At 45.0% G+C, this 72,089-nt stretch overlaps 1 protein-coding gene across 1 annotated transcript; it reads left to right on the forward strand.

Annotated features, from left to right (window-relative positions):
* Window positions 1–5,839: 5,839 nt before the first annotated feature.
* LOC309553043 (proteinase-activated receptor 1-like) lies at window positions 5,840–58,734 on the forward strand (the record flags this gene model as incomplete). Its single annotated transcript, XM_082253942.1, has 6 exons — window positions 5,840–5,958; window positions 42,742–42,852; window positions 43,100–43,157; window positions 45,390–45,551; window positions 55,408–55,434; window positions 57,719–58,734. Exons 1-6 carry the CDS (start codon window positions 5,932–5,934, stop codon window positions 58,732–58,734), a joined length of 1,401 nt encoding a protein of 466 aa, XP_082110068.1. The 5' UTR covers window positions 5,840–5,931.
* Between the last annotated feature and the right edge of the window lie 13,355 nt (window positions 58,735–72,089).

Raw genomic sequence — 72,089 nt, forward strand, 5'->3', positions numbered from 1 at the left:
AAGCATGCATCCAACCTTAACCATGCAAGGCTACATGCACTCGCCATGGGGTGGTATCATGTTGATAACCACTTAAGCTCCGGAGGATTTGGCTGCTCAAAGACCAGGCCCTATTTTGCGATTCGGCACTGCGTGACTGTAACAGACAATTGCACGGTCGTGCGACGCTGTACCCAAATGAAATTGACATCCTTTTTTTCCCACAATGAGAGATTTCTTTTGGTGGTATTTGATCACCTGTGCGATTTTTACTTTTTGTGCTATAAACAAAAAAAAAGCGACAATTTTGAAAAAATAACAATATTTTTCACATTTTTTTTTATATGAAATTCTCGAAAAAAAAAACTAAAAATCTAAATTTTTTAACATTTTAGGCCAATTTGTTTTCTGCTACATATTTTTGTTAAAAAATCGCAATAAGCGTATTTTGATTGGTTTGCGCAAAAGTTTTTGCGTTTACTAACTACCGGAAAGATTTATGTCATTTTTTTTTTTATTTTTTTTAACTGGTAATGGCGGCAATCTGCGATTTTTTTTGCGGGACTGCGACATTGTGGCGGACAGATCGGACCCCTGACTGACATTTTTGGGAGTACCAGTGACATTACTACAGTAATCAGTGCTATAAATATGCACTGTTACTGTCAAAATGACACTGGCAAGGAAGGGGTTAACTTTATTGTTGATCAAGGGGTTAAATGTGTCCCTAGGGGCGTGAGTCTAACTGTCAAGGGGCATGGCTTGTTAGATCATAACAGAGACATATGATCCTACATAGCAGGATCTCATAGCCTCTGTCATGATCTAAGGGAGAATGACAGACGGCTGTGTTTACATCAGCCGCCTGCCTTTCTCCCTCTCCTGAGGGAGATCGCGAGTGGCCGGCGGACATCGGAGCCGCCGGTCACACGCGCGGGGATGCCAGTGAACAGGCTCGTGGGCGAGTGACGTACCCATACATCACTTTGGCCAGGAGAGGGGCTGACTGCCGCAGTATATAGTCGTGTGGCAGTCGGCAAGAGGTTAAAGACAAGAGCCACCTGCTTGCTGTCTTGGATCTTAATATACGCTTGATGCGCAAATAACTCAGTTGCGCTAATAAGTTCACTTTTGGATATTAATATACGCCAAGCGCAATCAATCCCATTTTTAGCACAGTTCTTTTGTATAAGGTAATGGAGCGCGCTCAGCAGTACCCAGTATTACAGACACACAGGCTGTTATCACATTGGTTACTCAAAAGAATGTCCTTCCTAAAGCATTGAGCTCCATTTATTTATAGGACAACACAAGGACAACAGCAGGTAGTGATGGCTATACAACATCAGCCAATCAATTCCAAATGTACATTCATGGCATAAGTTACATGAATTAGCCAATGACACACCCGTATACATTCAAATATACAATAGAAAGGGGGAGTACACGATCATGAACGAGCAGACACTGCGTGCGTTGCTTCCCACCATTGGTGCGTGGAAATCCGCAGTTAACAATGAAACCCATGTGTAGCGGAATTCACTTCTAACACTACACAATGAAACCAGCGTATAGAACCGAGAAAGCAGCTATGATCAAACTCGTGCATGTATTCCCGCCACTACTACTAGCATGAATTCCCCCTCAGCAAGGCTCAGAGAACAATGCCTAATAGGATTATACTACTGTTCCCATAGACGTGAGGCTAATTGCAGGGAAGAGCCATGCTTTTTCCACTATGGTGATCAGGCACAGAAGAAAGACATGAGCATATACCCCTTTATAAAGTTTTGTGGAATTTTTCTTCCCCTTATAGGGAACTTTTTTCAATTTTTGAGTTTGTAAATCAGCAGGGACTGGCTGTGTGTGGCCTTCCCTGCTCAACAGAAGTCAATCTTTTGACTGTCTTCTGCTGAAGCGACATATTGTAAAAAGTTTGTTGATTTTGTGGCCGTTGATCAGTGTACTCTGACAGCAGCGAGTACTGTTGTCAGAATACAATATCTCAGCAGAGAGGGGGGGGGGGGATTCCTCCATTCACCTTACTTGTGTGGATGGAGGAATGCGTTAGTCATGCCATCACAAAAGGGCCTGTGGGTGGCTGGCTGTCTGGCACCCTGTCTGTGGGTGGCTGGCTGTCTGGCACCCTGTGGTGGGTGGCTGGCTGGCTGTCTGCCACCCTGTGGTGGGTGGCCGGCTGTCTGGCACCCTGTGGTGGGTGGCTGGCTGTCTGGCACCCTGTGGTGGGTGGCTGGCTGTCTGGCACCCTGTGGTGGGTGGCTGGCTGGCTGGCACCCTGTGGTGGGTGGCTGGCTGGCTTCCACCCTGTGGTGGGTGGCTGGCTGGCTGGCACCCTGTGGTGGGTGGGTGGCTGGCACAGAGGCTGTGGGTGGCTGACTGGTACAGGGCCTGTGAGTGGGTGGGTGGCTGGCTGACTGGTACAATGCCTGTGGCTGGCTGGTACAGGGCCTTTGGGTGGCTGGCTGGATGGTACAAGGACTGTGGGTGGCTGGCTGGCTCGCTGGTACAGTGCCTGTGGCTGGCTGGTACAGGGCCTTTGGGTGGCTGGCTGGATGGTACAAGGACTGTGGGTGGCTGGCTGGCTCGCTGGTACAGTGCATGTGGCTGGCTGGTACAGGGCCTGCTGATGTGGGTGGCTGGCTGGCACCGGGCTGCTGTGGGTGGGTGGATGTATGTCTGTGATACACTCCCATGAGACTAGTCCTGACTCCAAGACGAGGCTGTCCAAGGCAAGGGAGGCAGCCTAAGAAGGCAGAATGACGTCACAAAAATATCGGCAATATCGGCCAGTTCCGGGGTCGATACCGATATATCGGGGACAGTGCATATCGGCCACCGATATATCGGTCTTTGGTTTATATGGTAAATATAAACCATAGATACCAACAGTTGAAGTAGGAGTAACCCTTTGAAAAGAGTGAGAAAAAAAATACATAGTGTACTTGTGAGCATTACCGAAAAAAATTTACATGATCAATATAGTTGCTTCATGGTGTATTTTGTAGTGTGTCACCTCCCCCCCCCCCCTCTTCTATGGTTTACACAAACTAGGGCCTGGACATACACTAAAGAGATTGTGAAAGTAAAATAATCACCATTGTTGGTGTCAGCAATATTCACCCTCAGCACTGATATTAGTGCCATCAACAATAACCCCAAACATGCACCAGGGCCAGCAATAACCCCCAGCAAGTGTAAATACAAAATGCTATTTTTTTTTAAACACTTCTGGACCGGAAGGTTTTCCCCCTTAATGACCAGGCCATTATTTTTTTCCGCACTGCGTTAATTTAACTGACAATTGCGCAAACATGTGATGCTGTGCCCAAAAAAAAATTGATGTCCTTTTTTTCCCACAAATAGAGCTTTCATTTGCTGGTATTTGATCACCTGTGCGATTTTTATTTTTTGCGCTATAAACAAAAAAACAACAATTCTGAAAAAAAAACAAAAAACAAAAAAAAAACAATATTTTTCACTTTCTGCTATATAACATTCCCAATAAAAAAACAAAAAATAAAAATGTTTTCATCATTTTAGGCCAATTTGTATTCTGCTACATATTTTTGATAAAAGAAAAAATCCCAATAAGTGTATTTTGATTGGTTTGCGCGAAAGTTAGAATGCGGCTTTGATCGGGTCTTTGGCAGCCTGATTGCCCAGGTCTCTCTGTGGGACGGGAGACCCCAGCAAGCCGCGGAAGGCGGTGGGAGGGGGGGGGACGTTCCCTCCCGCTCCTTGTAATGACAGCCGAGCGGCTTCTCAGCCGGTACTGGGGTGATGCCTCTAGCTGCAGGCATCACTCCGGTACAATCACTTTCCGAAATATCTGTAATATCGGCCACCTTGGCGGCCGATTCCGATATATCCGGGAAAGTGCATATCGGCTATAGATATATTGGCTTTGCCGATAATCGGTCGATCCCTAATTCCTGGTGTGCTATTACGCAAAATGTTATTGTACAATCCCCATGTTATTATCTACACTGTACTTTCACGCTGTCATGACATCACTTCGGGGTTTTTGCATGGAGACCCGATCTGTGCCGAATGCGGCTTTGATCGGGTCTTCGGCGGCCGTGCAAGCTGGTTGCCGGGTCTCCCAGTGGGACGGGAGACCCCGGCGAGCTGCAGAAGGCGGCGGGAGGGGAGGGGAGTCGTCCCCTCCCACTCTTTGTAAGGACAGCCGAGCGGCTTCTCAGCCGGTACCGGGGTGATGCCTCTAGCTGCAGGCATCACTCCGGTACAAGCACTTTCCCGAAATATTGGTAATATCGGCCACCTTGGTGGCCGGTTCTGATATATCCGGGAAAGTGCATACCAGCTATAGATATATCGGCTTTGCCGATAATCGGTCGATCCCTAATTCCTGGTGTGCTATTACGCAAAATGTTATTGTACAATCCCCATGTTATTATCTACACTGTACTTTCACGCTGTCATGACATCACTTCGGGGTTTTTGCATGGAGACCCGATCTGTGCCGAATGCTGCTTTGATCGGGTCTTCGGCGGCCGGGCAAGCTGGTTGCCGGGTCTCCCAGTGGGACGGGAGACCCCGGCGAGCTGCAAAAGGTGGCGGGAGGGGAGTCGTCCCCTCCCACTCTTTGTAAGGACAGCCGAGCGGCTTCTCAGCCGGTACCGGGGTGATGCCTCTAGCTGCAGGCATCACTCCGGTACAAGCACTTTCCCGAAATATCGGTAATATCGGCCACCTTGGTCCGGGAAAGTCCATATTGGCCATCGATATATCGGCTTTGCCGATAATCGGTCGATCCCTAATTCCTGGTGTGCTATTACGCAAAATGTTATTGTACAATCCCCATGTTATTATCTACACTGTACTTTCAATGTTAATTCTTGAATTATCACTAAATAAATTTTTCTGTATAACCAATGTAATGTACTTACTTCCTTTTATTTCCAATAAAATTTTGTTTACGGAAAAAAAAAAAAAAAAGAATTTGAAAACTTAATCTAAATGACTAATAATCTAGTGGAAGTATTAAAATATACTTATATTGACTATTGCTTGTTATACCCTTGCTGTAAGGCCCCGTTCACACTGGGGCGATCTGACTTCCCCAGGCGACCACACAGGTCGCGGTGTGCAGCTCGCACCGCGACCTCGGAGCGGCCGGCACGGACTTCATAACATTGAAGTCTATGCAGGTCACTCCGGGTCACCCCAAAGAAGCTCCGGACCCTTTTTCTAAGTCGGAGCGACTTGTGTCGCTCCTATTAGAACGGGTCCATAGCTTCTGTATGGCAGGCGACCTACGGCGACCTGTCAGGGGACCAGGTCGCCCCAGTGTGAACGGGGGCTAATAGTTAATGTAATTCATTATTTGTATAAAAAAGAAGGTTTTACACTATCTGAACCTTTGGTTTATTGGCACGGAGGTGAGAGCAAACTTACATATGAGAAGGAAGGAGCAATACATACTGTATTCGTGCTGTTAGACTTTACTGTAACAAAATAGATAATTTAGTTCTGTCAGGTGTGCGCAGGTTGTGGGTTTCACATGGATTGCATTGCTAAGTGGTGAAAAGGAATTACTATTTTGTAAGAATACAGTATAAGGTCCATTATTGCATTTTTTTTTCTTTTTGGTTTTTCACTTAGTAGATCTGGTGATTGTCGCTTTAGTCACCAAAAATCATTCACTGAGATGTAATCTAATTGTCTTCATGTCATCTTTCCATTGCAGAGTACATCAGTGACACTCAAGCTGTCACATCAAGACCGAATTTACCAACTCCACAGTGGGATAATTGTCCAAAAAAGACCAAACACCCCACCAAACATCACACCACTGTGCTACACAACCATCATACCACACAGGAACCTTCTCCTCCACCCTCTCCCACAGAATACATCCTGATTGGAATTAGAGGAGTTTGTCTAAGAATAAAGGCAATCTTCAAGCTAATGCTGCATACCAGCAAGATCACAAATGTAAGTTAGTTCTCATAGCTCAGCAAATGCCTCTCGGGGGATCAGGAAGGAATTATTTCCCCTGCTGTAGCAAATTGGATCATGCTTTGCTGGGGTTTTTTCACCTTCCTCTGGATCAACTACGGGTATAGGATTGTGTATATGGGATTGTATGGTTGGGTTTTCTTTACTGTTTTTTTTCAACTGCGGGTATAGGATTATGGGCATGGGCATGGGCATCCGCAGAACTTTTTTTTAGGGGGGGGGGGCATTATTTTAGGGTCACCCATGCTCCGCCCCTTTTAGATGATGTCATAAATGGGAGGGGCTTTTTGGTGTGGATGGCTTTTAACTGTTTGTGTGTAACTTTGTTCTTTATACTATTTTTACATTTTTTAACCACTTTACCACCGGAGGATTTTGCTGTCTTGCGTCCAGGCCACTTTTTGCGATTCGGCGCTGTGCAACTTTAACTGACAATTGCGCGGTCATGCGATGCCGTACCCAAACGAAATTTACGTCCTTTTTTTTACCACAAACAGAGCTTTCTTTTGGTGGTATTTGATCACCTGTGCGATTTTTACTTTTTGCGCTATAAACAAAAAAAGAGCGTTTATTTTGAAAAAATACCAATATTTTTAACATTTTTTATATGAAATTCCCCTCCCCAAAAAAATGTAAAAATCAAATTTTTTTAAAATTTTTGGCCAATTTGTTTTCTGCTACCTATGTTTGGTAAAAAAAATCACAATAAGCGTATTTTGATTGGTTTGCGCAAAAGTTATTGCGTTTACTAACTAAGGGAAAGATTTCTGTCATTTTTGGTGGGTTTTTTTTTTAACGAGTAATGGCGGCAATCTGCAATTTTTTTTTTTGCGGGACTGCAACATTGCGGCGGACAGATCGGACCCTTGACTGACATTTTTGACACTTTTGGGGGTACCAGTGGCATTACTACAGTAATCGGTGCTATAAATATGCACTGTTACTGTAAAAATTACACTGGCAGGAAAGGGGTACATTTTATTGGAGAGGGAGGGGTTAATGTATGCCTGGTGCTTACTAATGTGTATGGGGGGAGGTGACTGAGTGACACAGGGACAGATCGCTTGTTCAGCATGCTGAACCCTGCAATCTGTCACTGTCTGTCACTTAGGAGATCCGCCCGCTTTGTTTACACAAGCGGGCGGATCTCCAAACTCGATTCCCCGACGATCGGGGAAGAGCAGCGGCGATCGCCGCCGCTCCTCCCCTGGCCCAACTCCCGCTGTGAATGAATACAGCGGGAGTGAGCCTCCGGCGGCCCGCGAGCGCCGCCCACATGGGAGGAGTCCAGCGACGTAGGTCTACGTCGCTTGACGATAACTAACCACTTTGCCACAGTAGAGCTCGAGTGAGCAGTCGGCAAGTGGTTAATGTTCCTGCATGGTATGTGATGAGGCTGAGGTTTTGGTGGAGGAAGAGAGCAGTGAAGCTGGCTGGAGCATGGAAACAGGTAGGTGAAAGAGGCTATTATCCCCCCATCCTCCCCCATCCCCTGCACACACACACTGCAAGATTGGACTTTATTTTCATTTCCTGGAGTTGGGCTGTGTTATGGCACCACATCCTTTGCTGGTAATGCTCAAATGACTGAATTTGTTAGGAATATACTGGGACTTTTCAGGTGCTACATGGATATATTCTGCATACACATATGATATGAAAAAGAATGATTTTGTGAAATGCATTTATGTAGCACATGAATAGTCCCAGTATAGGGGTGTGTCCGGACATCAGCCGCGCCAGATGCTTATTGAAGGAGCTCCTGCACTTCTAGCTGCAATCCTCCACCATCCATCTCCTTCTTCGAGAGAAAAGGCCCAAAATGATCTTCTTTACATCGGCCATCCCTGGCAGTAGGGCCCCATACCTTCATCTCCGGAATCCGGGAGCGGATTGTGGCTATTTTCTACCCGCAACACCGCCGCCTGCCCATCTGCCGGAGCCCAGTGTAGCGAACCGGGGACTGACATCCAGAACGGAGGTAGGCCACGCTACGCATTATCATCTGGGGCACTCCAGCTAGCAGCCCACCTCCGCTGACACCCAGCTTCTGCTCTCCCGGGACCCCACAAGCAGCGTACTGGCGCCTCCCTCCTAGGCCCCGGCCGCCATCTTGGCCTAGGCCCGGCCTCAACACCCTGCCGGACATATCAACTCGGGCCCGCTGGTCCTACGGCAATTTAAATCCTCCCGGGGAGGGCGATCATACCCCATTTTGCAAGAGGGCCTTGAGAGGGTCAATCCTTTCCCATCCACCTCCCACGATTGCAGCAGGCCTTGATACAGTTCCTGGTGGGGACACGACCAGTGCACACTCCATCCACTACTGAAGTGAGCACCATTGTTCTCCCTGTAAGACTGCCTACCTCCCTGTCACTTACACTGTGTTGCCTGCAGATCGTTGCTCCCACTGTCTTGTGCTGCCTGCAGATTGCTGCCCCCAATCACAGCCTTGCAGTCTGCAGCTGCTGGAGCATTACTGTACCTAACTTGCACCTTCTACTAAGTGGGAAACTATATAATCTACATGCCTTACTGTTCTTAAAGCCTTCTTCCATGCTTCTGCCTTATGAGTTTTACCATATGATGTAACCACCTTGAAGATAGGCTCGTCGGATTCTCATAGCTTACACAGGATCACAGCCTTCCTATACACCACTCTATACTGGTGTCTCTTTTATAAATCTCTATGTTCTACAAAAAGGAAAGGATCCCGCAACCGCGGGAAGATGACAGACTTTTTCCATAACCCCCGCCACTTCAACTTCCAAAAACCTGGGGGAATGTCTCCTAACTCTCGCAACTCCCCTCAAACATGGCCGTCTCCTTCTGCTCATTCACCCCAATGCCCCCAACATCACTCTACTATGACGGGCCCTAAGCCTGGCGCTTCCTCTGCATCCTCTAGCCCAGCCAAGTCTAAGCCGAAGCTACAGACGGAATGCGCCGAGGATACTGGAGAGAACACCTCCCCATCCCTTGACCTAACCAGGGAGTTACAGGCTCTATAACAGAATTTCCCACTCTCAATCAACCAGTAATGGACACTACCTTAAAGGACATGCTAGTGTCCCTACAGACCACCCTGCTCTCTGATATCCTCTCCCTGGCCAGTCAATTTCGATCAGAAGTGGCTGCAGTATCTCAAAGGGTCACACACATTGAAGATAAAATGGAAGAATTTGCTGATACATTCAACGAAATGGTGGACTCTCACAACAGCAGAGATGACAAACTGAACTGGATCAAGTCTAAGACCCGAGTCCGTTAAAACCCATGAGCTAAAGCCGTATTTTGTGAACATACTCAGAGAAGTCTTACCTGATGCCCCGCTTGAGGAACTTACTATTGATAGAATTCACAGACTGCCTAAGCCACAACATGTTCCTGAACGAGCTCCCAGAGATACTATTGCCAGGATACACTTTTTCCACATCAAAGAGGAGTTACTAGCGGTAGCTAGAAATAAAGAGACACTACCGGACTGCTTGGCGGAATTATCATTCTTTGCGGACCTATTCGCCTTCACAATGAATCAGAGGCGTCAACTAGCCTCCATTACCAAGCTGCTTTACAACCACCATATCGCCTACCGGTGGCTCTACCCTGCTAAGCTGCTGGTAACGAAAGATAACTCCACATTTGTCATCTCCTCCCTACAAGAGGGCCTTCGCTATTTGAGAGAATGGAAGATCCTGGATCCGAAACCTCCCTCGCGTCCCTCACCTGCTGGTCCGCCCAGCGGTCGGGGAAGTGACTCTGACTCTGGTTGATCCTGTGTTTAAGTAATACGCAATTTCCCATCTTTCCGGTGGGCCTTTGGCTCCATGCCTTTGCTCCTGTTACCCCCACATTTCAGCAGCATAGATCCGCCCAGATTCCTCGGAATCGCCTCTTTTGAGTATTGAGACGTATAGTGTTATTGTTTTGTTGTTGCCTTTTTTCTACCTCTTTTTACAGTGCACCAGATCCTCTATACACCGTTTCTTTGGGTGGACATAGACTGAAAAGTTATCTTGGTTCAGAACTGTCACATCAATTACTGCCAGGTACTTGTGCAATGGGTCTACTTGCGATCAGGTATATATACCTGGTGTAGTGTTGCTTGTAATCATGGCATTTATTGTCTCATCCATGAACGTGAAGGGCCTGAATAGTCCAGCCAAACGTAGTATGGTATGGCACGAAGCCAAATGCTTAAACTGCGATGTCCTCTGCATACAGGAGACTCATTTTCGGTTCCACTATCCTCCTCCATTTCGAAATTCCAAATTTCCCTATATCTATTGCTCTAATTCTCCTAAGAAATGAGGAGGTACTGCAATAGCCATTCGAGATACGGTCTCCTTTCGGCAGATAGACTCCTATTGTGATCCGGGGGTAGATATGTTGTGTTGATCTGCAAAATTAACAATAGTATATACACCCTAGTCAATGTCTATTTACCTAATACCCGACAGCTCACTAGCCTGAAGAAAATATGGAAAATGGTAAGCTCCATGAGTCAGGGATACACAATTCTAGTATGGCTTCCAGTGTGGCCAAGAAACCAAAGCCAACTCTCAAAAAGTTTTTTTTAGACTCCACCCTCCTTGACATTTGGAGATGCCATCATGCCTCCGAAAAAGATTTTACCCGTTATTCACAAGTCCATCAGACTTACTCAAGGATAGATATGTTTCTAGTAGACAAGTTTCTCCTTCAAAGAGTCTCTAAATCTATGGTCCACAATATCACCTGGTCAGATCACGCCCCTATATCTATTTCTATTGATGTTACCCGAACAGAAACTGTGGCAGATAAACTATTTAAAGCCAGACATGATCTTCGTTTACTGCTAATTGACAAACATGGCCGTAATCTTAGATTCCTTAAAGTCCAATCTTTCAGGTATGGCAATAAGGCCGGAAAGCTCCTGGCATCCCAACTTAAAGGAAAACAAGCCAAGCAGAAAATCACCTCCATGACAGATCCAATCACGGGCAAAACAGTATCTAATCCTAAAGATATAGCTGAGGCTTTCTGTAAATACTACAGCTCCTTATATATACTTAAATCTGACACGTCCACCATTCCCGATAAAATCACTGAATTCCTCCACTCATTGTCTCTGCCTTCACTGAGCCCCCAAGATTTAGCATTTTTAAACTCACCATTCACCCAATCAGAATTACATAAAATTATCCGCTCATCACCCAAAAATAAAGCCCCGGGCCTGGACAGCGTCTCGGCGGAATATTATCAGACGTTTTGCCCCCCTCCTGACTCCACATTTAATGTCGGTCTTCACAGTCCGCTTGAACTTCCCCCAAGAAATGTTAACGGCTACCATAGTTACCCTGCCTAAGCCGGAAAAACCCCCAAATACCCCTCAAAATTTTAGACCGATTTCTCTACTAACCGTGGATGTTAAGTTGTATGCTAAGGCGATCGCTACCCGTCTGGCCACGGTATTGCCCACTTTGATCAACATGGATCAGGTGGGTTTTATATCGGGCCGTCAAGCTCCCGACGCTACCAGACGAATGCTCAACATGATTCATTTGTCTCGGTCACGGCGTTGGCCTTCTCTGCTTCTGGCCTTGGATGCGGAGAAGGCCTTCGATAGGGTTCATTGGGGATGCATGACCCAGGTGTTGCATAAATTTGGTTTTCAAGACTTCCTAGCCCTCTACTCGGCCCCCTCGGCACACGTGCTATGCGATGGTATGTATTCCTCGCTTTTCAATATCACGAATGGGACGTGCCAGGGTTGCCCGTTGTCCCCCCTGATTTTTGATCTCATAATGGAACCCCTGGCTGCAAAAATTAGATCTGACCCCAATATCTTAGGCATCGCGGCCAATGGCATTCATCACAAAATAACATTATTTGCGGATGATGTAATTCTTACTTTGACAGATCCCATTCGCTCCCTCCGGGGAGCGCATGAGGTGTTACAACAATTTAATGCTGTTTCCTACTACAAGGTTAATGCTACAAAATCACAAGTCCTGGGAATCGGTATTGACGAATAGTGTTGAGCGAACACGGACTGTATTATTCGTGTTCGTACCGAATAATTGGATTTTTTTTACCCGAACACGGACACGGACACTTTACTGTATGTTCGGGTAAAAATCCGTGTTCGGTCGTTTTATTTCCGGGTTTTGCATGCTTTGGCGCTCTTTTCATGGCGGGCTTTCAACAGCCAATCAACAATCGTTTAACTGGTGTGCCTTAAGCCATCCCAGCCATGCCTGCAAATGTCTTAGTAGCTGTGATTGGCCGTCTGAAGCATGTGACCAAGTCTTTATAAGTTCGAGGCAGCCGCCGCAGCAGCGTCATTCTGCTGCTTAGCTAAGGGACAGAGCACACATCAATGTGCTGGCTGCTGATTAGGGAAAGATAGGCAGGAAAAAACCATTTGTGTCCGGATAGAATTGAGGGACAGGTCGGAGTGTTTAGGCAGGGCGAGTTGTAGGCATTTTAGGGATAGAGTCTGCTGAATTATAGGGTCAGTGTCTTCTACAAACTACAATCGATATTGCTGTGTGGGGGGTGGGGTGAATCTGCACTCAATCCTGATCTACGATCTCTTCTCAATCCTGTTAGGGACAGAGTCTGCTGAATTTTAGGGAAACTGTGTTCTACAAACTACAATCGATATTGCTGTGTGGTGTGGGATTGGAGATAGGCAGGTGTCAGTGATCCACATCCATTTTTCTGTGTGTGAGCTGCAGTGAACACAATCTTTTTGGGCTGCAGTGAACACAATCTTTTTGGGCTGCAGTGAACACAATCTTTTTGGGCTGCAGTGAACACAATCTTTTTGGGCTGCAGTGAACACAATCTTTTTGGGGTGCAGTGAACAAAATCTTTTTGGGGTGCAGTGAACACAATCCTTTTTGGTGTGCAGTGAACACAATCTTTGTGGGGTGCAGTGAACAAAATCCTTTGTGGGGTGCAGTGAACACAATCTTTTTGGGGTGCAGTGAACAAAATCCTTTTTGGGGTGCAGTGAACAACATCCTTTTTGGGGTGCAGTGAACACAATCTTTTTGGGGTGCAGTGAACAAAATCCTTTGTGGGGTGCAGTGAACACAATCTTTTTGGGGTGCAGTGAACACAATCTTTTTGGGGTGGAGTGAACAACATCCTTTTTGGGGTGCAGTGAACAAAATCCTTTTTGGGGTGCAGTGAACAAAATCATTTTTGGGGTGCAGTGAACACAATCTTTTTGGGGTGCAGTGAACACAATCTTTGTGGGGTGCAGTGAACACAATCTTTTTGGGGTGGAGTGAACAACATCCTTTTTGGGGTGCAGTGAACAACATCCTTTTTGGGGTGCAGTGAACACAATCTTTTTGGGGTGCAGTGAACACAATCTTTGTGGGGTACAGTGAACAGAATCTTTGTGGGGTGCAGTGAACACAATCTTTGGGGGGTACAGTGAACACAATCTTTTTGGGGTGCAGTGAACACAATCTTTGTGGGGTGCAGTGAACACAATCTTTTTGGGGTGGAGTGAACAAAATCATTTTTGGGGTGCAGTGAACAACATCCTTTTTGGGGTGCAGTGATCAAAATCCTTTTTGGGGTGCAGTGAACACAATCTTTTTGGGGTGCAGTGAACAAAATCCTTTGTGGGGTGCAGTGAACAGAATCTTTGTGGGGTGCAGTGAACACAATCTTTGGGGGGGTACAGTGAACACAATCTTTTTGGGGTGCAGTGAACACAATCTTTGTGGGGTACAGTGAACAGAATCTTTGTGGGGTGCAGTGAACACAATCTTTGGGGGGTACAGTGAACACAATCTTTTTGGGGTGCAGTGAACACAATCTTTGGGGGGTACAGTGAACACAATCTTTTTGGGGTGCAGTGAACACAATCTTTGTGGGGTGCAGTGAACACAATCTTTGGGGGGGTACAGTGAACACAATCTTTTTGGGGTGCAGTGAACAACATCCTTTTAGGGTGCAGTGAACACAATCTTTGTGGGGTGCAGTGAACAACATCCTTTTAGGGTGCAGTGAACACAATCTTTGTGGGGTACAGTGAACAGAATCTTTGTGGGGTGCAGTGAACACAATCTTTGGGGGGTACAGTGAACACAATCTTTGTGAGGTGCAGTGAACACAATCTTTGTGGGGTGCAGTGAACACAATCATTGTGGGGTGCAGTGAACTCAATCTTTGTGGGGTACAGTGAACACAATCTTTGGGGGGTACAGTGAACACAATCTTTTTGGGGTGCAGTGAACACAATCTTTGGGGGGTACAGTGAACACAATCTTTTTGGGGTGCAGTGAACACAATCTTTGTGGGGTGCAGTGAACACAATCTTTGGGGGGGTACAGTGAACACAATCTTTTTGGGGTGCAGTGAACAACATCCTTTTAGGGTGCAGTGAACACAATCTTTGTGGGGTGCAGTGAACAACATCCTTTTAGGGTGCAGTGAACACAATCTTTGTGGGGTACAGTGAACAGAATCTTTGTGGGGTGCAGTGAACACAATCTTTGGGGGGTACAGTGAACACAATCTTTGTGAGGTGCAGTGAACACAATCTTTGTGGGGTGCAGTGAACACAATCATTGTGGGGTGCAGTGAACTCAATCTTTGTGGGGTACAGTGAACACAATCTCATACTTCTGAAGATTTGAGGGTGCTGCCTGTTCCATACTCCCCCTACTCCTCATCTAGCCTTTTAGGGGTACAAACAATAGTAATTGGGGCCTAGTGTGGTTGTGTACGTGTGATATACATACACTTTTTTTGGATCATATTTTCTATTCCGCTATTTAATCAAAAACCTTTGGGGATCAGTTAAATTGGGGGATAGTCTGTGTTGGTACGTGTGAGAGAGATCCACCTTTCCAAGTTTTTGGGGTTCATCTCATACTTCTGAAGATTTGAGGGTGCTGCCTGTTCCATACCCCCCCTACTCCTCATCTAGCCTTTTAGGGGTACAAACAATAGTAATTGGGGCCTAGTGTGGTTGTGTACATGTGATATACATACACTTTTTTTGGATCATATTTTCTATTCCGCTATTTAATCAAAAACCTTTGGGGATCAGTTAAATTGGGGGATAGTCTGTGTTGGTACGTGTGAGAGAGATCCACCTTTCCAAGTTGTTGGGGTTCATCTCATACTTCTGAAGGTTTGAGGGTGCTGCCTGTTCCATACTCCCCCTACTCCTCATCTAGCCTTTTAGGGGTACAAACAATAGTAATTGGGGCCCAGTGTGGTTGTGTACGTGTGATATACATACACTTTTTTTGGATCATATTTTCTATTCCGCTATTTAATCAAAAACCTTTGGGGATCAGTTAAATTGGGGGATAGTCTGTGTTGGTACGTGTGAGAGAGATCCACCTTTCCAAGTTGTTGGGGTTCATCTCATACTTCTGAAGGTTTGAGGGTGCTGCCTGTTCCATACCCCCCCTACTCCTCATCTAGCCTTTTAGGGGTACAAACAATAGTAATTGGGGCCTAGTGTGGTTGTGTACGTGTGATATACATACACTTTTTTTGGATCATATTTTCTATTCCGCTATTTAATCAAAAACCTTTGGGGATCAGTTAAATTGGGGGATAGTCTGTGTTGGTACGTGTGAGAGAGATCCACCTTTCCAAGTTGTTGGGGTTCATCTCATACTTCTGAAGGTTTGAGGGTGCTGCCTGTTCCATACCCCCCCTACTCCTCATCTAGCCTTTTAGGGGTACAAACAATAGTAATTGGGGCCTAGTGTGGTTGTGTACGTGTGATATACATACACTTTTTTTGGATCATATTTTCTATTCCGCTATTTAATCAAAAACCTTTGGGGATCAGTTAAATTGGGGGATAGTCTGTGTTGGTACGTGTGAGAGAGATCCACCTTTCCAAGTTTTTGGGGTTCATCTCATACTTCTGAAGATTTGAGGGTGCTGCATGTTCCATACTCCTCTTCCTCATCCTCCCTTTAGGGTAGGAAAAAATTTAATCGGGCCTAGTCTGTGTTTGTACGTGTGAGATACACAGTTTTTTATCCTATTCCGCTATTCAATACACACCCTTTTGGTGTAAAAAACATTAAATTGCGGCATAGTTTGCATATTTGACATTTGCATATATTGTGCCTTGTTGCGCTGTTTTGGGTACTCCACCAACATGGCCAGTGGCAATGACGCCATTCTCAGCTTAACTATCCCACTTCTATGCCTCCTTGAAAAAACAATTTGGGCGATGATGGAAGAGGATGTGGCACAGGATGAGGAGGAGGAGGAGGAGGATGAAGAGGTAACATTTCAAAGGCTTTCAGGGCAGTCATTCGCAAGGGGCTCCGAGGGTGGGTTCCTGCACACACAAACGCCAGGGACACAATTGTCCAGCAGGGGCACAGTTCTGGAGGATGAGGAGGATGAGGAGGAGGAGGAGCTGGAGGAGGAGATGGAACCATGTTCACAGCAGGGTGGCACCCAGGCCAGCTCATGGCCATCACTGGTGCGTGGCTGGGGGGATACAGAGGACACGGACGATACACCTCCCACAGAGGACAGCCTTTCGTCGCCTCTGGGCAGCCTGGCACACATGAGCGATTACATGCTGCAGTGTCTCCACAACGACCGCCGAGTTGCCCACATTCTAACTTGTGCTGATTACTGGGTGGCCACGCTGCTGGATCCCCGTTACAAGGACAACGTACCGTCCTTAATTCACTCACTGGAGCGCGATCGCAAGATGCGCGAGTACAAGCGCACGCTGGTAGACGCCATGCTGCTGGCATTCCCATCTGACAGCGGGGCCACAGTGGAAGCACAAGGCAGAGGAGGAGGAGGAGGAGGTCGCCAACGCAACCAGGGCACCGCCAGCACCTCAGAAGGCAGGGTTAGCATGGCCGAAATGTGGAAAAGCTTTGTCAGCACGCCACAACAAACAGCAGCACCAGCAGCTCAGATGGAACGTCTTAGCAGGAGGCAGCATTTTACCAACATGGTGGAGCAGTATGTGTGCACACGCCTACATGTAGTGAATGACGGGTCTGCCCCCTTCAACTTCTGGGTCTCCAAATTGGGCACATGGCCTGAGCTTGCCCTTTACGCCTTGGAGGTGCTGGCGTGCCCTGCAGCCAGTGTATTATCTGAACGGGTATTTAGCACGGCTGGGGGCGTTATAACAGATAAGCGCAGCCGCCTGTCCAGAGACAATGTGGACAAGCTCACGTTCATTAAAATGAACCAGGCATGGATCCCACGGGACTTTTCCGTACCTTATGCAGAATAGCAATGGATACCGACCTTACCCACCCATTGTTCCATTTTTGCTCTTTCTCACTCTTTTGGGGTGTACCCTCATTTAAAATTTTTGAAAAGAAGCAGTGTTGGCTACCTCGTCCTCCTCCTCAGGGCCAGATTAATGTAGGGGCTATTGGAGCTGCAGCTCCAGGCCCCTACCTTTTATATAGGCCCCGGGTTGGCCATATTCACTGTTACCGCTCTTCTGTCACTTGTAAACACAGAAGTCTGGCTTCTATGCTCGCTTCCCCAGGCAGCACCCTCAGAACCTCCCCACACAGCGTGAAGGCCGGACAAGGAGGGACAGTTGGCGATGCATGGATGTGTTTATGGGCTTCAGAGACAGCATCCCATGTTGAATTAGGCATGCATGGCTGCACCCTTCCTCCTCTGGGTGCATGGCAAGGCACGGCCCTTAAGGCCCTTCAAAATCCTCAGCACCAAGCCCATGATGCTGTTAATCCGGCCCTGGTCCTCCTCCACCGCCGCTTCCACCTACACCGCCCATAGGTGTGCGCAGCCTATTGCATTAAGGTGTGCACCCCAAAGTTGAAATACACATGCATGTGTTTGCCAGCAGGGAGAGTAATGTATCGGGGCCATGTACCTGTAGGCAAGGAGAAATAGAGCAGAGCAGGTCCCAGGGAGATCTTTCCCATCTCCTCACTGGCAATGCTATGTGCCCTAGGTGATTAGGGTGTGCCCAGGCACACCCAGCACACCCTGTGCGCACGCCTATGTCACCGCCACATCCACCACCACCTCAACCTCCCTCCTACTCCATATGGGCCTCGTCCTTCAGAGATGAAGAAGAACATTGTTTTATTTTTCTGTTTTTTTTTGTTGTTTTAAGTTATTTCCCTATCCACATTTGTTTGCAGAGCACTTGCCATGCTCTTAATTACGTTTTGCTGCCATTTGCAGCACTCTAGCCCTTTCCTTTGGTGTTTTAGAGCCATTTTAGTGCCTTAAAGTTCGGGTCCCCATTGACTTCAATGGGGTTCGGTGTCCGGGAAAAGTTCGGTAAAAGTCCGGGACACGGACCCGGACTTTTTTTTAAAGTTCGGCCGAACCCATCGAACACGGACATCTAGGTGTCCGCTCAACCCTATTGACGAACATTTAAAACACACACTGCAAAACAACTTCCCATTCCCCTGGGCCACAGAACACATCACCTATTTAGGCATCAGACTTACCCCAGATGTCGGTAATATTTTCAGTGCTAACTTCTGGCCACTGCTGCTTTATGTCATGGTCGGGTAGGCTAGCGGCGGTGAAAATGCTTCTCCTCCCAAAAATTTTATATTATTTTAGAACGCTACCTGTCCACATCCCCTACTCTTATTTCCGTAAATTGCAATCCCGTATTAACGGTTTTATTCGGTCTGATAAAAGACCTAGAGCCAACAGGAAACTCCTAATGAAATCTAAGTTAGCTGGCGGCATGAGTGTGACCCATTTTTAAGGACTACTACACAGCATCTGATTTAAAACCAATTACGGTATTGGTTATTACCCCTGAACACTAAACATTGGACTATCCTAGAATCTACCCATATATCCCCGAATACGCTGAGAAATTTACTCCTGATTGGTACCAACTTGGACATTCCACAAGTTTGGAAACATGCACTTATCTACCCATCTCTGAAGGCTTGGAAAAATTTACTCAAGCAAAATACAGATCCTAAAGAATGCACACAGGTATCGATCCCTTTAGAGTCCTTGCAGTTTTTAACGCAAGACATAAACCTCCATTTGTGGACACGTAGGTGTATCTCTGTACTAGCAGACATAACTACGCAGAATGACGTAGCCCCTTTTAGTTCCCTTGCATCACGTTTCCGCCTGCCCCAATCAGAACTATTTACATACATGCGAATTCGGCACATTTTGAAATCAATACCATGTATTCATATTCCTGTGCCAAATGCAGCATGGAATTTTTGGACTAATAAACGTCCTACAGTGAAGGGCATATAGGTCTTCTACAACCTACTGCAAATGAAAACAACTTTTGTAAAAACCCCACAAATGTATAAATGGGAAAGGGACCTGAACTTAGCATTCATGGCCGATCGGTGGATCAAAGCCATCCGCAATAATCTCAAATATACCAGGTGTGCAAATTACTGGGAATCTGCTCAAAAGTTTCACCAGAGGTGGTACCTTACGCCTCATTTGATTGCAAAATTTTCAAAAAGCACCTCAGCCCAAGGTTGGAGATTTGGTGCCTAAGTGTGTACGCTTCTCCACATGACATGGACTTGCTTACATGTCAAAAGCTTTTGGACGGCCGTATTCCGATTGATTGCAAATGTTACAGGTAACCTACTCCAAAAAGACCCAGCCCTTGCGATTTTGAGCATAGGAAGTGAAACAATATATTGTTCTATTAGACCTATCACTATGCAGATTCTATTTGCAGCCAGGGCGGTAGTGATGAGAAAATGGAAATCTGCTGAGGTTCCTGAAATTCATGAATTCATTAGACTACTCAAGGAAGTTTATATACAAAAGTTTTATGGCCTTGAAAGAAGTTTCTGCACACAGGGTGCGCCTATTCTGGAAACCCTGGCAGGAATATACCCATGATACTTGAAACTTGTCTTTTACTAAATGTACACTAGAGTGCACTATTGTTTTGCATTGTCTTTACTGTTATGTAATGTTCTTTTTCTTTCTATTCTGAGACTTGTATCTATAAGTCATAAAGAGCGGTTCTACCAACCTCGTTTTCACTCTCACACCACTGTGATATGTGATAATATCTGACTTTATTGATAATTACTGTTATTTCCATATTTTATGTATGACTGTTCAAATGTTTGCACAAGTTGACGTGTTTCTTTTCTAAAACTCAATAAAAATGTAATTGATTAAAAAAAAAAAAAAAAAAAAAGTTCCAGTATATTCCTAACACATTCAGTCATTTTACTTTCACTTTCACCTTCACCATACCTGTCCTGCTGAGGTACAGGGCAAGTTTACAGCACAGATTTGTACATTGTGAAAGGCAGAACAAGTGTGACTCACAGGAGAAGAATGCAGTCTGCCATCATCCTGTTATCTTCATCAAGCCTTGAGGAGAGCTCTGATGATCACAGGTGCTGACAGGATTCAGGAACACAAGCCTGGTGGAGATTGAGTTCTGGACAGTCCTCTGCACATGGACCGGAGGGGTGTCTTATCTGAACAGTGGCAATGTCCAGGCTGCTCCCGGGGTGCTGCACTCCTCCTCCTCCCTCCCTCAGTCAGTCCTGTGACATCTCAGTGTCCAATCCGCGGTAGTTGTCAGCGCTGACATTTCCCCCTGCTCACTCCAGCCAGCTCCTCTCCAGCTCAGGACTCAGAAATGGCGCCAAAATGCAGAGCTTCTCCAGAACCCATAAGAGAGGAGGGGGTGCAGATTGGTATGCCACTGAGAAGAATGGCTAAACACAGACACAGTGAGTGACAGGGTCACCGTCGCACAGGCACACACACTGTGAATAAATAAACACACCAGACTTTAATGGGGAAGGAAGTTGAGATTCCAGGGGGGGGGGGGGGCAAGTGCCCCCCTTGCCCCCCCTTGTGGACGCCCATGTATATGGGATTGTATGGTTGTGTTTTCTTTTTTGTTTTTTTAGGCCTCATGCACATGGGACGTTTTTACAGCGGCTGTTTTTGGCATCAGACGTTTTTTTTCTACAGCCAGTAAACTCCCCAGCATGTTATCCTATGTCTCCATGCACACGCAGGCTGCTATCAGCAGTTTTTTGCAGGGGCGTTTTCTGGCAGAAAACCCCCCCAGAACTAGGGTTGAGCGAACACGGACTGTATTATTCGTGTTCGTACTGAATAATTGTTTTTTTGTTACCCGAACACGGACCCGAAAACTTTACTGTATATTTGGGTAAAAATCCGTGTTCGGTCGTTTTATTTCCGGGTTTTGCATGCATTGGCGCGCTTTTCATGGCGGGCTTTCAACAGCCAATCAACAAGCGTTTAACTGGTGTGCCTTAAGCCATCCCAGCCATGCCTACAAATGTATTAGTAGCTGTGATTGGCCATCTGAAGCATGTGACCAAGTCCGAGGCAGCGCCGCTGCGTCATTCTGCGGTGTTAGTTCAGGGACAGAGCACACATCAACGTGCTGGCTGCTGATTAGGGACAGACAGGCAAAAAAAAAAATTTGTGTCCGGATAGAATTGAGGGACAGGTCGGAGTGTGTTAGGCAGGGCGAGTCGTAGGCATTTTAGGGCGAGGCTGCTGATTTTTAGGGTCAGTTTTCTACGATCGATTTTGCTGTGTGGGAGGGGTTTTCAGTGACCGATCTACGATCTTATCAATCCTTTTAGGGAAAGGCTGCTGCTGATTTTTAGGGTCAGTTTTCTACAATCGATTTTGCTGTGTGGGAGGGGTTTTCAGTGACCGATCTACGATCTTATCAATCCATTTAGGGAGAGGCTGGAGATAGGCAGGTGTCAGTGGTCCACATCGATTTTGCTGTGTGTGGGGTGCAGTGAACACAATTTTTTTTGCCCACTGAGGAGGAGGGAGAAAAGTATTTTTCTATCAGTCACTGTGTGCAGCGTTTTTCCTTCAGCTGTGCTGTGCTGACTGATCATACACTGCTGTGTTCAGTTCACATGTGCTATTATTGAGTGGTTTCAAAAATCATACACTTTTTTCTATTCCACTATTCAATATACAGCCTTGGTTTAAAAAAATTAAATTGTGGCCTGCAGCAGAGCTGAATGATATTTGGGGTTTTTGGAGTTCATCTCATACTTCTGAAGATTTGAGGGTGCTGCCTGTTCCAAACTCCTCCTACTCCTCATCCAGCCTTTTAGGGGTACAAACAATAGTAATTGGGGCCTAGTGTGGTTTTGTACGTGTGAGATACATACACTTTTTTTTATCATATTTTCTATTCCGCTATTCAATAAAAACCTTTGGGTATCAATTAAATTGCGGGATAGTCTGTGTTGGTATGTGTGAGATCCACCTTTCCAAGTTTTTGGGGTTCATCTCATGCTTCTGAAGATTTGAGGGTGCTGCCTGTTCCAAACTCCTCCTACTCCTCATCCAGCCTTTTAGGGGTACAAACAATAGTAATTGGGGCCTAGTGTGGTTTTGTACGTGTGAGATACATACACTTTTTTTGATCATATTTTCTATTCCGCTATTCAATAAATACCTTTGGGTATCAATTAAATTGCGGGATAGTCTGTGTTGGTACGTGTGAGATCCACCTTTCCAAGTTTTTGGGGTTCATCTCATACTTCTGAAGCTTTGAAGGTGCTGCCTGTTCCAAACTCCTCCTACTCCTCATCCAGCCTTTTAAGGGTACAAACAATAGTAATTGGGGCCTAGTGTGGTTTTGTACGTGTGAGATACATACACTTTTTTTGATCATATTTTCTATTCCGCTATTCAATAAAAACCTTTGGGGAACAGTTAAATTGCGGGATAGTCTGTGTTGGTACGTGTGAGATCCACCTTTCCAAGTTTTTGGGGTTCATCTCATACTTCTGAAGATTTGAGGTTGCTGCCTGTTCCAAACTACTCCTACTCCTCATCCAGCCTTTTAGGGGTACAAACAATAGTAATTGGGGCATAGTGTGGTTTTGTACGTGTGAGATACATACACTTTTTTTGATCATATTTTCTATTCCGCTATTCAATAAAAACCTTTGGGTATCAATTAAATTGCGGGATAGTCTGTGTTGGTACGGGTGAGATCCACCTTTCCAAGTTTTTGGGGTTCATCTCATACTTCTGAAGATTTGAGGGTGCTGCCTGTTCCAAACTCCTCCTACTCCTCATCCAGCCTTTTAGGGGTACAAACAATAGTAATTGGGGCCTAGTGTGGTTCTGTACGTGTGAGATACATACACTTTTTTTGATCATATTTTCTATTCCGCTATTCAATAAAAACCTTTGGGTATCAATTAAATTGCGGGATAGTCTGTGTTGGTACGTGTGAGATCCACCTTTCCATGTTTTTGGGGTTAATCTCATACTTCTGAAGATTTGAGGGTGCTGCCTGTTCCAAACTCCTCCTACTCCTCATCCTGCCTTTAGAGGTACAAACAATAGTAATTGGGGCCTAGTGTGGTTCTGTACGTGTGAGATACATACACTTTTTTTGATCATATTTTCTATTCCGCTATTTAATCAAAACCTTTGGGTATAAACAATTAAATTGCGGGATAGTCTGTGTTGGTACGTTTGAGATACACCTTTCCAAGTTTTTGGGGTTCATCTCATACGTCTGATGATTTGAGGGTGCTGCCTGTTCCAAACTCCTCCTACTCCTCACCCTGCCTTTAGGGGTACAAACAATAGTAATTGAGGCCTAGTGTGGTTCTGTACGTGTGAGATGCATACACTTTTTTTGATCATATTTTCTATTCCGCTATTCAATTAAAACCTTTGGGTATCAATTAAATTGCGGGATAGTCTGTGTTGGTACGTGTGAGATACACCTTTCCAGGTTTTTGGTATTCATCTCATACTTCTGAAGATTTGAGGGTGCTTCCTGTTCCAAACTCCTCCTACTCCTCATCCTGCCTTTAGGGGTACAAACAATAGTAATTGGGGCCTAGTGTGGTTCTGTACGTGTAAAAAATACATACACTTTTTTTGATCATATTTTCTATTCCGCTATTTAATCAAAACCTTTGGGTATAAACAATTAAATTGCGGGATAGTCTGTGTCGGTACGTGTGAGATACACCTTTCCAATTTTTGGGGCGCATCTCATACTGCCGAGGATTTGAGGGTACTTCAGTCTGCCACCTGCCTGTTCCGAACTCCTCCTACTCCTCATCCTGCCTTTAGGGTACAAAAAATTGTAATCGGGGCCTAGATTGTGTTTGAACGTGTGAGATACACCGTTTTGTAAAATTTGTCCTATTCCGCTATTCAATTTACACCCTGTTTGAGTGTAAAAAATTAAATTGCGGGATAGTCTGTATCGCTACATGTGAGATACACCTTTTTACATTTGTTTGGCGCATCTCCTTCTACCGCAGAGGATTGCAGGGCGCTTCAGTTTGGCTCCTGTTCCCAACTCCTCCTACTCCTCTTCCTCATCCTGCCTTTAGGGTACAAAAAATTGTAATCGGGGCCTAGTTTGTGTTTGTACGTGTGAGATACACCGTTTTGTAAAATTTGTCCTATTCCGCTATTCAATATACACCCTGTTTGAGTGTAAAAAATTAAATTGCGGGATAGTCTGTATCGGTACGTGTGAGATACACCTTTTTAAATTTGTTTGGCACATCTCCTTCTACCGCCGAGGATTGCAGGGCGCTTCAGTTTGCCTCCTGTTCCCAACTCCTCCTACTCCTCTTCCTCATCCTGCCTTTAGGGTACCAAAAATTGTAATCGGGGCCTAGTCTGTGTTTGTACGTGTGAGATACACCGTATTATAAAATTTTTCCTATTCCGCTATTCAATATACACCCTTTTGGAGTGTAAAAAAATTAAATTACGGCATAGTCTGTATCGGTACGTGTGAGATACACCTTTTAAATTTGTTTGGCGCATCTCCTTCCCCCGCCAAGGATTGCAGGGCGCTTCAATTTGCCTCCTTTTCCCAACTCCTCCTACTCCTCTTCCTCATCCTCCCTTTAGGGTACAAAAAATTTTAATCGGGGCCTAGTCTGTGTTTGTACGTGTGAGATACACCGTTTTTTATCCTATTCCGCTATTCAATATACACCCTTTTGGGGTAAAAAACATTAAATTGCGGCATAGTTTGCATATTTGACTGTGAGATACACCCGTGCGATACTGTCGTTGTTTTGTTCCGCTATTCAATAAACACCTTTCTAGGGCAAGATCTTAAATTATAGAAATATGAGGAGACCATCAAATAGGGGCCGTGGCCTAAGTCGTGGTGCTGCTGGTAGAGCTCCTGTTGCAAGGAGAGGACGTGGTCGATCTGTGCCAGCTACACGCACAAGTGAAACACCTTCCTCGAGTGTTAGTAGGCGACAGAACCTGCATCAGTATTTGGTAGGGCATCATACGCCTCTAGAAATGATGAGACCAGAACACAGAGAGGTGGTAGTAGATTGGTTTGCTGCTGACAGTGCCTCCAGTTCCTTCACATTGTCTCCCACCCAGTCTACTGCAAAAAGGTCAGAGTTGGCACCTGCAGCCGATGTCCAACCGTCTTTCACCTCACCCCCTTGCAAATCAGGCAAGCAGTCTGAGCCCCAAGCCATACAGCAGTCTCTTGTTCTTTTTGAGGACTCTGTCAGCAGGGTTTCCCAGGGCCATCCACCTAGCCCTGCCCCAGAAGTGGAAGAGATTGAGTGCAGTGATGCCCAACCACTTATTTCTCAAGATGAGTACATGCAAGGACCATCGCAGCACATCTCCGATGATGACGAAACGCAGGTGCCAACTGCTGCGGCGTTCAGAATTGTGGAGACCGACAAGGAGGGCAGGGGTGAAGACTGGGTGGAAGATGATGTGGAGGACGATGAGGTCCTCGACCCCACATGGAATGAACTTCATGCAGGTGACCTGAGTAGTTTGGAGGAAGAGGCGGTGGTCGCACAGAGCCACCAGCACAGCAGAAGAGGGAGCAGGGTGCAGAAGCGGAGCGGCCGTCCCCTAGACACTACGCCTGCTACTGCCCAACGCAGCAAGGGAACGAGCGCACCAAAGTCAGCTCAAAGGAGTTCTCTAGCGTGGAAGTTCTTTAGAAAATGTGCTGATGACAGGACACGAGTGGTTTGCACCCTGTGCAATCAGAGCCTGAAGCGAGGCATAAACCTTCTCAACCGGAGCACAACCTGCATGATCAGGCATCTAAGTGCATAGCACGAGCTGCAGTGGAGTAGACACCTTCAAAACCAAGAAATGTCTCTGGCTCATCCTGCTTCCTCTTCTGCTGCAGTCTCGGCCGCTCCAGCCACATCTGTAGTGATATCAGCACCTGCCACCCCGCAAACAGAGGATCTGTCAGCAACACCACCACCTGGGTCACCAACCATCTCCACAATGTCCCGTGGAAGCGTTCAGCTTTCCATCTCCCAAACACTTGAGAGGAAGAGGAAGTACCCCCCCTACCCACCCACGATCCCTGGCCCTGAATGCCAGGATTTCAAAATTCTTGGCCTTTGAAATGCTGTCATTCCGTCTGGTGGAGATGCACAGTTTTAAAAACTTTATGTCGGTGGCTGTCCCACAGTATGTCGTGCCCAGCCGCCACTACTTTTCCAGGCAAGCCATCCCTTCCCATCACAACCAAGTGGGGGAAAAAATCAGGTGTGCACTGCGAAACGCCATCTGTGCCAAGGTCCACCTAACTACCGATACGTGGACCAGTAAGCACGGTCAGGGGCGTTATATCTCCCTAACGGCACACTGGGTAAATGCCGTAGCGGATGGGCCTGAGGCGGATAGCAATTTGGCGCATGTCCTTCCACCACCGAGGATTGCAGGGCGCTTCAGTTTGCCTCCTGTTCCTAACTCCTCCTACTCCGCTTCCTCATCCTCTACCGCCTCCTCATCCGGACAGCGTAACACCTTCACCACCAACTTCAGCACGGCCAGGGGTAAACGACAGCAGGCAGTTTTAAAACTTGCCTGTTTGGGGGAAAAACCACACACCGGGCAGGAGTTGTGGAGGAGCATGGAACAGCAGACAAATGAGTGGTTGCTGCCAGCGAGCCTCAAGCCCGGCCTGGTGGTGTGCGATAACGGGCGAAATCTCATAGCAGCTCTGGGCCTAGCCGGTTTGACGCACATCCCTTGCCTGGCGCATGTGCTGAATTTGGTGGTGCAGAGGTTCCTTAAAAACTACCCGATATGTCAGAGCTGCTGCAGAAAGTGCGGGCCGTCTGTGCGCACTTTCGGCGTTCTCACCCTGCTGCTGCTCGCCTGTCAGCGCTGCAGTGTAACTTCGGCCTTCCCGCTCACCGCCTCATATGTGACGTGCCCACAAGGTGGAACTCCACCTTGCACATGCTGCAAAGACTGTGCGAGCAGCAGCAGGCCATAGTGGAGTTTCAGCTGCAGCACGCACGCGTGAGTCGCTCTGCGGAACAGCACCACTTCACCACCAATAACTGGGCCTCCATGCGAGACCTGTGTGCCTTTTTGCGCTGTTTTGAGTACTCCACCAACCTGGCCAGTGCCGATGACGCCGTTCTCAGCTTAACTATCCCACTTCTATGCCTCCTTCAAAAAACAATTCGGGCGATGATGGAAGAGGATGTGGCACAGGATGAGGAGGAGGAGGATGAAGAGGTAACATCTCCAAGGCTTTCAGGGCAGTCATTCGCAAGGGGCTCCGAGGGTGGGTTCCTGCACACACAAACGCCAGGGACACAATTGTCCAGCAGGGGCACAGTTCTGGAGGATGAGGAGGATGAGGAGGAGGAGCTGGAGGAGGAGATGGAACCATGTTCACAGCAGGGTGGCACCAAGGCCAGCTCATGGCCATCACTGGTGCGTGGCTGGGGGGATACAGAGGACACGGACAATACACCTCCCACAGAGGACAGCCTTTTGTTGCCTCTGGGCAGCCTGGCACACATGAGCGATTACATGCTGCAGTGTCTCCACAACGACCGCCGAGTTGCCCACATTCTAACTTGTGCTGATTACTGGATGGCCACGCTGCTGGATCCCCGTAACAAGGACAATGTACCATCCTTAATTCACTCAATTCACTCACTGGAGCGCGATCGCAAGATGCGCGAGTACAAGCGCACGCTGGTAGACGCGATGCTGCTGTGTTGGCTACCTCGTCCTCAGGGCCAGATTGACGTAGGGGCTATTGGAGCTGCAGCTCCAGGCCCCTACCTTAATATAGGCCCCGGGTTGGCCATATTCACTGTTACCGCTCTTCTGTCACTTGTAAACACAGAAGTCTGGCTTCTATGCTCGCTTCCCCAGGCAGCTCCCTCAGAACCTCCCCACACAGCACGAAGGCCGGACAAGGAGGGACAGTTGCCGATGCATGGATGTGTTTATGGGCTTCAGAGACAGCATCCCATGTTGAATTGGGCATGCATGGCTGCACCCTTCCTCCTCTGGGTGCATGCCAAGGCACGGCCCTTAAGGCCCTTCAAAATCCTCAGCACCAAGCCCATGATGCTCTTAATCCGGCCCTGGTCCTCCTCCACCGCCGCTTCCACCTACACCGCCCATAGGTGTGCGCAGCCTATTGCATTAGGGTGTGCACCCCAAAGTTTAAATACACATGCATGTGTTTGCCTACATGTACATGGCCCCGATACATTACTCTCCCTGCTGGCAAAGAGAAATAGAGAAATAGAGCAGAGCAGGTCCGAGGGAGATCTTTCCCATCTCCTCACTGGCAAACAGAGCGATAATGCTATGTGCCCTAGGTGATTAGGGTGTGCCCAGGCACATCCGGCACACCCTGTGCGCACGCCTATGAGACCGCCACATCCACCACCACCTCAACCTCCCTCCTACTCCATATGGGCCTCATACTTCAGAGATGAAGAACATTGTTTTATTTTTCTGATTTTTTTTTTGTTGTTTTAAGTTATTTCCCTATTCACATTTGTTTGCAGAGCACTTGCCATGCTCTTAACAACGTTTTGCTGCCATTTGCAGCACTCTAGCCCTTTCCATTGGTGTTTTAGAGCCATTTTAGTGCCTGAAAGTTTGGGTCCCCATTGACTTCAATGGGGTTCGGTGTCCGGGAAAAGTTCGGCAAAAGTCCGGGACACGGACCCAGACTTTTTTTTAAAGTTCGGCCGCACCCGCCGAACACGGACATCCAGGTGTCCGCTCAACTCTACCCAGAACTAGTGGGTTTTAAGAGGTGTTTTTCAGCTGTAAAAATGCTCTAACTCTAATAAAAGCTTAAATACACTGAAAAACGTAGCTATTCGTCGCTTATCGACGTTTTTGAGCCAAAAGCTTTTGTGGGAACATATAAAAGTATAAAACTGGGATATAAATATATCCACTACCTGCGAATACTGGACAAATAATCTTAACTGCACTCAAAAAATGCAAATAAAGCTGCTGGTTGTAAAGACCGGAGGGGTCCAAAAGATTGCATATTTCAAGAATAGAGATCACTTCAGATATCAGCCAGAGTATTCATTGCACAGTTGTGGTGCATTCTATAAGCATCACAGACCTATAGGAATAGAGATCACTTGAGATATCAGCCAGAGTAATCATTGCTCAGTTGTGGAACATTCTATAAGCATCACAGATCATCCATCTATAGGATTATAGATTACATCAGATATCAGTGAGAGTATTGATAATCGGTGCCTTGCGTACATCTATAACCACCACAGCTCATTTATAGGGCTATCAATTACATCATATCAGGTCATTGAGTATCTATTGGTCAGTTACGTATACCCTACATTGATCTGTATCAACATCATGTCCGAAAGGCCGACAAGGAGAGGCCAACGCTCACAGGCCACGAAAAGAGGGCAAGCAGCCTCTGTGTCCATTGTGAAAAGTGGTGGTCACAGTCGACATAGTGCATAACCAAAGAATTTCTGCACAAACTGTCAGAAACCGTCTCAGAGAAGCTAATCTGCATGCTCGTCATCCTCATTGGGGTCTCCACCTGACTGCAGCAGTTCATCGTCGTAAATGACTTGAGTGGGCAAATGCCCACATTCAATGGCGTCCGGCACTTTGGAGAGGTGTTCTCTTTATGGATGAATCCTGGATTTTTTAGATCTTTGAGTTCAACTTATGAAAAAATGGGGGCAAAAACAAGTGTTGTGTTTATAATTTTGTTCAGTATAGCTACATTTTACCAGAATTAGGTCACTAATAAAGGGAAAATAGGTCCTGACTATTAATTGGCTCCATGAGCTTCAGTTGGCAGAACGCCTCTGAAGAGGCGAAGCTTCTTTGAATTTTTTCTATTTTTCCGGTTCGGCAAACTACGTGATTATTGATGGATTTACATCAAGGGACACTATTTTTTTTTATTTTTGAATAAAGGGCTTGTCAAAATCTGTCTTTTGTGTTTATTTTTTTTGTACACTTTTTTGGTGAATGGGTAGGGGTATGATGTACCCGATACCCATTCACACAGGGGGAAGCCGGGATCTGGGGGCCCCCTTGTTAAAGAGGGCTTCCAGATTCCGATAATTCCCCACCCGCAGACCCCCACAACCGTAGCCCAGGGTTGTTGGGAAGAGGCCCTTGTCCCCATCAACATGGGGGCAAGGTGCTTTAGGGGGCACCCCAAAGTACCCTCCCCATGTTGCGGGAAAGCACCCTAGTGTGGTTAAGGAGGGGGGGGCGGTCGCTTGTCCCCCCCTATCCTGGCCTGCCAGGCTGCATGCTCCGATAAGGGCCTGGTATGTATTTTGGGAAAGACCCCACACCGTTTTTTTTTTCTTAATTTTTGGTGTGGGCCTGGTATGGACTGGGGGGGACCTAATACATTACAGCCACGAGCAAGTTTAAATGACATTTTTTCCTTTAAAATTGTCAGTATTGCTGCAGCAGGCTCCATACATCGTACAGATGTGCCATTTTACAGGCACATTAAGGGAACCCCCCAGGCACGATATTTAAAGGAATTTTTCATTTTTATTGTTTCCCTTTAAGCATTATTAAATAATTCCTCTTGTAAAAACGATCCTTTAAAAAAAAAAAAATTGCATTGATACTTGTCCCCCAGGCAGTACCCCATATATTTTTTATGGTAATAACTTGCATATAAGCCTTTAAAATGAGGACTTTTGATTTTTCATGTTCGTGTCCCATAGACTTTTTTTTTTTAATCAGATAATTTTTATTGGAAACTTTTTTTGTCACAAACAAAACAAAACAAAACCAGACAGTACAAAAAAGAAACAACAAACCAGCTCACAAGTCAAGAAAAGTCATCACTTACATACAGTGGATAATAATACCAGAGTACAGGGGGGAGGGTAGCAATCGGTATAACATGAGTCTACAAGGCAATGTAATTCAGCAATGACACAGAAGATATGCACTCATCTACGCATGGTGAGCAGCAATCCCCCCCCCCCCACCTCGCGCACCCAATTGGTGACGTCAATGCAAGCAGTACAGGATACAATAGGTGAATCCTCCCCAAATAACCAGTAAAGTTAAAGAGATAGACAGTTCCCACAGGTATAGGCATCCACTACCCTGTAGGCCTCCCGGGTCTCAATAGCACTATTACCAACACCTCACGTGGAGGAGGTGACCCCACCCAGGAATCGGTTGGTGACCAAATGAGTGGGAGCCAGACCAGGAATGTCCAGCCATGGCCCCCATACTCGGTCAAATTTCAAGGCATTACCCCTGTGCTCGTAAGTGAGATGTTCCCTGTTCAGAAGCACCTTAACTTCCTCAATCCAGTCAGCATGAGACGGCGCTAGAGCGGATATCCACCGCTGCGTTATCAATTTCCTGGCCAGAAAGAGAAGCCTAAGTACCGCAGCATGGACCTCAGGTTGATAGAGCTCCTCGTCCAACCAACCCAAAATACACAACTTCGGTTCCACTGATAGTGTCAGTTTCCAGAGCGAGTTAATGGTCCTCACCACCGCATGCCAGTACTGGTGCAACTTCGGGCACCGCCATAGCATGTGCAGCAGGGTACCTGTGTGGGCCTGACATCTAGGACAGAGGGGAGAGTCCCTTCTCCACCAGCTGTACAGCCTCTGAGGGGTCCTGTACGTCCGGTGGAGAATGAACAGCTGCGTAAGCCTTTGCGAGGAAGACAGAGACACCCTAGGGACGTTCTCCAAAATACCCGTCCATTCCTCTGAGGAGATGGGACCAATATCGGCTGCCCAGGCGTCTCTACATTTAAAAGACATGGCTTTCGATATGTGCTCCATAAAGGCCGATTACAGGGATGAGATCTGCCCCTTCTTAATGCTAGTGGTCACCAGATCAATAAGTACAACTGGGCGGCAGAGACCCCATGGGGATATCCGGGACTGAGAACTAATGGCATGGCGCAACTGTAAGTACTGAAAGAAAAGGGAATTGGGCAAGCCAAACTCAGCACGGAGGGATTGGAAATCTCTCAAGTTGTCCCCCTGGTACAGCTGCGAAATGTATTTCACTCCATAGTCACCCCAAGTAAAGGATTGCCGGAGCTTATCCAGTTCGGGATAGTAAGCGTTGTTTAAAATACGTGAGTACCTGGAGTAGCCACTATAGCCAAAGTGATTCCTAGCCCTATGCCAGACCTTATCGAGCAACCTGAGAGTGGGGCAGCCCGGAAAGAGCCCCAGGGTGCCCGCCTCCAGGGATTCGACCAGAGAGTCCCCCGCCAAGTGTGCCGCCAAGACACGCCTGACAGGGTCAGAGTCGTCATCCTGCAGCCACCCTGTAAAGTGCTGCAATTGGGATGACAGAAAATAGTAGAAGGGGTTCGGAACCGCCAATCCACCACTCTCCTTGGACTCGTGCAACGTCTCTAGACGAATGCGGGGAGACAACTTTCTCCATATAAGAGCGCGGTATATAGTGTTGAACTTCTTAAAGATATGAATAGGGATCCACACCGGGGAGTTATGCAGCACATACAACAGTTGTGGGTTCCAGATCATTTTGATCAGGTTACATCTGCCAACCACAGATAGAGGCAACTTAATCCAGCTAGCCATTTTGTCCCTGAACCTATGCAGCAACGGCAGGACATTAAGCTTCACATAACGTCTCAGATCAGGATGGACAACCACCCCCAGATAGCGGAACTGGTCTACCACCAAGATCTGTGACGCCTCAGGGGGCAGTGCAGTCTTGAGGGGATCTAACGGGAGTAGAACAGACTTATCCCAGTTAATCTGGAAGCCAGAGAAGGATCCGAATCTGTGAATCAAGTGCATCAAGGCGACCAGGGAGCCCGAAGTGTCTCCCAAAAATAATAACGCGTCATCCGCATACAGGGCAATTTTGTCCTCCCCCTCACCCCTCCTAAAACCTATGATATTCAAATTGGCCCTGATAGCCGCTGCCAGGGGTTCCACGGCTAAGGCAAAGAGCAGGGGCGACAACGGGCACCCCTGTCTAGTGCCCCTGTGAAGCGGAAACGAGCGGGAAATAGAACCGTTAATCCGCAAACAGGCCGTGGGTGCCCCGTATAGAATCTTAATCCAACGTATAAAGGAAGGACGGAAGCCAAAGCCCTCGAGGGTCATCCACAGATACTGCCACTCCACACTATCAAAAGCTTTAGCAGCATCGAGCGACAGTATCGCTCTATGTCCACAGTTATCCGAGGGCAATTGCATGTTGAGGTATAGTCTACGGATATTAGCAGCAGTAGAGCGGCCTGGTATAAATCCAGATTGATCCCCGTGAACCAATTTAGCAATCACTTTAGACAACCTGTTAGCCAGAACCTTAGCTAGTAGCTTCAGATCAGTGGGTAGCAGGGAAATCGGTCGGTAAGATTCAGGGCGAGTCGGATCCTTCCCTGGCTTCAAAATAACCACTACCACCGCGTCATACATGGATCTCGGGAGTCCCCCCCCCCCCTCGAAAGCAGCCAGGAGAGTAGTAAGTAGCTCAGGTAGTAGAATTCCACCAAAGGCCTTATACAGCTCAATGGGGATACCATCAGTACCCGGCGCCTTGGAGTTGGGGAACAAGGCCATGGCGGTCTGGAGCTCCCCCAATGTAATGGGGGAATCCAGTACAGCCCGGTCCCCTCCGGAGACCTGCGGCAAGTGAAGCCCCTGCAGGAATCGTCTGAGGTCCCCCGGGTCATAAGAGACCTTGGAGGAGTACAGATCCTCATAGAAAGCCCCAAATCCCTGTAAAATAGCAGCTGTATCAGAGACCACCCGACCCGAAGGAAGAGCCAGCCTATGAATAATAGACGGGGAGTTTTGGGCTCTGGAGATGACAGCAAGCATGTGACCCTTCTTTTCCCCCTCCTCAAAGTGTGCCTAAGAGGCGAAAAAATGTTTATGGTCTGCCTGCTGGTGCTGAACAGATCGGAAGAAAAGCTGCGCGTCCAACCATCTGGCCTCCAAATCAGGCGTGGGGGAGTGTAGAAACTCACGTTCAGCGCGGATCACAGCGTCACTGGCATCCTGCGCCCAACGTCTGCTCCTAGACTTGATGGCCGACACCTCCCTAATACACAAACCTCGCAAAAAAGCTTTCATAGTATCCCACACCACACCCGGAGCTGCAGAGTGCCTGTTGTCGATAAAAAAGTTCTTTAATTGTTCTGAGAGGGAAGTCAGGTTTGGGAACAATTGGAGCCAGAAGGGGTTAAATTTCCAGTGCACCGGCAGCTTAGGGCCCGGGAATGTAAGGCCAACTTTCAACGGGGAGTGATCAGAGAGACCTCTGGCAAGGTATTCCACCTCAGGAGTAAGGAACTGCAGTGAATCAGAACCAAAGGCCATATCAATTCGGGATAGCGTGGAATGAGTCAGAGAGTGGCAGGAAAACCCGGCCTCAAGGGGGTGTTTACAGCGTCAAAGATCCACAAGACCCAGTTCCCCCATGAACTTGACAAAGGGAGTGGGCATTCTGGAACTTCCGGAGCAGAATTTCTTATGCAAGTCCAGGGACGGGTCAAGGATATTGTTAAAGTCCCCCAGCACCAGAATTGGGACCTGGGGGTGTTTACCAATATACCGAGACAGGCACTCTAGCACCTCAAAAGAAAAAGGGGGTGGAATATACACATTAGCAATAATACATTTGAAGACATCCCACATCCCAACCAGAAAAATAAATCTCCCCTGCGAGTCGATCAGGGAGTCCAGTAATTCAAATTTAGCAGTAACAGCCACCAGAATAGAAACTCCTCGAGAGTATTGGCTATGGAAAGAGTGTAACTGTACCGGAAACCTCCGCGATCGGAGGCCTCCGACCGAGTCTGCAGTAAGGTGAGTCTCTTGTAGACATACCAAGGTGGGTCCATGGAGCGACAGGAATGACATCACAGCTGTACGTTTACGAGAGTCACTCAGACCCCGCACATTCCAGGAAAGTATCGAACCTTCAGTGACAGCCATGTGGATAAATCAACCAGGTAGGGTGGCAAGGCAGTCTGCCCAGGGGTAGGAACAGCAGAGCGCCAGTGGACAGCCAGGGCAGCGGTAGTGACAGAAGCAATAGTGTGAGGGGGAGTGCAACAACCCAGTCTTGCAAGGTCAAGGACGTATAGTGAGCATGAAGGAGGGATCCACCAGTAAAATGAGCTGAGAAAAAAAACAAAAACAAAATGGGACAAAGCAGAACACAAAACAGGAGATGGCAGGCAGCAAACAAGGCCACGGCCATCTAAGCCCCGCAGGGAACAGTTTGTTGGCCCCAGTGGGGCATGGGGGTAGGTAGTGAGGGCCCGAACTCGGTCAAACACTGAGACCTGCAATTGCATATCCACAGGTCCCAAGGCATGTAGAAGCAAACGAACCATAGTGCCGCAAACAGGTAACAGAACAATATCCAGGCAGCACTATATCCAAGTAGGGAAAGGAGAAAACCAGCTAGGCTCCTGTTGAGGGGCATTAAGAGCCCACCCGCTGAAGTAAGGAGATCCAGGGCAAGAAGATTATCTCTCCGCAGCAGCTCTCAGCTGACCCTCCTGTCGATCCAACCAGTTAGTCGCCATAATGGGGTTGTCAAAAAAGTGCACGGTTCCATTAGCCAGCACTCGTAGCTTGGCAGGGTAAAGCATAGAATACACAAGGGGGATAGCCCGCAGGCGTTTCTTGACATCCAGGAATTTGGCACGTTGCCTTTGTAAGGCAGCAGAGAAATCAGGATATATGGAGACCTGCACACCTTGGATCTCCATTCTAGGATGCTGTCTCGCCAGTCGCAGTATGATGTCTCTGTCCTTATAGTGCAAGAGCTTTAACAGGAAGGGGCGATCCGGGCCACCGGGTGGAGGGGCACGGAATGGCACTCTGTGTGCCCTCTCCACAGAGAAAAAAGGGGACAAGTTGTCTTTGCCAAAGGTATCAGTCAGCCATTGTTCAATAAAGGCAACCGGGTCTTTCCCTTCCGCCTTCTCAGGAATGCCCACTAACCTCAGGTTACTTCGGCGTAAGCGATTCTCCATGTCCTCAAGCTTGTTCCAGGCTTCGGTAACTCCTGCCGTGTTCCTGTGAACATCCTGGGCCAGAGGGCCAAGATCGTCCTCCACCGCACTAACGCGGCCCTCCAGCGCGGTGGCTCTCTCCCTGATCTTCTGCATGTCCTGCCGAATGTGCAGCAGCCCCTCCTTCATACTCTTTACTTCATCCGACAGAACCGTTATGGAGGCACCATATGTGTGGACAGCTGCCAGGACATCGTGCAGGGTAAGTTCCGAAACTTCTCCGGTATCCACGCCGTTCGGCCCCCCCCCCCTTGCTCCAGAGGAGAACTCACTGCGATCCCCGGCCGTGTTGCGGCCTGGTGAACGTGCGGCGGTGAGGGGGCTCGGGCGGGAGGCGAGTGTCCGGCCTGAGGGCTGCGAGCAGCTGTTGAGGTAATGGTGGGTTGTTTGCGGACAGCCGGGTCGTGGGCTAACTGCCCCAGCTTGGAAAGTGCAGAGAGCTGCTTGTCCTTCCCCGACCTCTGAGGCAGCGGGACACCGCCATTTTGGGCCTGCTTGGCCGCGTGCGACCCGTCCTCCTTTTTCTTGTTCGCCATGATGACTGGAGAGGTCCGGAGCCCTGGGATCGGTACCGGAGGTAGGCAGAGCCTGGAGCGAAGTAAGCGGGCAATTGTTGTAAAGATAGCGGGTAGCTATTCAGGATAGTATCGCAAAGGATATCGGAGCCGAGGCAACACACGTCTGCCTACATGAACGGTTCAGCCACGCCCCCGTCCCATAGACTTTAGTAAAGTTTACATGTTCACTAGAAATTTTTCCCTGTTCAAGATGTTCTGGTGCGAACCGAACAGGAGGGTGTTCGGCCCATCACTATTCAAAACATTTTGTATTCAAAAACAGAGAATATTATATGGACAAATCATGCACTCATTACCATTACAGGAAACTTTAGACTGATTTCTTTGTTAAATTCAAATATCATAATCTTTGCTTAGGCCGTAGCCTGTCTACTGTTAGATATCCACTCCACTAGATCCAGATCAAGTCAGCTTTGTGAAGGAGTGACAGGCTCCAGATGGTACCAGACACCTACTGTCAGAGAATACCTGTCAGACGTCTGGTGCATAGATATGCACATGTGCAGAGTATTTCCAGAAGAATGGCAAACAGGCGCACGCATGCACGCGAGAATTTACGAATGCGCATGCGTACAGGCACAATTACTCTTTGTGCCAGATGGGCTATTTAAAAGATCTTCATCTGTACCCTGTGTCCTGATTGTTCCTGCATGTTTTCCCCGTTGCTGACCTGGCGTGTTCTTGACCTGACCTTGGATTCTGCTTCTGCCTCCCTGTTAACGTTTGACCTGGCTCTGTTCCTGACTTTGGCTTTGCACATGACTTGGTACCCTGCTGTCCATCTGTTGATGGCTATTCCTGAGACTCTGTTCCTGCCTCTGATCCTGACTCTCTGTACTACTCGAGTGCTTGCCTCGCTGTCTGCTGCACCAGCCCCATACACTGCTGTATGTTCCAGCCTCTGGAATACTGAAAAGCTGCCTATCCAGAATAATCAGCATAAGTGGAGTGCCCCTTTAGTCTGGAACAGTCCTTCGAACATAACTGCTGTTCCTGCTTCTCTGGTTCTGCAGTCTCCTTGGAGTTGCATTCCCTGCTGTAGGTTCAGCAATCAACACCCACATACACTCTTGTCCCTCCTGCCTCGGCACCCTCTGTCTCATCCTCAGTGGGGCCTTGTGCAGGTGATATAAGAGAGTCCGACCTTGTCAATTCAGTCTCCTTTCAGGTACATGAAACCTACTAAATTTGGTTCACTGTTTAGGATGCCTTCTCAAATCCCATCCTTAGATACGGAAAAAAATGTTCAATGGAATACTTTGGCTCTTCATCCACATAAACCTCCAAAAATGTGATTTCTCAGACCTTATCCTATCTACACTCTTATCTCTATATGCTAACCCCACTAGCAGAGTATATTATTAATGGTATGAAGTCTGAGGAATATGTAATAACTACGAAAACAATGCAGAGGTGACCCTCATCCTCTTTGCTTTGCTTTTGGAACCCTTGGCCCAATCTCTTTACTCCCACCCCTTGATAATTGCTTTCTCCAATCTTTGGGAACACATAGCACTGGCCTGCCCCTGAGTTCTGCAACCCCCCAACTTATCATTTATCTACAGCTTAACTGCTTGAAATTTCTCATAGACCTTCCATCAGAACCTAATTGGCTCTCTGTGCTATTTCACATGCTGCTTCTTCTTTTACTTGTCCAGAGACATATAGCCCCCTTTGTATAGAAATACTGCAGACCTAAATGTAGCAAAACATGCTGACCAAATGCAAAACTGTGGGAGATAAGATAAAGATACCTCCATATGAATGTTGCAGCGATGTTCATTTGCAGGGGCCCCTGAGGAGGGTGCTCTGTCTTTGTGTCAGAGACCTGAAGACTAGATCGGTGGTTAAAGAGAGATCCTCCAAACGTTGTCTAACTAGCCTGGAATGAAGCTACTCTACAGCAGGAACTATGGTGTGTCACTGGAACTCAGAGTCTCCCTATCGACTATGCACTTAGTCCCTAGTAGCTTTAAATCTGGCATGCAACTGGACCTCAATCTACCAGAAGTGGCCATTGGATGCCTAATCTGGCTCTAGCCTCTGCTGGTTATTGAACCCTTAGTTATAACTAGCTATAGAATTCCCAGACCAGAAGAGACAGGGTTTACTGAAATAAGAAGAGCTGCATATAAACTCTATTGCAATAAACAGGTTTACCTATGTATTTACAGCAAGGCTACCTACCACTATACACATACAGTAGCACAGACCTAGCTGTCTGACACTGTGCATGTGAGATAATAACAATAGGACAGAAATAAGTCTGTCACAAAGATTAATATATACCCTCAAGAAGCTATGGGGAGATGCAGTTAAAACATAAAAATACTTGCCTAATAGTCTCTGCTTCTGATCTGGGTGAAAATACAACAGCAATAGCAGCTCCTGTGTGTACAAGGCCATGTAGCTCAGTCTATCGCTACACTTCCTCCTTCTGGAGCTTTCAAAGAACAACTCCCACCCCCCCCCCCCCACCAGAGACATGAATTGTTAATACATAATTATACATAACCCTGTGATATTAGCAGCTAATAGAGATGTGCACAATAGAAAAATGTGTTTTGTTTCAATTTAAATTTGTTTGTTAAGTTAATCATTTAGTTTTGTAATATCCGTTATGTTAGAATAATTCATTTTTGGAATATGTTTCATATATTCCGATTAATTTTGTATATTCCTTACTAAAATTGATTCAAAACTTGAATGTTTTTTTTAGAATGCATTCAAATTTTAAGATTCTAATTTCAAGATTAGAATTTCAGAAGACGACTATATTAATTCTATTATATTTTTTGCTATTCTATTGTATTTGTTTATGTTCTATTCAACTGTTTTATTTCTGTTTTATTATACTCTTTTTCTATTCTTTTATTTTCTATTGTATTATATTCTTTTTTTTTTCCAAACAAGTGTATTATATTCTATTCTTTTATTTTCTGTTACATTTTATTCTGTTTTATTCTTTTATGTTCTATTTTTTTTTTCTATTCTATTCTGTTGTATTTAATTCTATTCCTTTATTTTCTATTCCATTCCATCCCATTCTGTTCTATTCTATTCTATTCTATTCTAGTCTATTCTATAAAGCAGCCTAAGTAGGAATCATGGCCTTATTTCACCTGTATACACTTTCCTGTATTTATCACAATATGTTTCCATTTCAAATTCATTTTTCCATTTGAATTCAAATCCATTTTTGAATTTGAAATAATTTTCAAATTTGAATTCAAATTCATTTTCAAATTCATACTCAAAAAATAGAATTTTGGATTTGTTGAAATCTGTTATTGTTGTGATTCAAAAATTCAGATACATCTGAATCTCCAAATAACTTTGTCTGAATTTTGATTCCTAACTAAATGCATCGCAGAAGTCTAGCAGCTAACAGTAGAGGGCAGCAGATCCCTACATTTTCAAAATACAAAATGGTGCCTTAGTAAAGACCGGCTATTTTTTGGGGCAGACCAGTTGTCCACCCTGTCTTTCATTTTGATATTTACTGTATGTCTACTTAATATGTCAATGTATTGTACTTCAGTACCAAGGCACCGATAGCACAAACCACCCAAATGGATTGAATTGTTTATTTTGTATATCTGTTTTGCAATGCTTATATAGGTGAACAATCCAAAACCCTGGCAGGCCAATCTTTAACCAGTTCTGGAGCGGAAGGATTTTCCCCCTTTATGACCAGGCCATTTTTTTCGATTCGGCACTGCGCTAATTTAACGGACAATTGCGCGGTCGTGCGATGATGTACCCAAATAAAATTGATGTCCTTTTTTTTTCCCACAAATAGAGCTTTCTTTTGGTGGTATTTGATCACCTGTGCAATTTTTATTTTTTGCGCTATAAACAAGAAAAGAGCGACAATTCTGAAAAAAAAAAACAATATTTTTTACTTTCTGCGATATATCGTCCCCGATAAAAAAAAATTAAAAATACATTTTTTTAGTAATTTTAGACCAATTTGTATTCTGCTACATATTTTTGTTAAAAAAAAAAAAAAGCGATTGCGGGTGCCCAGTGGTAATCGGTGCCACCGGTCCCGTGGATTGGAATCTCCGATGCCTAGTGGGGGCAGGAGCACGTCCCCAGGAGCACTCCCGCCGATCGCCTTTCAGGTATGGCGATTTGCGCACCCGAGCCAGCCTGCCGCAGTATATATGCAGAGGGCGGTTGGCAAGTTGTTAAAGCCTGGTGAAAAATCACTCTGTTTTGGTGCTCCACCTTTTGATGACCTCAGCTGCCCTTCTAATTGATGGTCAATGTGATCTTGATAATATGAAAATTGTTGACATCCCTTTTTGTTGCTGAAATACTGTGGGATTTGAAGTCTGCATGCATAACTTTTTTTTTTTAAATAAAACTTGGCACATAAAAAAAAAAAAAAATGTGAATTGTGGGAATATTGTACATATACAGTAAATGTCCCTTCCCCGATCTAACTTCTTTACCCCAATGGCAAAGCCCTGAATGAGGGTGGAACATGTCAGTTAATTAGCAAATTTTGGGGGAGATGCAATAATCATGGTTTATTAACCACCTACGGACCACCCGCCGCAGTTTTACGCCGGTACTTTGGCGTTAAATATCGGGGTTATGCCAGCAGATAGCTGCCATAACCCCAGTATTTTTTTAAAAGGTGGGCAGTACACTTAATCATAAAAGTGGTCCCAGCAGCAGATTCGCCGCCGGATCACCCTTATGGGCGGAGGGAGATGTGGCCTCCCACACCCTCCTGCTGTTTCTCGGTCGTTTTCCCCGCTTACCGCACCCGTAGTGGGGAAAACGATCTGGTCTGCTGTCCACTCAAGCAGGAAATTGAGTGAAGGCAAGATGGCCCCCACTCCACTCTATGGTCTTGGAGGACCGGAGTGACCTCATACGTCGCTTCTTTGCAATGGATTTAAAGAGCCCATTTTTTTTCAAGATGAAAAAAAATGACTTCTTTTTTATTTTTTAGTGTAGATGTGAGATGTGAGGTCTTTTTGAACCCAGATCTCACATTAAAGAGGACCTGTCCTGCTTATTTCTATTACAAGGGATGTTTACGTTGCTTGTAATAGGAATAAAAGTGATCAAAAAATATTTTTTTAAAAATAAAAAATAAAAGATAAAATAAATAGAAAAAATAAATAAAAATAAAGCGCCCTGTCCCTGTTAGCTTGTGCGCAGAAGGGAAAGCTTGCAAGTTGTGTCCACATATGTAAACGGTGTTCAAACTACACATGTGAGATATCACCGCGATCCTTAGAGCGCGAGCAAAAATTTCTGTAACTCTTAACTGGTAACCTGTAGAAATTTTTAAAGTGTCAACAATAGAGATTTTTAAGTACCAATGTTTGTTGCCATTCCACGAGCGTGCACAATTTTAAAGCATGACATGTTGGGTATCTATTTACTCGGCATAACATTATCTTTCACATTATAAAAAAAAAATTAGCTTACTTTACTGTTTTATTATTTTTTAATTTAAAAAAGTGATTTTTTTTCCCAAAAAATTGCATTTGTAAGACCTCTGCGTAAATACGGTGTGATAAAAAGTATCACAACAATCTACAATTTATTCTCTAGGGTCTCTGCTAAAAAAAATCTATATATAACTTTTGGGGGTAATTTTCTAGCAAAAAAAAACTGATTTTAACTTGTAAACAACAAGTGTCAGAAAAAAGCCCGGTCCAGAAGTGGTTAAACAAAGACATTACAGCTCTGTGAATGACTTTTGTTGGTTAAAAATAATTCCCGCACTACAAATGTTATGCACTAAAAGCATTTTTAAGCTATACCTCCGGACAGTCTCTCACTGATCCTTGTGTTCTGTGTGTTCTTCAGATGACGATCCCATCACCTCCAATCACAGAGGCCATTGCGATTTGTGATGACGGCATAGCAGAACTGATATTGGCATTTCCAGAAGGAGATCTTAGCCTGGTGTTCATAGAGGTATGGAGGACATAGACTGGGGGAGGGGTGTAATTGATGGGACAATATAGGGTAAAATATGTCTGAAGAATCACAGGATGTTCATTGGGTACGAGGCGATGACAGGTCAGTATCGGGAAAAGCCATTTATAATAAGAGGGGCTAACTGATCTCCAGATATCAGACAATAGGAGATGGACAGTTTGAAATTTCGTAACCTGAAGTAAAATATTGTATTTATGGAATATTTTTGTACAATGTTTTACAGAACAAGAAGAGCAATTCTTTTTACCTGGGGGCCATGGAAGTGTGGATGGTAAATGCAGGTAATATACAAAATACAACCTTAAATTGACAAATTTTTCAAAAAAACTCTCTAACATGCTGAGCTCAATCTTCTGTCCGTGCATTAACCCCTTTATGCCCACAGAACAAAAATGTGCGGCCCTACTGGACTGGGCTTTTCATTTCCATGGGCCTACATATTTGCATAAAGAAAAGTGACTCTCAGGAGTCTGTTCCTAAGGTGAGCTGCTGGTCTCACCAAGAGCCCTGGGCCCCGCTCTAAAGATCGGGACCCGGAACGGCCAGTTTTAGGTTACCTGATCACTGTAATTGCCTCTGATTGGCTATAACAGCGATCATTTACTGTGAAGCCCCGCCCCCGTGTTTTCTGTCTCTGGGAATGGATGAAAGAGATATATTGTTTCACTCTCTGTCCCTGCAGATATTGAAAAAAAGAACGCAAAGAAAAAAAAATAAAAATAAATAATAATAAAAAAATGAAATAAAATAAAAAAATACCTAGATCAAGTTACGAAACTATTTCCTTTGTATCACCTATACGACTTATAGCTTGTCTTATATCTTGTAGCTTTTGTACTTTTTAAAACTATTCTCAATAAAAATAAAAAGTTATGATTAAAAAAAAAAAAAAAAACCTAGATTAAGGTTTGATCCAGTTCTGTGCCAGGGTTAGTTCAAAGAAATGAAAAACAATCACACTAGCAGCGCTTGCATAACCTTATAAGTGAAACCTATAAGCAAAGTCCAAATAACTGGAAGTGCGAGATGGTGTAAATGACATGCACACTTATAGTGACTGCATCAATGAAAAATAAAGTTCTTTTGAAGTTCATCAATGCATCCAGATGTATCAAATTCTTCACCACGGTGCAATATCAAAATTATCTGGATCACCTTCACCACACCAGAGTGACTCCCCCGTGTTAATGAACACTCACCAGAACATGGAATAAATAGAGCCTTTGTAAAACATATGGGTTTTCCACACCAAGGGAAAGTATGTTCAGTTAGTCAGTATGGAATCCTCCAATGTCCAACAGACTATTGCCTCCAAAGCCCATAAGCTCCATTAGATAAGTGATAGCATGTAAAGCAGAAAAAAGGGACCCATAGCGTAATACAGTAAAAGCCAAGGCTTATTGAACATAAGAATTCCCTTCCCCGCTGACAATGCGCTCACATTTGCAAAATCCAAAAACAGCATGTAATAAATATATAAAGGAAAACCTGCGACCTGAGCAGTGACTCCCGAGTGTGTTCACTCGCTGCTCGGTACCTAGAGCGAGCGAGTTCCGGTGTGACGTCAGACGCCGGGTATCCTAGTTGATCATATGCTCACGCCCTTACGCGTTTCGTCATCATGGACTTCTACGGAGAGCAGGCGGTCACCTAGGATACCCGGCGTCTGATGTCACACCCGGAACCCGGAAGCTCAGGACGCAGGTTTTCCTTTATATATTTATTACATGCTGTTTTTGGATTTTGCAAATGTAATATATCTACTCCTTTTTTTCATGTGCCAGTGTTAGTGTTTGGGTTAAGGTCAGGGTCAGTATTTTTTTTTTAGACAAGATTTTTTTTTTTCGATTAGTATCAGTGTCAGTTAGTGTTAGTGTCAGTATGTTTTAGATAGGATTAAAAAAAAAAGCAAAATGCGCACTATTGATTCTGGGCTGTACTACGGATACAAACACCAACTAACATACACATATACGGTATCACTGCAATCGTCAGGAGCAGGAGAATACATTTTGAGTTGTTCTTTGGTGGTAAGTTTTAGTAGTAGCAGCAGGAAATATACAGTTAAATTTAAAAATAGCTTTTTTTTTTTTTACTATTTAAGGATTAGTTTTCCTTTGATATTAAAAAAAAATCAGGAGATATCCATTACTATTTGTCACCAAAAAAAAAACAAAAAAACAAAATTGTCCTAAGAAAAACACGGTATAATCCATCTGGATGCAGTAGTTGTGATTATATGTACATGTCGTAAATGACAAAATTGGACTTAGGCATTTCGATTTGTATTTTTAAGTTGTGTGTTTTGGTAATTTCCCTCATGATACTTATTTGGGCTTCCTTTCAAAAAGGTCTAACCACTTGTAGCATTTTTCTCTTTGTATACCAGCTCTAGCCATGAACAACATTATTTTCTATGTATACCAGCCCCCCCCCCCCCCCAACCATACATTTTTTGACTTTCTAAACTTGGCAGTCATATTCAGTTGTAAATACCTATCTTTGCTTTACAGAGGGGATATTGATACTTGCATACACGTCCCTAAAAGCCTTGAATACCTCACTTGGGAGTTCATTAACTCGTAAAGAAGTGACGTTTATGCTTAGTTCTGAAGTGAGCGTTGTGCTCATGAATGTCAAGGCTCAGGCCTTTGAACTGGAAAGGACCAGAAGAGGTAAGCCACACTAGGATGACAATATTGACACTCATTATGTATTATTTTTTTAATATTGTATTTTTATTGAGTTTTCATGTTATAACAAAGAGTAAAGTATAAACATTGTAGATACCTGAGATAACCATAAAGATAAAAGACAGAAAAAAATAGGTATCACATATTCTGAAGGTATATCTTAAGAGTCGGTTCACACTGGGGCGACACGACTCTGTACTACTTTGGGGGCAACTTGTGCATTACCATGCACCACGACTTCGGAGCGACTTGCAGGGATTTCACATAATAGAAGTCTATGCAAGTCACTCCGAGGTCGCCCCGAAGTAGTACAGGACCCTTTTATTAGGTCGGAGCGACTTGTGTCGCTCCTATTAGAACAGGTCCTGTAGCGGTCAATGGACCGCGAGGGAGCGCGACTTGTCAGGCTGACAAGTCGCCTGGCAAGTCGCGCTAGTGTGAACCGACTCTAAATCTTAAAAGAATGTATGAAACGAAAGCTGATGATATAGCAAAATAAAACATTATCAGGTAAACAGCAGGTAGATGTATTGGGATGGGTCCAGTCCTAACCCCAAGACACTCAATTAAAAAGCATTTACAGGTGTGGAAAAAGATAGAACAAGTAACTAGTATTCACCGGGGTATACGACAATATTAGTCTGTATAATTTAATCAGTATATCAGTATAATATTATTAAGAATTTTTAGGAGAAATTGGAATACCATAAATAGGTTGGTCCCAAGAGGCCCAGATTTTATTCAGTTGTTGTAGGGCATCACCAATTTTTGCAGTGAGATGTTACATTCTTCTAATATCTGCAATAATATCCAAAATCTGAGATTGTGATGGGATCTCTGTTGATAGCCATTGTAAAGGGATAGGTCTCCTGGCAGCTGGTAATATATAGGTCATGAAGTTTTTGGAATATTTAGAGATGCCAGGAAAGGGTAGACCTAGGAGATAGTGATTTAGAGGGAGGGATACGCCAAGAACCTGTCAGAAAATTGACATCACATAGGACCAAAAGGGTTGGATGTGAGGACATTTCCAAAATATGTGATACAATAAACCCTTGCCCTGACCACATCTCCAGAACATCTCCGAAAACAAGGGTTATGAACATGTAAATTCTCAGGCAATTTGTACCAACAGATTAAAACCTTATAAGTATTCTCCTCATGTACCGCTCAGCGAGAAGATTTAGAAATGGATTCACTGAATCTTTTTCCCAACATCTTGAAGGAATAGGGCATTGAAGGGCTTGTGCCCATTTACACATATACAAGTGATGATCATCAGAAAGTGAAAGGTCCTTTTGGAGGATTTTGAATATAGAAGATATTAAATGCAATTGATGTGGGTTGTGGGCACAAATATATTTAAGTTAAGTGGATTGGTCTAAAACAAAAGGGGGTGACCTAGTGGAGAGATAATGCCTACATTGGGAGTTTATGTACTTTGGAGATCTATGTACATGAGATCTAGGTACAAGTTTGTAGGCTTGCAGTTCTTCAGATGACGAAGCCTATGGGAGACTGGATTAATAAGGTGTTACAAAATTGCTGCTCACATCCAGGGCATCATTTTCCATAACACAGACGGTTGGGGATGGCTGGGTTGTATAGAACATTAGCCAGAGATGAGCATGGTGAAGAGGGACAATACTTCATAGAACTTTCTTTTTTAAATGACAATGGAAACAACATGGGAGCAAGACAAACATTTTTCAGTGTAGTACATACACCATTAGCATCAAATCAAATCAATGAACAGGGATGTATTAGATAGATTTGCCCAATTTATATTTCTGTTCATGGATTAGGTGCGTATTGAGTGGACCAAGAAGTGATAACGCATAGATACACAGCATAATAATATTTAATCAAGTCTGGTGCTCCTAATCCACCTCTAGATTTCGGAGAAAGGAAAGTTGAGTGTGCTATTCGATGAGTTTTATTGTGCCAGATAAAGGTAATAAATGACCTCTGAATAGCTCAAATATAGGGATCGGGACCAGGAGAGACACAAAATGGTATAAAAGTCTGGGAAATATTGACATCTTAAGCACATTTATTTTACCCAATTAGGAAATATAATAGGAATCCCATTGTTTCAATGGCTGGAGATTATTTTGGAACAAAGGGGGATAGTTGACACCATATACAGTATGGTGGCCGTAATATAAGTATCTACATATTTAAGTGACTGAGTGCACCAATGGTAAAGAATATTTTGAGAGAGGTAAGAAGAGTATGAGGGAAATGTATGGGCAATGCTTATCTCTTGCTAATGTTAATTATATAACCTAACAAAGAAGCAAAAGTAAAAAACACTCATGGGGAGGAGTGTAGGTTAACCACTTCAATACAGGGCACGTCCCTCCCTTCCTGCCCAGGCCAATTTTCCCCTTTTAGCGCTGTTGCATTTTGAATGACAATTGCGCGGTCATGCAACACTGTACCTACACCAAATTTATGTCCCCCCACAAATAGAGCTTTCTTTTGGTGGTATTTGATCACCTCTGGGTTTTTTCCTTTTTGCTAAACAAATAAAAAAAGACCGAAAAGTTTGAAAAAAAAAAAAAAAAGTTTTTTTGTTTATGTTATAAAATTTTGTAAAAAAATAAGTTTTTCCTGCACTGATGAGCACTGATGAGACTGCACTGACAGGCACTGATGAGGAGGCACTGATGGGGTGGCACTGATGGGGTGGCACTGATAGGCGGCACTGATAGGCGGCACTGATATGCGGCACTGATATGCGGCACTGATATGTGGCACTGATAGGTAGCACAGATATGCAGCATTGGTGGGCACTGATAGGCGGCACTTCTGGGCACTGATAGGCGGCATTGATGGACACTGATAGGTGGCACTGACGGGCACTGATAGGTGGCACTGACGGGCACTAATGGGCACTGATAGGCGGCACTGGTGGGCACTGATGGGCACTGATGGGCGGCACTGATAGGCACTGACAGGCGGCACTGATGGGCACTAATGGGCACTGATAGGCGGCACTGGTGGGCAATAATGGGCACTGGTGGGCGACACTAAAGGATGGCAATGATGGGCACTTGTGGGCAGCCCTGATAGGGAGGACACTGGCGGGCAGCACTGATGGGGAGGGCAATGGGGGGCTCCCTGAGCCCTGATTGCCATCCCTGGTGGCTATAGTGGGCATCCCAGGGGTCATAGTGCCATCCCTGGGGTCATAGTGGGCATCCCTGGTGGATCTAGTGGCATCCCCTCCCCAAGGGTCTGCACTGGTAATCAATGATCTGATTACCAGTGCCGACCTCCCCTGTCAGGGGAGCCGCCGATCGGCGCTCCTTTACTCGTGCCTGTCAGGCACGAACTAAGGAAAGCCGATCAACGGCTGTTCCTGTTTATTGGACACGGCTGATCACATGGTAAAGAGCTACGTCAGTAGTCTCTTTACCGAGATCGGAGATGCAGGGTGTCAGACTGACACCTCGCATCACCGATCGCCGCTCTGCGCGCCCCCGGGGGCGCCCAGAGCTGTGTTATCCTGCCGCCGTCATATGACGTCCGGTCAGGATAACACAACCACATTCCCGCCGTCATTCTGTAATAGGGCGGGCGGGAAGTGGTTAATAAAATATCCTCTGTGAAAAGGGATAGTTTGTATTCCCTATGTTGCATAGACACACCATGGATATTTACAGTATGCTCAATCGTATGGCCTTGGCAAGGGGTTCTAGATATAAGATAAATAATAAAGGGCAATAATGGGCCACCTTGCTGAGTACCATTACTCACTGTGAAAGAGTTTAATAAAACAGAACACAGTTTAAACTGGGACGAAGGATAAGAGCATAGGGTACATAAAGCATCAAGAAAAGGACCTTTAAGGGGGGATAAAGTTGAGGTCATAAAAAACCTTCCCAGTTTATCAAAGGCCTTTTAAGCGTCTAAGCTCAGTAACAGATTAGGAGTCTTTGTTCTATTTAGTACCTCAACTAATTCTATGGTCTGTCTAATGTTATCGCCTGCATGTCTAGCAGCCTACTTGGGGGGATAATCATATTGAAAACCCATCTTATAACCTTAAACGGGTAGGAGAATTGTTAAAACGTGTCAAAGAATTGGGTAAGGGATTGAATCTGACCTGAATTGGGGGCATATATATTGAACAGGGTGAGCGGAGCACCCCCATAGTTACAATCGAAAAAAATATACTTTCCATGGGGGACCATTATCTTAAGGGGCAAGACTGTTTGATCAGAATGGCAGCTGGATGGATCCGAGGTCATATATGAAGTAGGAAAGTATTTCAGTGCAAATTTAAATGGTCTGTTATCATGAAAATGTTTTTTTTGTACCATAATTACATCAGTCCCTAAAGATCTGAACTCCTTCAGTGCCAGACATCTCCTACTAATAGAGTTAAGCCTATTAACATTATAGGACAATATCCACAAAGACATAAAACATAAATAGCAGAACAGCTATGAAATGCTTAATAGGAAAAACTTAACCCATTGGTGTTTTAAAACAGTAATAAATGTAATCAAATGTTCTAACACTGTAAATAAAGTCCCAGTCTATATGAGACCTATATAAGAGAGATTCAGCAACATCAGTAAACCTGAGTAGCAAAAGCAATGGTGGACACCAAGGCCAGAGCCGTGGTGATAGTGGGGGAGCATAGAGAGAATCTTCAAGTTTCAGAAGCCGTCATCTCATTCCCGGGCTGAGTCCATAAGACAGACAAAGCACAATGGCTCCAGCACTGCTGTGTCTGAGCCAATGAGGAGGGAGAGAGCCTCTGCTCTCATGTACATTGCTGAATCGAGATCCGGCTCAGGTAAGTATTTAAGGGGTGCTAGGTAGGGAGCTGCATACTGAAGGGTTTTTTTACCTTAATGCAGAGAATGCGGAGTTCCTCTCCACAAAACTGGTCAAACCAATTTTTTATGAAGTTGGCTTTGTGCACAAGGGCACAGTCATGCTGGAACGTGTCTTCCCTGTTTGTTGTCATACGATTGACGATGCACAATGTTCTAAAAAGTCTCTGTATGATGATTTGGAATGGGGGGGTCCAAATTATTTTGACAATGTACTGTAGAGATAGATAGATAGATAGATAGATAGATAGATAGATAGATAGATAGATAGATAGATAGATAGATAGATAGATAGATAGATAGATAGATAGATAGATAGATAGATAGATAGATAGATAGATAGATAGATAGATAGATAGATAGATAGATAGATAGATAGATAGATAGATAGATAGATAGATAGATAGATAGATAGATAGATAGATAGATAGATAGATAGATAGATAGATAGACAAGGCAGGAAAAATTATAAACTAAACAAGCAAAAGTCATTTCTTTTTATCTGATACTGACTTGTTTCATTTTTTTAAATTATCCAATTCTGAAACCCATCAAAATATGTTGCAGACAACAGATGGAATTCAACTTTGAATGGTAAGTAACTTATCTTACAATTCAACTTACATTTGGACCTAAGGTTTGTAAATGAATATAAGTTTTAGGAATGAGAGAACTTTCCTAGGTTCAATTTGTGGCTAACTTTGTGCAGAATCCTCAAAAGTAGTTTTTTTTCTGTTAACCCTACCGAGGACTATGGTGGCAAATCTTAAGATACAAAGCTTTGTCTTTGTGTGGCTAGTACACACATTTAGGTCAAAAAGAGGGACTGCCAAAGAAGATATGTACCAAATAAAAAAAATAGTTTTGCATACAACAGGGAGAGGGCCAAACTATGCAATGAAAAGCAGGGATATATAGTTCACATATTTTGCAATACATGTTTAAGCTTATCAACTGTGTCAAATGAATCCCTATTCTGGCTGGACACCATGCCAACATGGGGCATAAAGTGTCATTATTCGGTCACACCCCTTTAGCACCTTAAAGTTTAAATACATGTACAAGCTATTAGGATTTGAGCGCGGGGTATTTGCAGTGGCAAGGCAGTGTAGGATTGGCCAGAAGAGGGATTACTTTGACGCAGTTGGTCAGCTTAAACATGTATTGCAATATATGTGAACTAAATATCCCTGTTTTTCATTGCATAGTTTGCTGGAAAGGGTGTAGCAGTATACAGAGGGTCCATCCAAAATTTGTAGTGTCTGTGCTATAATTCTGTATCTTGTCCCTGGCATAAAATGGTGTAATTTTATTAACTGATTAATACTGCCTTGTCTCTCCTCCTTTACTGATATAGCCAAATATAACCGCTAACATGGTGTGCAGCATGTCTATGCAATATATCTGGCTCCTGTATTTGATATAATACACTTTAATTTGTATTTCTTCATAGAAACAGCACTTTCTCTCCATTCTCAATCACAGCCTATTAGAACCTTTTCCATGATATGCAGCATATCTGTGCAGTATTTCGGGCCCTTGCTTTTAACCTAATACACAGTAATTTTATTTCTTGATTAAAACTGAATTGTCTCTCCCTCCTCCACTGGATCCTGATAAAGTTGCTTACATTAAGTTCAGGATTTCTCTGGCCATTGTCTCTTACTTAATATACTGTTATTTTTATTTATTGATAATTACTGTCTTGCCTCTCCCTCTTCCATTGTGGCCTAAAACTTCTTTAACCACTTAAGCCCCGGAGAATTTGGCTGCTAAAAGACCAGGGTTTTTTTGGGATTTTTTACTGCGTGACTTTAACGGACAATTGCGCGGTCGTGCGACGCTGTACCTAAACGAATTTGACGTCCTTTTTTTCCCACAAACAGAGCTTTCTTTTGGTGGTATTTGATCACCTGTGCGATTTTTTGATCATGCGCTATAAACAAAAAAAGAGCGTAAATTTTGCAAAAATAACAATATTTTTCAAATTTTTTTATATGAAATTCCCCCAAAAAAAATGTAAAAATCAAAATTTTTAAAAATTTTCAGCCAATTTGTTTTATGCTACATATGTTTGGTAAAAAAAATCGCAAAAAGCGTATTTTGATTGGTTTGCGCAAAAGTTATCGCGTTTACTAACAAAGGGAAAGATTTTTGTCATTTTTGGTGTTTTTTTTTTTTAACGTGTAATGGCGGCGATCTGCGATTTTTATTTCGCTACTGCGACATTGCGGCGGACAGATCGGACCCTTGACTGACATTTTTGACACTTTTGGGGGTACCAGTGACATTACTGCAGTAATCAGTGCTATACATATGCACTGTTACTGCAAAAATGACACTGGCAGGGAAGGGGTTAACTTTATTGGACAGGGAGGGGTTAAGTGTGTCCTAGGGGCGTGTTTCTAACTGTGCAGGGACATTGCTATTGGTGTAAAAGCAAAGATCCACGGTTCTACATAGTAGAACGGTCAGATCTTCACTTTTACACAGGGAGAACTGACAGGCGGCTTGTTTACATAAGCCGCTCTGTCTTTCTCCCTTCACAGGAGCGATCGCAGTGTGACTGGCGGACATCGAGTCCGCCGGTCACACGCACTGACTTGTCTGTGAACGAGCCACAGCGGGCGCGCGCCTCGGCGGGCGCGCGCCCGCCCGCAATTGGCTCGCAAGTCAGTGACAGGCGAGTGACGTACCGATACGTCACTCTGCCTGGCCGGGGCTGACCGCCGCAGTATATAGTCGTGCGGCGGTCGGCAACCGGTTAATGATATGCAGTGGGTCTGTGCAATATTTTTGGCTCCTGACCCTGACCTTACACAAAATAATTTTATTTATTGATAAAAAATGCTTATCCCACCCTCTTCCATTGTGACCTAGTAAAACCACATATATGACGTGCAGCATGCTTGTGCAATATTGCAAGCTCTTGTCTGTGACTTAATGTATACAATTTTTTACTTCTTAAGAAATACTTTTGTTTGCTCAATTTTCTATGTTACATTCGTGCCTTTTGTCTTTAGATAAATAATTTTGTATTGCAAAAACTACCTATCAGGTGTGCTTCGCATATATGTAAGCCAAGGAATAATGTACAAGGCCAAAATGCAGTGTTGCTGCTCTCTGGGAGAATAGAACTGTTCTGTAATGCTGCATATAAAATAACGAAATCCCCCAAGCATGTCATTTTTCATATGTTGCCCACTTTCAGCTGGATGGTATTCCTTAAAATAGTTTTTTTGCATTGGTACATGCCCCCCATGGCAGTACCCATCTACCCATGCCCTTTGTTTGACAAACCCTTGCCTAATAGCTATGAATGGCCAGGATTGATTTGCAAGATTCGCTCTTCATTGATCTCACTGGGGTCCAGAGTAAAGTTTGCATTTTCTGAAATTTAAGAGGAGTTCAACGAATGGCCCATAATTTGAACACAGACACAATCATTCATCACTAATCACCAGCCCTCTTGTGAGGCCATTCTCAAGCAGTTTGGCAAGATGCAGCTTCAGCAAGTGTCTTGCTTCACGATTCCAGCCACCAGTTCTTTCCTGTTCAGGGTGCTCATGTATCACTAGTCCTCAGGTGAGACCATCCTTGAACACCTGGGTAAAACTGAATGAGACCAAATTAAAGCCAGCACTAATATAGTCTGATAATTCCTGACAACATGCTAAAGAAAAGTGCTATATATACTATTTTTTACCAATGTATGCGTAAAAGATTGTAGTGCTAGAAGTAAGACAGCATAATCAGTTTTTTAGTGGAAAAACAAGTCCCTGAAGGAGACATCAAAAAGAAATGTATTATAGCACAGCCTTAGAGGAACACAATGTCCTACCCTCTCTCAAGGGATATATCTAAAGAGCAAGTGGAAAATAAATAAACCATAACAGTGCTCACTCCACACCCCCAAAAAAAAAAAAAATGATGTGGCACAAGTTTTTCCTTCTAAAATGGAAAACCCCATGCAAAAATCAAGAAATAAAAGCATGACTCCTATGCAAATATGGAACCTGGCTGGCCAGAAAAAGGGGCAATAAGTGTGGTTCCCCCTCCTTGACAATACCAAACCACATACCCTTAACATTTGGGTGCCTTGCCATAGTGGACTCCCCTGTCAAAGCACCTTGTCCAAATATCGATAGACAAGGGCCTCTTCTTTACAACCCTGGCCTTGTGGTTGTGGGGGTCTGTGGGTGGGGGCTTATTGGAACATGGCAGCTCCCTTTAGCGATAAATAAGGGGGTGCCCAGATTCTGCCCCAATGTAAATGAGTAAGGGTATATACAGTAGAACCCCTACTCATTCACAAAAAAAAAAAAAAAATTAAAAAAACCCCACATGCACATTTCTTTAAATAAAATGCATACATAATATGAACGTTGGGGAGAAGTTGAAGTGCCTAGGTTTAGTTAGAGTGGGGTCCAGTCAATTGCAAAGAATTTCATATGCCCAACCCAAACCCCACCAAAATCAATAGAATCTAAATCTGTCAAATCAAAAATTCAGATTTTCTGAGCTGATAGACAAGGGGTTGTAAAAAAAAAAAAAAGCATGAGGATGGGTGAGAACGTGTACCAATGGAAAGAAAAATGATTAAAAATTCCATTCGTCCAGAGCACTGTTTTTTTTTAATTCTTAAAGTGAAACATAAAAATGCCTCATTTTGATTTAAATAACATGCTTGGGGTTCACTCATTGAGAAACCTGGATAATTTTTAGGTCTGGCTAAGTTTTTATGAACTTTGAAAAGACAAAGAAGGTTGAAAAAAAGACTTCATGTTCCACCTTAGATCTTGAACCCACTGTTGTTCATTGTCCTTCCTACTGTTCTTCTTCAAATGGTGCTTTATTCAATGCCATACCTCCTTAAATCCCATGAATAGGAAAAAGTTTTTTTTTTTTTTTAAAGTGTAATAGAAACCTAAATTGTATGTTCATATTGAATGATTTTCTAACACTTTACCCTGACACTTTTGCAGATCAAGAATCTTCATTTATTATCTATGGTAAGGAACTTATTATACAGTGCATTTTCTTTTTCAAAACATTACTGTCTTGACTTCAAACATATGATATTCAGCAGTGCCATCAGCACGGGACTGGCAGAAACCAGTGGGACCCAGGTACACTCATCTCCTGGAAAAGAGAAGCTACTGCTCCTGCACTTGAGGAGTTTCTGTGCGGCTGATTGAGAACGTGTGTCTCCACTGGATCAGCCTCCGCATCCGCTGTGCTGCCACTCACAAAAGGTCAGGGAAAACCCAAATGAAACTCTAGAAAAAAAAGAAACAGAGGGCGCACCAGCCTACCGCATTACCTTTGTGACAATTTATTGTTAAAACGGTGTATACATCATACTCACAAACTAGGTGAAAAGGTCAAGCGAAATATATGTAAAAAATCCACCAGATGATCCACTCAACATGGGCTAAGGACAGTCTGGACTAGCCCCACTTGCACCCCAACCTAGTCCAGCTCTGAGGAAGAGGGGACACCCCTCGAAATGCGTCAGATTTATTTGGACGTTTCAATTCCACAACTGTCACTAGTCAGCAGTCCATGCTGAGCGGATCATCTGGTGGAATTTTTACATATATTTCACTTGACCTTTTCATCTCATTTGTGAGTATGATGTATACACCGTTTTAATAATAAATTGTCAAAAAGGTAATGCGCTAGGCTGGGGCACTCTGTTTCTTTCTTTTTAGACACTCATCTCCTGTCAGGAGAAGTCTGGCCAGAAGTGGTCTTCATGAAAGAATTGCGACCAAAAAGCCATACCTCAGATGTGGAAACAAGGCTAGGCGACTCAACTATGCATGGAACCATAGAAACTGGGGTGCAGAAAAATGGCATCAGGTGCTATGGACTGATGAGTCAACATTTGCAATATTTGGCTGTAGCAGGAGGCAGCTTGTTTGCCGAAGGGCTGAAGAGCGGTACAATAATGAGTGTCTGCAGGCAACAGTGAAGCATGGTGGAGGTTCCTTGCAAGTTTGGGGCTGCATTTTTTTGCAAAAAGAGTTGGAGGTTTGGTCAGGATTAATGGTGTTCTCAATGTTGAGAAATACAGGCAGATACTTTTCCATCATGCCATACTATCATTGAGGTATGTGATTGGCCCCTAAATTTATCCTGCATCATAACCTCCTCAAACATGCCGCCAGGGTCATTAGGAACTATCTTCAGAATAAAGAAAAACTTGGAAGTGATGGTTTGGCTCCCAAAGAGCCCTCATCCCATTTTATTGCAGTCTTTCTGCACAACATGAAGAGACAGAAGGATTTGAGGCAGCCGGCATCCACAAAAGATCTGTGGTTAGTTCTCCAAGATGTTTGGAACAACCTACCTGCCACTCCGTGCAAGTGTACCTAAAATAATTGATGGTGTTTTGAAAGGTAAAGGATGGACACACCAAATATTGATTAGATTTGGATTTCTCTTCCATTAATTTACTTTTAATTTTTTTAAATTAATATCTGAAAGCATAATTACCGGTATTTCCATTTTTCTGCCCTACGTAAAACTTTTGCACATTACAATATGTATGCTCTTTTAGTAATTGATTAAAGCAGTGGCGGCTGGTGCTCCATGGGCAGACCGCACGATACACCCCCCCCCCCCGACCACACCAGGCCGCACCCCCCCCGGACCACAGCATGACAGTACAGGACCCCCCCCCCCAGCATGACAGTACAGGACCCCCGGCTCACTCACCCATCTCCAGCAGCGGCAGCGGCAGCTTCTTCCCCGTCTTCTGCTTCTCCTCCCTCCTCCTCCATGCCCAATGGCATGGCTTCTCCTTTTGGCCAATCGGGAAACAGGTCTCAGGAGCCGCTTCCTGGTTGGCCAGGAGGAGGATCCATGTGACAATAGTGAATTTTCATTCACTATTGTCACACAACTGGGTGGGCTTAGGGTGCAGTGCTCTGCGCCCCGAGCCCACCCTTTTTTTTTAGCCTCTTAGAACCTCTAATCACATGGCTAAAAAAAAAGAAAAGCCCCATTGAAGTCCATGCGTCCAGCGCCCCGTATGTAGATTAGGGGGCCGGACGCATGGATAGGGGTGCAGTGCCCCTGCGCCCCAATGCACCAGCCACCACTGGATTAAAAATCTTTTTTAGTAAATTATATACAGTAAATGAATTAAATTTTTTTTGTGTTTTTACTTTTTATTGGCTATTCATTTTGTTTCATTTTAATACTTATTAACCTGGACTTCTGCTTTAAAGAAAAGGTCAATGTAACTGGTTAATTTATTTATGTTAATATTAAGTTTTTACTTTCCAGATAGTCGTGCAGCAATTTATCAGGCGATAAGCACTTCAAGCACACATTGGAGTGTGGCCATTCTTGCCCCAGCGATCTATACTGTTGTGTTCCTCGTGGCTCTTCCTCTCAATATCATGGCGATCATCATGTTCCTGGTGAAGTTGAAGGTCAAGAAGCCAGCAGTGGTCTACATGCTGAACCTCGCTGCTGCAGATGTCCTCCTTGTTTGCGTCCTGCCTTTTTATATTGTCTACAGATTCTTGGGATCTAACTGGCTCATTGGAGAAGGAATGTGTCGTTTTGTCACAGCGGCATATTACTGTAACATGTACTGCTCCGTCTTGCTGTTGACAAGTATCAGCGTGGACCGTTTCCTGGCTGTAGTCTACCCGGTGCGGTCTCTCTATTGGCGCACAGTGACCCGAGCCTGGCTGGTGTGTGGTGTCATCTGGGTCATCTCATTGGCCAGCACTGTTCCGCTTCTCATATTACAACAAACTATGGTATTTCCTATGCTAGATAACACGATGTGCCATGACATTCAACACTTTGGGGTTCATATTTTTTTCAGTTTTTACTATTTTACCACTGTTTTCTCACTTTTTATTTTCTTTCCATTGGTCATTTCAACTTTCTGTTACATTGGAACCATCTGCAGTCTCAGCAGATCAAATTTCAAACAAGCACATAAGAGATCACGAGCTATCTGCCTAACCGTGATCGTTCTGTGCGTGTTTGTCCTTTGTTTCAGCCCTACCCATATCATTTATTTAATTCACTATATGCAGGTACTTGATAATTATGATTTCTCTCTGTATATTGCCTACATCCTCTCTTCCAGTATCAGCAGTATCAACTGTTGTCTGGATCCTCTTATCTATTACTTTGCATCCTCCCAGAGTCAGAGATACGTCTACAGCTTGCTGTGCTGTAAGAAAGATTGTCGCTCGCCAATAAAACAGAAGTGGACCCCTGTAAACAAAGAGAAGTCATCAGAGAGAACTCAGTCTACTCAGAATTCTAAGAGAGGATAAGTTATTTTAACTACTTTGCCCCCAGGCCAGTATTTTGTTTTCACACACATGTTCATAAGTATGAGCAGCCTATAGCATTAGGGTGTGCACCCCAAAGCCACGGTAAATGGCGGGTGTGGCCAAATTGTGTTTACAGTAGGAGGGGCTTAAAGGGCATGGTTTAATAAAAAAAAAGCCTTCCTGTACCCATAAAATATGCTTTTGGTCTTCCCTCTGCCCAGTAGGGTGCATTCACACTGTTACCATACGGTTTACCTGCAACCTGCAGTTTCTGTGTGGGTTAGTTGCCCTTTGACATAGACTTCTATTATATTCCGTGCTTTTGGTGCGCTTTCTGAAAACAAAAACATAAAGGGCAGTTTTGGTGCAGTTTCAGAAAGCGCATAAAAACAAAGGGACATAATAAAAGTGTATGGCAAAATGCAGCTAACCCACAGAAGAACCGTGGGTACACTGTACTGCACCCATGGTGTGGAAAAAATGCACAGCATTAGTCTGAAAGCCAAGCTGATCGTTTTTTATTACTGACCTCTGAACTCTCTGTTAATTACTACTGACCCCAGAACTCTGCCTCACTTACTACTGACCCCTGAACTCTGCCTCACTTACTACTGACCCCTGAACTCTGCCTAACTTACTACTGACCCCTGAACTCTGCCTCACTTACCACTGACCCCTGAACTCTGCCTCACTTACCACTTACCCCTGAACTCCACCTTACTTATTACTGACCCCTAAACTCCACATTACTTACTGTTGAAATCTGAACTTTGCCTCACTTACTATTGACCCCTGAACTCCACCTTACTTACTACTGACCCCTGAACTCCACCTCACTGGTAGCATCAGCATTAGTCTGAAAGCCAAGCTGGTCATTTATTATTACTGACCTCTGAACTCTCTGCTAATTACTACTGACCTCTGAATTCCACCTTACTTACTACTGAATTCTGAACTCTGCCTCACTTACTATTGACCCATGAACTCCACCTTACTTAGTACTGACTCCTGAACTACACCTTACTTACTACTACTGACCTCTGAACTCCACATTACTTTCTACTGACCCCTGAACTCCACCTTACTTACTACTGACCTGTGAACTCCACTTTACTTTCTACTGACCCCTGAACTCCACCTTACTTACTACTGACCCCTGAACTCCACCTTACTTACTACTGACCCCTTAACTCCACCTTACTTACCACTGACTCCTGAACTCCACCTTACTTACTACTGACCTCTGAACTCCACCTTACTTTCTACTGACCCCTGAACTCCACCTTATTTACTACTGACCTCTGAACTCCACTTTACTTTCTACTGACCCCTGAACTCCACCTTACTTACTACTGACCCCTGAACTCCACCTTACTTACTACTGACCCCTTAACTCCACCTTACTTACCACTGACTCCTGAACTCCACCTTACTTACTACTGACCTCTGAACTCCACCTTACTTTCTACTGACCCCTGAACTCCACCTTATTTACTACTGACCTCTGAACTCCACTTTACTTTCTACTGACCCCTGAACTCCACCTTACTTACTACTGACCCCTGAACTCCACCTTACTTACTACTGACCCCTTAACTCCACCTTACTTACCACTGACTCCTGAACTCCACCTTACTTACTACTGACCTCTGACCACCACCTTACTTACTACTGACCCCTGAACTCCACCTTACCTACTACTGACTCCTGAACTCCACCTTACTTACTATTGACCTCTGAACTCCACCTTACTTTCTACTGACCCCTGAACTCCACCTTACTTACTATTGACCTCTGAACTCTACTTTACTTTCTACTGACCCCTGAACTCCACCTTACTTACTACTGACTCCTGAACTCCACCTTACTTACTATTGACCTCTGAACTCCACCTTACTTACTACTGACCCCTGAACTCCACCTTACTTACTACTGACATCTGAACCCTGCCTCACTTACTACTGACCTCTGAACTTTGCCTTACTTACTACTGACCTTTTAACTCCATCTTACTGCTGGCCCCTGAACTCCGCCTCACTTACTACTACTGACCCCTGAACTCCACTTTACTTACTACTGACCTCTGACCACCACTTTACTTACTTACCATGGGACATAATAAAAGTCTATGGCAAAATGCAGCTAACCCACACAAAAAACGTGGGTACACTGTACTGCACCTATTGTGTGGAAAAAAAATGCACAGCATTAGTCTGAAAGCCAAGCTGATTGTTTATTATTACTGACCTCTGAACTCCACCCTACTTACTACTGACCCTTGAACTCCACCTTACTTACTACTGACCTCTGAACTCCACCTTACTTACTACTGACCTCTGAACTCCACCTTACTTACTACTGACCTCTGAACTCCACCTTACTTACTACTGACCCCTGAACTCCATCTTACTTACTACTGACCTCTGAACTCCACCTTACTTACTACTGACCTCTGAACTCCACCTTACTTACTACTGACCTCTGAACTCCACCTTACTTACTACTGACCTCTGAACTCCATCTTACTTACTACTGACCTCTGAACTCCACCTTACTTACTACTGACCTCTGAACTCCACCTTACTTACTACTGACCCCTGAACTCCACTTCACTTACTACTGGCATCTGAACTCTCCCTCACTTACTACTGACCTCTGAACTCTCCCTCACTTACTACTGACCTCTGAACTTTGCCTTACTTACTACTGACCTTTTAACTCCATCTTACTGCTGGCCCCTGAACTCCGCCTCACTTACTACTACTGACCCCTGAACTCCACTTTACTTACTATTGACCTCTGAGCACCACCACCTTACTTACTTACCATGGGACATAATAGAAGTCTATGGCAAAATGCAGCTAACCCACACGAAAACCGTGGGTGCACTGCACTGTACCCATGGTGTGGAAAAAATGCCCAGCATTAGTCTGAAAGGCAAGCTGATTGTTTATTATTACTGACCTCTGAACTCCTCCTTACTTACTACTGACCCCTGAACTCCACCTTACTTACTACTGACCTCTGAACTCCACCTTACTTACTACTGACCCCTGAACTCCACCTTACTTACTACTGACCTCTGAATTCCACCTTACTTACTACTGACCTGTGAACTCCACCTTACTTTCTACTGAACTCCACCTTACTACTGACCTCTGAACTCCACCTTGCTTACTATTGAAATCTGAACTCTGCTTCACTTACTATTGACCCCTGAACTCCACTTCACTTACTACTATCTGAACACCCCCTCACTTACTACTGACCTCTGAACTTTGCCTTACTTACTACTGACCTCCTAACTCCATCTTACTGCTGGCCCCTGAACTCTGCCTCACTTACTACTACTGACCCCTGAACTCCACTTTACTTACTACTGACATCTGAACTCCACCTCACTTACTACTGACCCCTGAACTCCACCTCACTTACTACTGACCCCTGAACTCCACCTCACTTATTAGTGACATCTGAACTTCACCTCACTTACTACTGACCTCTGAACTGCACCTCACTTTGCTGACATTTGAACTCCACCTCACTTACTTCTGATCTCTGAGCTCCACCTCACTTACTACTGACCCCTGAACTCCACCTTACTTACTACTGACATCTGAACTCCGCCTCACTTACTACTGACCCCTGAACTCCACTTCACTTACTACTGACATTTGAACTCCGCCTCACTTACTACTGACTTCTGAACTTTGCCTTACTTACTACTGACCTCCTAACTCCATCTTACTGCTGGCCCCTGAACCCCGCCTAACTTACTACTGACCTCTGAACTCCGCCTCACCTACTACCGACATCTGAACTCCATCTGAACATCTGAACTCCACCTCACCCTCTACTGAACTCTAAACTCTGCCTCACTTACTACCACCCCCTGAGTCACTTCTGAGCTCTGCGTCACTTACTACAGAGTTCAAAGTGCAGTAGTAAGATACCCTCTCTCTCTCTCACCTCTGCACTTTTTACCTGTGTTCTTCGTCTGCCTGGACTTTTCATATTACTCAGGATATTGCATCCCAGCTCCCCCGCTCCTTCTTTTCGCTGGTCCTGCAGCTAAATTACAGCTACTCATAGCCCTGCCTACTGGACCTAGGTATAGGAGAAAGGAAGAGGGGGGGAGCTGGTGTTGCAGTATCAATTCCTGAGTATTGTGAAAATCCAGGGAGAAGAACAGAAGTCTACACAGTGCAGTAAAGGTGATTCAAAAGCTCTACAGTTGGCTAAACAAAATGCTGAAGCAGCAACCGTATAGTATATATATGGCCCAGTAGCGGTCCATCTATTGGGGGTGCACGGGCACTGCCCCCCCCTATCCAATCTCTATCCCCTCTAATCTACATGCAGGGCACCAGAAGCATGGATTCCAACGGGTTTTTTTTTTTTTTTTCTGAAGCACGTGATTAGAGCCAGAGGCTCTAATAGGCTTCAAAAAAGGGTTTGCTCAGGCACAGAGCACTGCGCCCTTAGCCCACCCATTTGTGTGACAATAGCCAATTAATATTCGCTATTGTCACACGGATCCTCCTCCTGGCCAATCAGGAAGTGGGTCCTGAGACCCTTTTCCCGATTGGCCAAAACGCAGGAGACTGAGGGGAAGCCGCGGCTGCCGCCACCGCTGCTGCCTGCCTGCCCTCCTCATGGGGCTGGTGTGGTCGGGGGGGGGAGGGTTATGGTGTGGTCCATCTATGGTTATGAGTAAGCGGCCGTGTGTGCCGTGAAACGCGTAAACCTGGACTACCTGTTCCCTGCACTGTCTGTCTACATATGATTTTGAAGAATAAAGAGACCTTATTGTTTTCATTTACCTGAGTGCGGTTCCACTACTTCTCTTGCATTGCTCCGGACCACGGGTCTTGCCAGCACCAGGTCGGACTGACACACCTGAGCGGCTTTCCTCTTTTTGATTACCATCTGCCGCCCCCCCCCCCCGGCCCAAGGAGCACCAGCCGCCACTGATATGGTCTATAGATGGTAAGTGGTTGACATCACTACTCATTTTATCTCACAGACATTTCCTCCAATAAAAAGGTTAAATTAAAGAACATAAATGTCAATAGGATCTGTAATGCTTATAGCAGGCTTTTCATGAAAATACAAATTTGCTTTGGTGGTAATCCCCCAAAACAGGAGGCATGGGTAATGTCAATGTGCTTCACCATGCCTCCTGGAGAAGGTGGGTGCATGGGAAAATACACTACAGCTCATTGCAGTGTTTACCACGAGGCACAGTGATATCACTCAATCCTTCCAGAAGGCTGCACAAAGCCAGGGGAAAGTTAAGACTAAAAAAAAAAAAAAATATATAAGGTTTTGTTAGCTGATTTGGCACTGACATTATTATTTTTTTTTAAGACTAAGTACATTTTTTGCATTTTCAGAAAAATACTAGTTCATCCTATCAGAAATCCATTGTCCTTTTAATTCCCTTTCTCCTGAACTGAAGAGGAGGGGTCTCTAGTCTAAGTCAGGAGAACAGCCTAGGGTGATACCTCTGGTTAACCATAGATATGTGTGTTACTGGCAGGATAACCAGGTGAAAATAAAAGAAAAACCTTAAAAAGACAACTAATACAGCTATTACTGTACATCTAAGGATTAATATGCTGCATTAAAATTAGGGATCGACCGATTATCGGCAATGCCGATATATCGGGGGCCGATATGCACTTTCCCCGATATATCGGAATCGGCCCCGGAGGTTACCGATATTTCTTATATTTCAGGAAAGTGCTTGTACCAGAGTGATGCTTGCAGCTAGAGGCATCACCCCGGTACCGGTGTCCATAGCCGACGGTCGGCTATCTTGTAATGACAACTGATGCAGCCGAGAAGCCACTCGGCTGTCATTACAAGGAGCAGGAGAGGACGTCCCCCCCCACCTCCCGCCGCCGTATGCAGCTCGCCCGGGTCTCCCGTCCCACCGGGAGACCTGGGAAAACTAGCCTGCACGCCCGCCAAAGACCCGATCAAAGCCACATTCAGCTCTGATCGGGACTCCATGTAAAAACCTGGAAGTGATGTCATGACATCACTTCCGGGTACTCGGCGACAAATTAAAAAAAATGACAGTATTCAAAACAGCCAAACTTGGCGTTTTGAATGCTTTTTAAGTGCAAAGGAGGGGTTTGGGGTCTTTTAGACCCCCAGATTCCTCCACAACAGTACCTGTCAAGAATATATATATATATATTTTTTTTTAAATGTACAAAAATATCAGCCAATATCGGTCGATACCGATATTCAATATCGGTATCGGCTTTAAAAAACGATATTGGTCGATCACTAATTAAAATAGCTGGGAACTACTTGGCAACCACCAAGCATTTAGACAATAAATACCTTAGTTGATAATGTGTAATGTACAGTAAATCTTAAGCTGGCCATGGATGAAATGTGTCCGATTTAACAGGGTCCTGCTGAATTTTTTTATCCATCTATAGCTATTCCTACTCAAATGAAATGAATCTAAAGAGAAGCGGGGAGGATCCCTCTATTTGCCTCGCTTCTGCGGATAAGGAAATCCATTTTTTTTTTCCATCAGCCCTATGGCTGTTCAAAAAAAAAATCTATGGCCAGCCTTTGAGAGTACTGAAGTTAGACGTATTAGTGCATAACATAATGAGTAGGCAGGGGTCAAGAGTATGTAAGGTATAGTGTATGAGGTGCATTGGTCAGGAGTATGTAACAAGCTGACCCTTACGTTGCTAGTCAGTTGGCAATGCAGAATGTCTTGCCACTGATGGAAAAAAATGCCTTGGTGTCAGTTAAAGGAAAAGATGGAAAAAAAAGATGCTCTCAGCATTTGTGGTTAGTGGAGGAAAAAATGCTCTGGTGGTGGTAATGAGAGGAAGGAAAAGGAAAAGGATTTAGTGGCAGGAAAAATGCCCCAAATGAATTAGTATGAAAAATGCCCCAACATCAGTGGTAAAACAGAATTTCCTGGCATAAATGTTCACAGACATGCATGAATGAGTGGGTAGATTGGTCCAGCAGCTACTTATTCTCTTATATGGTGGAAAACATGGTTCGGTGGGACATGTCCTGGACCCATGTAACTGCATAATCCTGTTCTAATACCAAAACAGTCCTTATGAATAGTTGAAGGCCAGCAATGCCTGTATGGTATTTCTCAGGGTGTGTTTCCTGATGTACAGTCCGTACATTATGTATCCGGCCAGATAGTCACATGTAGTTGTTGGTAGATATAAGGAGATTGTGCAACGAGATTATAAAGACAGCTTTTGTTTATCTCATTAGAGGTAATTGATTGATTTATTAATTTGATTCTGTATACTTAATAAACTCAGTATTGAATTTTGGATGTAAATATACATATTCAATTATCTTGTACCACACTCCAAGAAACCCTAGTGTTCTATTACCCAAACACGAGCTTCAACTCACATGTCAGGGCGGGGCTTTGCCACCTGCAGTATCTCCCTATTGGTCATCTTGGCTTTCCATTACAACTAATAATGGAATCCACAAGCTTTGGTGGGGCAAAGCACAAACATTTGATTTGAATTTGGCCATTGCATTACAGAGCATCTTGGGTATCCATGAGACATTATCAAGAAGAAGGCCAAAACAATATTAGGGTTCTCTGGACCCGTTGTAACCTTCTCCCAGGACCACCCTGCAGACCTATGCCCACTTTGCATTTATTATTGTTATTATTATGTAGCACTGTCCCTGTAGGGCTTGCTGTATAATGACTTCTCGGGACTCCTCTGATTACCAGCACACAGTCACTTAGGGAACAGTTCACACATCCCTCCTTACTCCCGATGGCTCGTCACTCAATAAACAGTCCAGGGGTATTTTTTTTAGTGTTTATTTTGGAACTTGGATGGGAGAAGGGAATAGTGGGATACTCCAACTGTAACTATTCACTATGGATAAGGACAAGTTTCATTTGGCCTCACCAGGTTTCTTGTGGAAGCAGCTGCACTGCTTAATCTATACTGTCGCATGTATGGAAAGGGTTAAGTCTCCTTGCTCTTTTCTCTCCAGCAATAGACTTGGTGAAGCTACATTATCATTGGGACACTCACTAGCATCCCCTTTACTGATACTCGTCCACTGACTCTTCTAGATGCAGGGGTGCCCCCCCCCCCCCCAGGTCAGGCCCCTTGACACAGATCTGTACTCACTGTACTGCAGAATCAGATCTTCCAGTGTCTCCCGCTTCAGTAAGCTTCATTGGACCTCTGGGTTCAGTTTCTCACTAGCACTCTCCAGGCCCTCAGGTCGACTACCTGAGGCCACATTGCACCTCTACAGAGAAGGAGGCAGCCGCCCCCTCCCTCCGGGACTCCGCTATCAAGCCGAAAGGCCTCGAGCACATGTGCTCCTGGCTATTATACAGTATCCCAGCATGCACCGATGCACTTTTCCTCTGCCAAATCACCAGGGCTGTATCAAACGCCTGCACAATCATTTGTCAGGTTTCCTCTCACTGTCCAATATGCCTCCCTATTGGACCAGTATGAAACACTCTTCAGACAGAACGAGTTGCACCTGAGCACAATGAGCAGACCTCACTAATAGATCCTGCTCTCTGATAGGCAGAGAACAATATAGATTTACCTGCAGTCCTTCTAGTAAGCAGACAGGACTCAAAACTATACATTCTCTCTCGCACCTACCTAGGAGGGTGCTACAATTATTATTATTATTATTCACCCATTATATCTTATTAAAACAATGTAAGATTCCCACAGAATATATTCTTTTGAAAATGCATGCACTTCTGATTAGGGTTGAGCGAACACCTAGATGTCCGTGTTCGACGGGTTCGGCCGAACTTTAAAAAAAAGTCCGGGTCCGTGTCCCGGACTTTTACCGAACTTTTCCCGGACACCGAACCCCATTGAAGTCAATGGGGACCCGAACTTTAAGGCACTAAAATGGCTCTAAAACACCAAAGGAAAGGGCTAGAGTGCTGCAAATGGCAGCAAAACGTAATTAAGAGCATGGCAAGTGCTCTGCAAACAAATGTGGATAGGGAAATAACTTAAAACAACAAAAAAAAACAGAAAAATAAAACAATGTTCTTCTTCATCTCTGAAGGACGAGGCCCATATGGAGTAGGAGGGAGGTTGAGGTGGTGGTGGATGTGGCGGTGACTAGACATATGCCGGTTTTCGGTAATTCGATATATCGCGGTATTGCATAGCCACGGTATTGTTATTGTGGCATTTTTAAAATACCGAGTTTCTCTGTCAAGTCTGCCTGACTTGTGAATTGATACATTTCAGTGAGCTGGATGACTCATTCACTCACTCAGCTAACACCTTTCAGCATTAAGTCTCCTAACTATAAACAAAAATGATTACATTTGTATCTTTTCCTTCCCTCTGCCAGGGAGAAAGGAAGTTTAACCTCTTAAAGACTGGATCTTTTTCTGACACTTGCTGTTTGCAAGTTAAAATCAGTTTTTTTTTTGCTAGAAAAGTACTTAGAACCCCCAAACATTTTATATATTTTTTTAGCAGAGACCCTACAGAATAAAATGGCGATTGTTGTAATATTTTATGTCACACTGTATTTGCGCAGCAGTCTTTCAAACGCAATGATTAGACTTTAATGAATAAAAAAAAAAAAAAAAACGTAACAGTAAAGTTATCCCAATTTTTTTTTTTTTTGTTACACAGAGAATCGTGAGAGAATCGTGATCTTTATTCCAAGCTAAAAAATCGTGATTCTCATTTTGGCCAGAATCGTGCAGCTCTAATAAATATATATATATACACACACACACGCCTAGCAGCCCACATTACATTATTATATAGCCATCAAGCAGTGTCTGGCCTACCTGGTGATGACTGGTCCTGGCGCTCTGATCCGATGGCCTGGTCTTTAAAGGGGCAAATCCTTGCGATCCAGAAGTGGTTAAACCTGCAGGAGGACCGGTGTTTTTATCTATTAATGACTTTACTATTGCTTTAGGCCTGGTTCACATGTATGCGGGTTGGTGGTTCACATGTATGCGGGTTGGCGGTTCACATGTATGCGGGTTGGCGGCCCACATTTGCACAGGCATAGCAGCCCATTGATTTGAACGGGCTGCTATGCCCTCATTTTCCGCAGAAAAAAGGTGCATGCAGCATTTTTTTTAAATTCAGTGGCCTTGAAATCCATCCTGCTTTTGCACCATGCGACTAACCTGCAGTTCCTGCTCTGGCAAGCTTTCTGCATTTTTTGTATACGTGGGCACGGCATTTAAAAATAAACAGTTTGCGTGTGCAGCAACGGCAGGTAAGTCGCATGGTGCAAAAGAAGGATGGATTTCATGGCCACTGCATTTTTTTAAATTCTGCATGCACCTTTTTTCAGCTGAAAACGCAGGCATAGCAGCTCAAGCCCATTCACATCAATGGGCTGCTATGCCTGTGCAAATGTGGGCCCCCAACCCGCATACATGTGAACCAGGCCTAAAGCAATAGTAAAGTCATTAATAGATAAAAACACCGGTCCTCCTGCAGGTTTAACCAATTAATGACTTTACTATTGCTTTAGGCCTGGTTCACATGTATGCGGGTTGGGGGCCCACATTTGCACAGGCATAGCAGCCCATTGATGTGAATGGGCTTGAGCTGCTATGCCTGCGTTTTCAGCTGAAAAAAGGTGCATGCAGAATTTAAAAAAATGCAGTGGCCATGAAATCCATCCTTCTTTTGCACCATGCGACTTACCTGCCGTTGCTGCACACGCAAACTGTTTATTTTTAAATGCCGTGCCCACGTATACAAAAAATGCAGAAAGCTTGCCAGAGCAGGAACTGCAGGTTAGTCGCATGGTGCAAAAGCAGGATGGATTTCAAGGCCACTGAATTTTAAAAAAATGCTGCATGCACCTTTTTTCTGCGGAAAATGAGGGCATAGCAGCCCATTCAAATCAATGGGCTGCTATGCCTGTGCAAATGTGAACCACCAACCCGCATACATGTGAACCAGGCCTAAAGCAATAGTAAAGTAATTTATAAACAACACCTCCTTCAGGTTTAACCACTTCTTGACCACAAGGATTTGCCCTCTTAATGACCAGGCCATCGGATCGGAGCCGAGCGCCAGAACCAGTTATCACCAGTTAGGCCAGACACTGCTTGATGACCTATTTTAGGCCTGGTTCACAGAGTCTGTACTGACTGACTATATAATAATGTGCATAAGTGAACCAAAGCCCCTAAATTCAGCAATGAAATTGAAGTGAGGTGGAAATTTAATAATTTAAATTTAATAATAGAATACCGTGATAATACCGTATACCGTGGCAAAACCTTAATCAATTAATCGCAGCATGAAAATCTGATACCGTCACAAGCCTAGCGGTGACATAGGCGTGCGCACAGGGTGTGCTGGGTGTGCCTGGGCACACCCTAATCACCTAGGGCACATAGCATTGCCAGTGAGGAGATGGGAAAGATCTCCCTGGGACCTGCTCTGCTCTATTTCTCCTTGCCTACAGGTACATGGCCCCGATACATTACTCTCCCTGCTGGCAAACACATGCATGTGTATTTCAACTTTGGGGTGCACACCTTAATGCAATAGGCTGCGCACACCTATGGGCGGTGTAGGTGGAAGCGGCGGTGGAGGAGGACCAGGGCCGGATTAACAGCATCATGGGCTTGGTGCTGAGGATTTTGAAGGGCCTTAAGGGCCGTGCCTTGCCATGCACCCAGAGGAGGAAGGGTGCAGCCATGCATGCCTAATTCAACATGGGATGCTGTCTCTGAAGCCCATAAACACATCCATGCATCGCCAACTGTCCCTCCTTGTCCGGCCTTCACGCTGTGTGGGGAGGTTCTGAGGGTGCTGCCTGGGGAAGCGAGCATAGAAGCCAGACTTCTGTGTTTACAAGTGACAGAAGAGCGGTAACAGTGAATATGGCCAACCCGGGGCCTATATAAAAGGTAGGGGCCTGGAGCTGCAGCTCCAATAGCCCCTACATTAATCTGGCCCTGAGGAGGAGGACGAGGTAGCCAACACTGCTTCTTTTCAAAAATTTTAAATGAGGGTACACCCCAAAAGAGTGAGAAAGAGCAAAAATGGAACAATGGGTGGGTAAGGTCGGTATCCATTGCTATTCTGCATAAGGTACGGAAAAGTCCCGTGGGATCCATGCCTGGTTCATTTTAATGAACGTGAGCTTGTCCACATTGTCTCTGGACAGGCGGCTGCGCTTGTCTGTTATAACGCCCCCAGCCGTGCTAAATACCCGTTCAGATAATACACTGGCTGCAGGGCACGCCAGCACCTCCAAGGCGTAAAGGGCAAGCTCAAGCCATGTGCCCAATTTGGAGACCCAGAAGTTGAAGGGGGCAGACCCGTCATTCACTACATGTAGGCGTGTGCACACATACTGCTCCACCATGTTGGTAAAATGCTGCCTCCTGCTAAGACGTTCCATCTGAGCTGCTGGTGCTGCTGTTTGTTGTGGCGTGCTGACAAAGCTTTTCCACATTTCGGCCATGCTAACCCTGCCTTCTGAGGTGCTGGCGGTGCCCTGGTTGCGTTGGCGACCTCCTCCTCCTCCTCCTCTGCCTTGTGCTTCCACTGTGGCCCCGCTGTCAGATGGGAATGCCAGCAGCATGGCGTCTACCAGCGTGCGCTTGTACTCGCGCATCTTGCGATCGCGCTCCAGTGAGTGAATTAAGGACGGTACGTTGTCCTTGTAACGGGGATCCAGCAGCGTGGCCACCCAGTAATCAGCACAAGTTAGAATGTGGGCAACTCGGCGGTCGTTGTGGAGACACTGCAGCATGTAATCGCTCATGTGTGCCAGGCTGCCCAGAGGCAACGAAAGGCTGTCCTCTGTGGGAGGTGTATCGTCCGTGTCCTCTGTATCCCCCCAGCCACGCACCAGTGATGGCCATGAGCTGGCCTGGGTGCCACCCTGCTGTGAACATGGTTCCATCTCCTCCTCCAGCTCCTCCTCCTCCTCATCCTCCTCATCCTCCAGAACTGTGCCCCTGCTGGACAATTGCGTCCCTGGCGTTTGCGTGTGCAGGAACCCACCCTCGGAGCCCCTTGCGAATGACTGCCCTGAAAGCCTTGGAAATGTTACCTCTTCATCCTCCTCCTCCTCCTCATCCTGTGCCACATCCTCTTCCATCATCGCCCGAATTGTTTTTTCAAGGAGGCATGGAAGTGGGATAGTTAAGCTGAGAACGGCGTCATTGCCACTGGCCATGTTGGTGGAGTACTCAAAACAGCGCAACAAGGCACACAGGTCTCGCATGGAGGCCCAGTTAAATTAAATAGCGGAATAGAAAATATGATCCAAAAAAAGTGTATGTATATCACACGTACACAACCACACTGGGCCCCAAT

The sequence above is a fragment of the Pelophylax lessonae genome (assembly GCF_965119305.1).
Source record: "Pelophylax lessonae genome assembly, chromosome: 4".
Lineage (NCBI taxonomy): Eukaryota > Metazoa > Chordata > Amphibia > Anura > Ranidae > Pelophylax > Pelophylax lessonae.